Genomic DNA, 71,354 nt, shown 5'->3' with positions numbered 1-71,354 from the left:
GCGGGAAGCTGGAGGGGAAGTGTGGTCTTTGGGACGCGGGTGAGGCACCCTGAATGCAGGTGCAGCCATCCCAGGAGGCAGCGTAACCTGCGGCACCACAGCACTCCCCCCCCCCCCCCCAGTGGTTCCTAACTGGTATGAGAAGCACAGCGAAGTGCAGGCTGGTCTCTAATCCAAGAAGGCTTCCTAATTTTTTAAGGAGTTAAAAAAAGCCTATGAACCCAGGAAAATATATAATATATAAACATGTAACATGTATAAAAGATGTGTCCCTTGGCATGGCCCTCTGTGCTTTAACTCGCTGGGAGGAAGGCGTACAAATCCACATCAGCCGACAAGGATTCTGAACTAAAATAATCTCCCAGGTATTTCCCAGCTCTGACATTAGATGGTACATACGGTTTCTGACATTTCACGGAGCATTTGCACAAACAACGTCAGCTGTCACAGACAATAAGGCCCCAGTGAAGTGCTGGGTTTGTCTGCAACAAGACCTGATGGGCGGAGGCTCGCGTGAGTGAAGAGGGGAAGCTCGATCCACAGGCCTTGCCCACGAGCAAGGGTCTGTGGCCTCGGGCCGGGGGCTGCCTCGAGAGGATTTTACTCCAGGCCAGCAGAACTGGCCCAGCAGTGGGCTCTGATGGCAGGAAACCCTGTGCTCTTCCTGGGCCATTAAGAGGAGACATCACCATGGTGACCCTGCAGCTCCTCTGTGCCCTTGGCCCCCAGCCCCTCCCCACTTACAGTGTCATGGGATAGCCGGGCCCTGAGACGTCTTCCCCAGGGATGAAGTCACCCACACTAAGGCATGCGGGATGCTTCTCCATTGAGGTTTCAAGCTGGCCTCCCCTTTGTGAACCCGGCTGTATTAACCAGGTTTCTCCAAGGAGACAGGACCGATAAACCAACAGCACGTGTGTGTGAGTGTGTGTGTGTGTGTGTGTGGAGAGAGAGAGAGGGAAGTGGCTCACCAACGGAGGACATGGGTAGGACCTCAGGGTGAGGCAACCAGCCAGAGGCCCAGCAGAGCCCTGGTCTGTTCCGGTTGAAGCTGGCTGGCTCCATCAGCAGGAGGAATTCCCTGTCCCCTGGGGGTAGCGTCACCCTCTCCACCTGTGTGCGCATCAGAGTGACTGGGTGGGGCCTGCACACACCGGGGACACCGTCCCCCAGGGCCAGAGGCTCATCTTCTGCCACAGCACCCGCCATGGAGCGACGCCTGCCCACCCTTGGGCCAGTCAAGCGGACACAAGTCCCTGCCCCCCTGCGGCTGATGGACAGCGTCTCTTCCTGACCTTGCGAGTCTCCTGCTTTCTGCACAGGTCAGGCCCTCACCCTTAGGGCAGCGGCCAGGCTGGCTCACGCCTCAGAGAGGCGAGCATTGCTCCTGGTGTCGCCGTGTGCCGCGGACAGGAGCGTCTGTCCTTCCTCTTTGTATTTTACCGTGCCGTTGTTCTGCTAGCTCACTTGTCCCTGCGGCTTACAGATCATTTAACTTGCCCAGCTCTGGGTTTTATTTCAATGTGGACTCCAGCCTTGATTTCTCAGCCAACTTGAGGGTCTTCCCCGCTGCTGTTGACCTTAGTGTCACAACCTGTGAGCCGGCCTCCTTCGTGCGGGATGACATCATGGAGACTCCTCTTGGTCCATTATCCCGAGCGTCCCAGCGACCTGGCTCTCCAAGAGTCGTGGCACTGTAAATCAGTGGGGGCTGGGGGCGCGGGGGGAGAGAATAATAGTTTTAAGGCCACTGTGGCAGTTCCCCCTCGTCTTAATACCATAGGAAGAACGGTGTGAGGGGTGGACATGAGGCGTTTCTTCCTGGCACTTTGTCAGGGGAAAAATATGTTATGCAAATGGAAATATTCTGTTCCCAGAAATAATAGATCTGCAGTGATTTCATTCTTGAGTTTAACTGGACAAGGTTTACCTTTAAAAGATGGGTTGGCTCTTACCAGTACTACTTGTTGAATGAAGGAAGAATACCGAGAAGATATTAATTGTAGGACATTAAGCTAATAGCAAGCAACCCACATACCGTACTTGAGAGAGATCATCGATAAAAATTTGTTAAAGAATAATGGAGTGGGCTGAATTACTTAAATAGGTACTGAAAATGATAAAAATAAAGTCAGTGCAGAGCGATTAAAAAAAATGGCATGGGCGACAGGCTGCCGTAGTGACCTTCGGCTGGTAGCTGGGCTTTGTACTTGAACCAAAAGCTTTCAACCAGAAGCTGTGGTGCTTTTACTAATCATAAATGGGGTGGTTTTCTCTGGCGCCCCCGCTTTCATTCTGGAGGAGTGACTAACAGCAAGGAGCACTGTTTTTGTCTTCAGTTCTCCTGGCACCGTTCATATGTGAAATTGGAGTGACTGGGGTGTGGGCAGTGGGTTCCCAGCTGCAGACCGGGAGGTAAGCCCTCAGAGCAGTGGAACCCCAGGTGTGGGACCAAGTGACCCGCTGTGCCAACAGCCGTGTGAAGTGCTCTGTGCCTTGCTCTTAAGTAACTCTTGGAAAAGACCACAGGCGTTTAGCGCCGGCAGCAAGTGCTTTCAGATGCTTCCCACACACGGAGAGCTGTGATAGTCACAGAAGGGAAGACACAGCCTTTGCTGTGGCTGCTAGGTGGAAGCTCGGCGGGGCAGACGGACTGTGGGTGACTCTGGTGCTGTGGCAGGCAGACCCAGGGTGCTGCGGAGGCACCCCCAGAGTGCTGAGTCCCGAGCACCCCGCGTGTGGGTGCTGAAAGTCGGGGGCAGAGAAAACCGCCCCGACGCCCTGCGGTCCCCTGCAGCAGCTCAGTGCCACTGTCTAGTTACTCACTCTTAGCGATCCAGAGTGGTGGCCACAGACCCCTCCTCCCGTGCCCTCCAGCCCAGAGCCTCAGGAAGCTGGGGCTACAGACCCCCGGAAAGCTGCAAACCCCACGTGCACTCCAAGTGCAATGTCAAGCACACGCGGTCTGCGTTCACCTGCCCAGGCTACTGTGCCCGTGGGTTCTGCTAGCCAGTGCCCAGGCTGCCCAATCTGAATGCCACAGGAGCACCCTGAATTGGAAACCAAAATAGAGGCCGGCCTTGCCGCTGCCCATGGCGCTGGCATCCACATGGGCGCTGGGTCATGAACTGGCTGCTACACTTCCAATCCAGCTCCCTGCTGACGGCCTGGGAAAAGCAACGGAAGATGACCCAAGTGTGTGGGCCCCTGCACCCATGTGGGAGACCTGGAAGAAGCTCCTGGCTCCTGATTTTGGCCTGGCCCAGTGCTGGCCAATGTAGCCATCGGGGAGTGAACCAGCAGATGGAGGATCTTGCACTCCCTTGCTCTCTCTTTCCCTCTCTCTCTCTCTGTAACTCTGACTTTCAAAATAAATAATTATTTGAAATAGCTATTTTTGAGGTAGAGTAAACCCTCAGTGAAACTAAGTGTAAAATCAACCAGAATTCATAAAGCACTCCTTATTCTATTCTATGTTTTAAACCAAATTTTAAAACAACGTGAGGGAGGCCTCTGAACCTTCAGAAGTCATGGTTGTGCTTTGAGTACGTAGATCTCAATTAAAATGAAGTAGAATGTCTAAAATTGAATTGCTGGTAATTACGCATGATTCTTGGCAGAGTTACATTTCAAAGTAGACGTTGTCTACTCTCCGTGGCTGGGTTCCCAATACCTTCTCACACGCCCCAAAATCCTAACAAAGACATCATGCTGAGAGATAATCACTCTGACAAAGATCATCTTTTCAGCCCTTTCTCAAAAATTATTCGCTCCCATGTCATCAATAATTACGGTTTTTGCCCAAAAAGTTTACTTAAATCTGCTTGTATTTCAGAATAAGAAAATGTAGATTAAAGAACAAATCAACGATAATGTGTGGTAGTCACAGCAAACACAGGGCCAGTGCGTCAGGGGACACTGGCTACCCCTTCCAAGGACTCCCTGTCTCCCGTGAAAGCCCAGCAACACGCCGGGGTAGCGTGCTTGCTGTCTTCCTACCGTGCAGGTGCGGACACTGAGGCCAAGGTGGTACCCTGGGGCTGTACGCGTGCGCTGCAGCCAGGATTCAAGGAAGGGGGGTCCTTGTTTCTAACCTGGCTCTACCGCTCTATGTGCTACACACGCGTTACCAAAAGGGAAAGATGCTGAACCCTGCTCGGCAGGTGGAGCTCTTGGGTCTTCACCACCGGTTGTGTCCATCAGCGCTACTTTGAGCGGCTACATCATATCCGATTCCTAAGTGCTGTGCGCAGTTTCATTGTGTGGATTTGACTGCGTCTGGTGAGGGAACACGTGGGAGTGGCTGCTGCACTTCCTGGTGCCAGAATCCTGTTACTCTTCTGCATCTTGCGCTCTAGGACAATTTCCGAGGGTGGAGTTATCGAGTGGAGAGCCACACTTCTTCAAGGTCTGTGCCTGTGCCAAATTGGGCTAACGTTCAGGCCTCTGGCAGGCATCAGTCCAATTGCTAAATCCATCACCGGCTCGTGAAGCTTCATCCGACAAGGTCCGGAGTGCTGATAGGCAACCCCGCTCCCCAGAAGGCACCGCCTCCCGGCATTCCGTAATGCTGCTTTGCCTGTCCCCTGCAGACCTCATCCCTGCTCTCCCTGGAAATGGTTTGCGTCGATAACTTCGGCAGCTCCCCCAGAGCCGTCCCTCATGTTCCGTCTCTCGCCTCTGCCTCCTCCCTCTGGGAGCTCTGCCCCGTGAGTTCGTCCTCCCTGGCACCTGGCTTCCAGGTTGCCCCTCCCCGCTCCCCACCCCACCCCCTCTTCAGAGCCACACCTGGATTTGACCCCTGGACCTACTTCTCTTTCACTGAATGGCAGCTGAGCCGTCGCGTGTGCTACGCGGCCTCCACTGGAGGGGGAGTCCCTTCTCCGTCTCCGTCTCCGTCTCCACCCGCGCTGACCCAGGGCTGTGATTCATTCTGGGCCGTGCGAGTGCCTGCATTAATCGGTTCCACCTGCAGACTGTGTCTTGAGCCCCCTCTACTCCTGTGGCTGCTGCACTCATATCAGTCCCCTGGGAGGTTTCAGGAGCCCCCAACGGCACATTTCTCTCCGCTCTGCCTTTCTCTGGGCCTGACACCCACGGCAGAGACAGCCAGGAAACCGGATTCTCCCCAGCACGCCAGGCCTCCCTGTTCTCCAAAGTCAAGGTCGGAAGCCGCCTGGTCCTTGAACCTTTTCCACCTCCCTGGTTTGGATCTGAGCTCCTTCTTGTGAGATGGCCTATTCCCCCCTTGTCCATCATTAGATCGTGACATCCAGAACGGTATGTTGGCCCCCCCCTTTTTTTTTTTTTTTAAAGATTTATTTATTTATTGAGAGGCAGAGTTACAGACAAGGAGAGGGACAGACAGAAAGGTCTTCCATCCACTCCCCAAATGGCTGCAATGGCAGGAGCTCAGCCAATCTGAAGCCGGGAGCCAGGAGGTTCTTCTGGGTGTCCCACGTGGGTGCAGGGCCCAAGCACTTGCTTTCCCAGCCCATAAGCAGAGAGCTGGACGGGAAGAGGAGCCACAGGGACACGAACTGGTGCCGTATAGGTTGTGGAGGCTTCACCAACGACACCACAGCACCAGCCTGGGTCTTCCCATCTTTTGAGCCTCATCCCTTGTGGATTTCAGGTGGCTATGGGGGAGTTCTCATTCCATGTAATTTTTAACAACAAACGATATTTGCTCAAGCACATAAGGGTTCCTGAGCATCTGGGTAAGAGGCAGGTTCTGCTGCTCAGAACCTCAGGATGGAGAGAGGTGCTCAGCCCCTTGGGAACACGGATCAGCACCACAGGAGCAGCCCCAGCCCAGGGGAGCCCAGAGCGCCACCCAGGCCCCCCACTTGGTGGCAGGAACACAGTTAATCAGCCGTCACGGCTGCCTCCCAGGGTCTGTGTTGAATCAGGAACTGGAGCCGAGGGTCAGACCCAGGAACTCCAATGTGGGAGGATGTGGGGTGCCCCCTCCCCAGACCAAACCAAGATTTGGAGTGACATGTTCCAGAGCTTTCTGGAGCCAGCACTTGCTGGCCTGCTTTCCTTCTGCGGGACTCGGAGCTCACACACCACGTTTCTCCTTGGACCCCTGCCCCGTGTCTTGGTGGACCCTGGTTGCTTTGTCTGCCTCTGCCTAACCAGAAGAGCTGGGCACACTGGGCTACGGGCACGCGGCCCCGGCTCGGCGGGTGCAGGGGCAGAGGTGGTGCTGCACGGAGGAGGGGGCCTTTTCCTGGCACTTCCTTGTTCTCAGGGGCGGGGGCCTGGCTGCGTCATCTGATGCTGGTGCTGCAGACTCTCCCTCATCACTGGGCCCCTGGGCCCCAGGTACGGCTGGCTGCCCCCGCCCCCAGGGGCTCCTTTCAGGTGCGGGCTCTCGTCCCCTCCCAGCAAGGCTGAGAGCTGTCCCCTCACTGGGGATGGGGTGAGCTTCGAGCCCAGGCCTGAGCTTTGGAGCCATCCACTGCGCCTTTCCTGGGAAGTGGGGATGGGAGGCCTGAGTTGCAGGGTTCCCGGGGGCAGGGTGTGGGCCAGGCCCTGCACACACATTGGGCTCCATGTGTATGCCCTTTCCTGCCAGTGTGAGAGCGACAGGAAACAGGACCCGGCTAGCACCTTGGGGTCTCTGCACAGGGGCCCCTGGCCCATAGTCTAAGGGACGCCAGCTCCCTAGGCACGAGGCTGACTTGCCCTCTGCCCGTTTTCGTTAGCCCAACTCCGGAGTGCGACAGGTGTCTCCCTAGCTCTGGATGCAGTCACCATGGCTGTCCTTGGCTGGTTCACAGACCCACAGGGTGTCAGAGGTGGGAGGGGCCTGGGCTGCACACACTCGGGCTGCCTGCCCAAAACCAAGGCCAGAAGCGTGGCAGTGCCGTGCCACGGACGCCCGGCCACCCCGAGCCTGGCCCCAGGCAGGGCGTTTCCGCCGAGCCTGTCTTCCCCCGCCCCTGGGCCCCCGGCAGACTCTGCCCTGACCTCTCGCTGGTGATGGAATGTGGACTCGGGGCAAAGTGCTCCACCGGGATCCCTGGTCTACCCTCCAGTGCGTCCGACACAGGCCCCCTTCCACTGTCCTTTCCTGCGGCTCCTCTGCTTCTCGCTCCAAGCCTGGAGACACTCGGCCTCCGCCATCCACTCTGCCAGCTCTGGTCAGTCCCCAGGCCCCTCCTGTCCACTCACGCTCCAGTGTCTGGGGTGATGCCACCTGGATCCCTTTGCAAAAAGTTTGTCAAGCTCATGCTGGCTTCCAGCGTGGCTACTGGGAGCACCTCTTCCCCCACGGACTCCACTGGGAAATGGGGCGACTTTCCCTGTTTGTTCAGCCAGGCCACAGAGGCAGGGGTAGGGGCAGGAAGGGGCTGTGGCCAGGCTGAGAACCAAGGAGGGGTGGGGTGGGGGGACCTAGGGTCAGATCCAGAGCTCTTTGCATGCTGTCTTGTTTTCAGTTTTCTGCTTTTTCCGCCCCTGTGCTGGGTTGTAGCATACTAGTAGGTATTCAGAGATACTTGATGGATTGCAAAATAAACTATCACAACTGACAAAGCTGAAAGAATATCATTTTCAGATACATAGCAGCCCAATTTATATATCAAAGAACGCTATTATTAAGTCAAAGAATAGGGAGAAAAAGGTATTTCAAATACGTTAGATCAATCAAATATACGAGTGCAAGGCTCCACCTCAAGAAGCTTAAACTGTTGTTGGGGAGGTGAAACATATTAATAATTAACGAACACAGCGATGGCGCATCGTATAGGGCTATGAGGAGACGGGTGACAAAACCCGGCACCACAGGCCACTCTAACACCGGAGCCCAGGAGGTATGCAGCGAGGGCCGTGGACCCTGGCCAGGCACTGTCTCCTTTGCCCCCAGACATCTGTCTATCCGTCTGTCGGTCTGGGAGGCAGGTTCTTTCCGCAGGTTCCTGTAGCCAGGGTGCTGCAGAGAGGTGTCCGGCTTCGAGTTTGCGACAAACTGAGGGCTCAGCCTGGGTGGGGAGAGCCCTTCCCAACAGCGGGACCAGAGGCAGCGGGCCCAGTGCGTGCGGACCACGGCTGAGTCGTCGGCACCCACGAGGCAGGCGTTCCCGCCCACTCTGTGCCTTCGCACAGCAAATCCGGGAGCTTCCGGCACGTGCCAGTGACCTGTGCCAGTTTCCTTCTCACGCAGTTCCCTCCCACATCTTACCACCCGGCTTACCACACAAATCTGACGTTGAGCCCTGGGCAGCCTTCTGCCCCTCCGGCCCAGCAGAGCCCTAAGCTGGTATCCGCCAAGCAAGAGGTCGGCCTCGGTGTCCAATCCGATGGCGTGTGGAGTCACTGAGGGATGCCCTGCGCATTCCAGGGGCCACTGGTCCCCAGCTGCAGAGAGCTCGCCGAGGACGCCCGGCTCCCTTCAGGAGACAGGAACCCCTCCTTGCTCCAACTGTGGGTTCGGCACCTGCGGCGGGGAGGGTGTTTTTGCTGAGCTGGCGTGCGCTGCACAGATTGGTACGTGAGCTCTGCCACTCTGTGGTGTTACTGATGGCGGGCACTTCACACGCCTTCTGGGGACATGGAGAGACAAGGCCCCGGCCCCCGGGTTGCCAGCTTCGCCAGACATGAAGGGAACATCAGTGTACGTCTGCGCGTCCGTGGCTGGCGGGGAGGACCAGGAGGCAGTGTGACTGGAGGAAGTTTTTGGGGGAGACTGGCAGAGTGGGGCTGTGCGGGGTGCAGGGGGCCCAGAGAAGCCGAGGGACGTGTGGGGGGGAAGCGTTAAGTCAGAAAGGTAAGGAGAGACACGGTGCGCCCAAGAACCAAAAACGAAACGTGGGCTGCGGTTTAACACGACCCCATTGTCCAGCAGCACATCCATTGTAAGGCATCCCCCATCTAAGATTTCATTTCTGCCATACAGCTGTGCCAAAACGCCTGACCACTGGGGCCGCGGCGCACGGCCAAGTTCCGTGCGTCCAGTGTGTTGGGAACCAGTGTTTTGGGGATCTCCCGGATCCCCTGGCCTGCCAGAGCCTGCACGGTGACCCAGCGTTTGGCAAAATGCAGGAGCACACCTGGCCCCTGGAGGAGCTTCCTCCGAGGAGCCTGGGCTGGGGGAACCGTCAGCGCGTGCCTGGACAATACCACGAGACATCAGTCACGCGTGCGTGCAGGCAGAGCCCCCTCCACATGGGACTCTCGCACAAGGTGCCCGGGACAGCGAAAGCCCTGGGCTTCGACCTCCCAGGGTGCTCACCTATCCACACCCAGGGGGCTGCGAGATCGGCCGGGCAGCACCCACGGCCAGCACACCGGCCACATGGGCCAGGAAGAGGCACTGAGCAGAGAGGGTACCTATCACAGCTTCTTCTCGTGCTGAAAACCCCGCACATTCATTGTAGAAAACAGGAAAGTTATGGGGAGAAAGCAACCGAATCTCACCACTCAGGAAGAGGGAGTGTTGGCAGCGACACTTTTATACAGCTGTCCGATCTTTTTATATTTATTTATTTGGAAGGTGTGGTTATGGAGGAGGAGAGACAATGAGAGATCACTCCCAAGCTCCCTGTCTGTGTTTTGAACAGGCAGGCCTGGGGCACTGAGAAGCCAGTCATCACTTACTGATGGTGCGCCGGGCTTGTGAAGTTTGTTGCAAGACAGCACGACCCATGATACGTGGTTGGCCGTGAGGAACGGAAAGTGGAGTGCCACGGCTGCCAGCTGCCCTCCGCTCTCTGGCATGCGCCGTGAGCAGCTCCCTCAGGGTCTGGGGAGACTGGGTGTGGCACGTGGCTTCGCTGCTGGGGTCTTCCCAGGGACCTGTGGGAGTGCAGGAGGACGCACCCCTGCCCTTCTGTTCCCCTCCCTTCACAGGCGGGACTGACTGGGGGAGCGGCCTGGGGCGGTGGGGGCTGCAGTATCCCTGACCATGGCCTCTGTGGCTCAGAAAAGACAGGATTCTTGCAGGGGCTGCTGGTCAGCCGCAGGACAGGGCACGGCGGGCAATCTGCCCATATGAACACGAGTTCATCACATCCACTTGTTGCAGCAGTCTGTGACTGCCCATCTCTTCTTGGGTGATACTTCTTACTCCCGCAGCTATGGGAGATTTTGTTTTCCTTTGGAGTTGAAAACACTCCTTTGTCTCCTCCTACCCGGGTGCGCTCTGTCTTTGGATAAAGCCTTTCTTTGTCTCGTTCCTGTATGGGTTTGCTCTGGCTGAGCTGCACGCTCGGGTCAGGCCCTGTGGACACTCCCGGGCTCCATTTTCTGCAGAATCCGGATACCTGGGGAGCGCGTGGCTCCTTGTTTATGCGAATGCCTTCGTGGAGTTTGTTTTCCTCTCTTCAAGAGAGGAAGCATCAGCCGACCAGCGGCTCACGTCCGCTTTGAGTGTGCTTACGGCCTCTTAGCCCGTCTTTACACTTGCTGATTCATCTCCCGGGACGCATTTGCCTTTCCCTTACTAACGTCTGTGTTACACTTCCGATTTGATGTTCTCATGACCGTTGTTAACACCATGGACATATTCACTAAGCCTTCATGGAGACACAAAGGCCCGGGGGGAGGGGATAAATGACTCCCGGGGAGTGCTCAGTCTTTCTGGGACTGCCTGCCCCCACCACCTCGTCCGGTGAGCAGTGTTCCAGTGTTTCATCTTGTGCTTGGCTAGTTGATTTTTGTTTTTACTGTAGCCTCAGGCCCAGCAAACTCTCCCTACGAAGTACCAGACAGTGTTTTAGGCTTGTGTGGTGTCTTCACAGCTATTGACTTCTGCCACCATGATACGAAGCAGCCACCGATCATATGCAAACAAACTAGGGTGCCTGTGTTCTGAGAAAGTTTAATTTACAAAAACAGGCATGGGCCGGGTGTGATCCCTAGGCTGTTCAGACCTACAGGTGCTCTTTTGAATAACCAAAGTGTTTGACTTTCCTGGAATTGCTGAGGTTGATAGAATCAGAAAGCATCAGAAACAATCAGGTTATGAGCGAGAGACCCGGGCGCAGAGGTAGCCTAGTGGGTTAGCTCCAGTGACATAGTCACAATGACATGGCCGGGATTGGGGGACAGGATTGGGGGAAGGGCTCCCCCTCTCCACGTGGCTGCTCTGCAGTCTTTTGGAATCCGATCTGTTATCGTTTCTGATCTGAACTTCTTTCTCTTATTGTTTTCCATTTTCATTCGGGTCGGCAACTTCTTCCCACTCTTCGGCTCTAGAAGGAACTGACAGTTCTCTGCCTTGTGATACGAATAGTAGGAGTACGGGGCATTTGCTTTGTGCTGTGCCCTGTATCAGGCACAGGCCCCCTACTCTACACAGCTCGTCCATAGCTCTTGTGATGAGCCCACAAAGCAGGCACCACAGTGAGGCTGCCTCCTGTCTCCACACAGGAACAGCGACATTCAGAGAGCTTCGTTTCTGGCCTCAAATCGGCTTCCCCAGGGGAACTTCCACAGGCTGTCTCCACGCCTGTTGTTTAAACAATCTCGATCAAGCAGCCGTGCCGGTGACGTCACCCTAGCTCAGTTTTCAGGTGACGTTGGAGCAGTGACTTCGAGCGAGGTCCTTGGTCCTTGATCCTGATTTTTCACATCTACAAAACTGAGCCATGGAAGGCAGCCATGGAAGCAGTGCAGGGACGCTGCCGCCCTGGCCATTTCTGGAAAACAGATACGAGATGACAAAGCACCCCTGAGCACTGCCGTGAGTCCACTCTAATGCAAGCAGGGGGGCGTGGAGAATTCCCCGGGGACGCGGCATGATTGGGCACTGCTGGGACCAGCCTGGCACACAGCAATCAGGACTGGGTGGTACTCCCCGCGCAGAAGGAGCCAGCAGACATGAATCTAACTGATAGAAATGTCAAAAGTTACCAGCACAGGCCACAGGAAAAGTCTTTACTCAACATGGAAAGAATTCCCAGGAATAAACACGCATCCGTGGGTTAAACCAAACAGGCAAGCCAGCACAGAGCATCCGCAGCTTCAAGGGCATCTCTGAGCGTGAACAGGTCCCAGCCAACTTGCGGGCAGGAAGCTCACCCCCGCTCCTGGAATCCTGCGCGTGTGTTTCCCTCTGCTTTGCTTGTGTGTCCATTTCTAGACCAAGGAAGGGGCGCTGTTAGTGCTGGAACTCAGCTCTGGGAAGTCGCTAGACGACGCGTCCTTTTATGGGCTGGATCTGCTGCAGTCAAGTGGAAAGTCTTCGGCTTTGTCAGACCTGAATCTAAAGAGTGACTTTCAGCTCTTGATGGATCTCACGGTGGATAAGGAAACCGTGTGAGTGAACGGTCTCTCCCTTTGCATCTAGAACGGAGCGGTTGGTTCGCAGTTGCAATGAGAAAGAACAAAAGCTCAGGCGTTGGACAAGGGAGGTGGTGACCTGGCTCCCAGCTCCCACCAAGGCCCCTGCTGGGGGAGGCATCAGCGCAGCGCCTCGGCCCAGCTGGCTGTCGCTGGCCTCTCAGCAGACTTTCAGCTCCCCCAATCAGTTATCGCTTTGGTACATGTGCTGCTAAAATCCCTTTTATGCTTGGTGGAAACCTCTGCTTGAGTAAACAGTTATATCACTAATTGCTAAATATGACATTATCAGATCGTTTCGACTTCCTGGGGGTGGGGGTAAGGAGAAGAGTTAATTACAGTTACTCTCGTCTCTATGGAGGGCAGTGTCGACACGTGCGCGCTGCCTGCTCCGAGGTCGGCGGTGCTGTCTCCACGTGTCACCCAGAGTGGACGAGTGTGTGGACGCCATTGTCTCACCTGCATTTACCCAGCAGCTAACAAAATAGGTCTCTTTCACTAAAGGCTAATTTTCACATTAAAAAAAAAAATCCTTTATTATGGGCCTAGTGCGGTTAAATTGCCTGACGCAGTAGGAAATCTATACTTAGCCTGGTGATATTAAGCAGTGAGCAAAGCCTCAGGTGGTGTTCACACTGAGTCCCTTTCAAGCAGATTCCAGCAGGTGGCACAACGTGTCTCAGAGCGCCACCCGCGGAGCGCGCTCTCTGGACCACCGAGAGGGAAAGGACACGGGGGACGGCTAAGGATTACTGCAAGACGCCAGCGTCAGCACTGTCCCCAGACGCACACATCCCCTCCCCCCAGCACCTTCCGTCAAGACAAAAACTACTCACGTAACAGGATGTGTATCCATCCGAACGCTGAACTCCGCTTTGCATAATGAGTGGGACTAACGGGAGAAGATACCCACGGCAGTGTGGGAAGAGAGAGCAGAGAGGAAGAGACGTTTGCACAGTTGCCAGTTCACCAGATCTAAAGCCGTCAGTTTCATTCAGAAATTGTGGTGCAAAAATGCTTTTGTGAAATGAACAGTAGGGTCTTCCCACAAGTTGTAAGCGTTCTGACGTCATGAGAGACGGCAGCGATGATACGGACCTGCAAGGCCTAGCTGGAGCCAAGGACTAGTGCAAGACTGGAATCGACAGAGGCGGTTCTGTTTGGTCCAGATTCTGTCCATATTCTGCACCAGCCAGCGTCATCCTTGCCCAGCGGCGCCAGTGAATGTAAACTAGGCTGGACGTGGAGCTCTGATGCACTGCCCCGGGAGCCTCCGCGGGGAGCCAGGAGGACCACTTGGCTCCGGGCCTTCGGGGACGGCTTTGTCATCTGGATCTTGCCAGGGCTCCTGTCCCAGAGACACCAACTCAGTGCCCGGGAAGGGCCAGGCATCCGTTTTTCGGAAAACCTTCCCAGCTGACTCGAAGGTGACTTCTAGTGAAGAGGCCCAGGGTTAGTTTCCTTTTGTGATAAACATGGTGAACATCCAAGAGCCTCATTCCAGCAGACCCTGGCTGAGAGCCGGACAAAGTCAATGCGTTGACTTGAACTTGAAAACAGCCAGTGTTCTAACTCCCAACCTGAGCAAGGAAGACGAGAGGATCGTATGCAGCGTTAGATGCCTTTTAGTCTCACTTATACCTGGAGAAATAAAATAGGTGTACAGATGTAGAGCACAAAAGTTATTCCTAAATCAGACTTAAAAATGCAAATTTGAATATTTCAAGTAGCAAGGAAACTAAATAAAGCTGTAGAGGCAGGGAATTAAAGCTTGTGGTGCAGTTAATACTTCTTCATTTAAACCGGAATGTGAGATATATGTCAGGAAGCTAAAGAAATCAACACTGGCCTCCCCTATGGGCACTGGTTCGAGCCCCAGCTGTTCCACTTCTGATCCAGCACCCTGATAATGTGCCTGGGAAAGCAGTGGAGGATGGCCTGAGTGCTTGGGCCCCTGGACCCATGTAGGAGACCCAGATGAGGCTCCTGGCTCCCGACTTCAGACTGGCCCAGCCCTTGCCACGGTGGCCATCTGGGGGGGGGTGAACCAGCAGATAGAAGCTGTCTCTCTCAGTCTCTCTCTCTCTCTCTCTCTCTCTCTCTCTCTCTGTAACTCTGCCTTTTAAATAAATAACATAAACCTTAAAAAAAGAAAGAAAAACTATTATAGATGCTTAATTACATAATAGCACATTTTGAAATGGACGAACACACGAGCCATTCACTGGGGAGATCTCCATTGGAACTGATAGAGGTTCTGAAGCCTGGGAGACCTCGCCAGCCTTGCTGGCTGACCTGTAGGAGGGGCTGGCCATGTCTGTCCCACTGGACGTTTCACTGATAAACTGGAGACCTGCAGTGGGGATATATCTGTGCCCGTCAGCATGGAGTCAATGTTAGTTCTCGTCAGTCCTCAAGTTTGGTAGTGATGAACACACGAGAGCGTAATTCACAAAGTTCGTGGGAAATGGAATGACAAAGTAAGTTGCTTTTGGTGAAAAAAATTAGGATCCACGTAGAGTTCTTCTGCAGCCTGCGTGTTTATGACCTCTTCGAAGGCCTCCGTGGGCATGGGTGTAGAAAGAATCCCACTGTCCTCACCCTTCCACAGCGTCTCCAGTGTCTGGCCTCTCCTGGTGCACCTGCACACGGTTCCGTCATCCCCTCCACCCGCGAGTCTGTTCATGAGGCCCCCACCCTGGGGACTGCCTTCGTGCGATCCGAGGGAGGCAGAGACCAGCAGGTGGGCTCAGCGGCGAGTGGCTACGGAGCTGGACTCGCACTAGGGCAGGGCTGGATGGATGTCTGAGTGGCTTGGAGAACGCAGACGAAGCCTCCAGAGAAAGGGAGGAGGGAGGAGGAAAGGGACCTTGCAGGTGGAGAAGCCCCAGCGCTGCCTTCTCAGTGCAGGCACCAGCCGGGCGAGTGTCAGCAGTGACAGCCGAGCCCGCTCTCTTCTGAGCTCTTCCGTGGAGTGGCCGTGGGCCCATACGGGCACCCTCGCCATTCAGGGAAGGCTCTGGAGAGTCAGTTCTGCCCCCAGTCAGGCTAACAGCAGCACTTTGTGCCTGCTGTCTTTACGCCTAACCATGAAGAACCCTTGATGGGTGACGGCTGTGGATTCTTCATTGAAAATTTTGTTTCCCTTTTTGCTCCTCCTCAGCTCCCAGTCAGCAGGGGCCCCTGTTCCGAGAGCCAAGTAATCAGAATGAAGACGGATGTGATGCTTATTCGGTTTTGCCGTTGTGTAGTTACACATGGTCGCGGGATGGTGGGCGCATTACCGGAAACCATTCATCTGGAGCCAGAGCAGGAGTTTCCTTTGACATCTCTGGACCATGGAGCCATAAAGCATTTTATTACTTTGTTTTATTCTTAAAGGTTTATGTATTGAAAGTCAGAGTTAGACAGAGCGGGAGAGACAGAGAGAGATCTGTCTCTCCGTTGGTTCACTCCCTAGACGGCTGCAGTATCCAGGGCTGGGCCAAGCTAAAGCCAGAAGCCAGGAGCTCCTTCCAGGTGGCTCATGTGGGTGCCAGGACCACGAGCACTTGGGCCATCTTCTGCTGCTTTTCCCAGGCACCCTACAGGGAGCTGGATCAGAAGTAGAGTAGCCAGGACACACACTGGCTCCCATAGAGTGTTGGAGTCCCAGGCGACGGCTTTACCTGCTACACCACAAAGCAGGCCCCATTACGAAGCTTCTTTTCACTGTTAGCTAGTGAGGATTTCTAGAGCAGAGTTTGCCTCGATCATGTCATAGGTTCTAAAACGGTTCTGTGCAAACTGTAGACATTTATAAAATCCTTAAGCTTGGAAAAATGCCATTCTCTAAAATGACTAGAAAAAGTGCTACTGCCTATACTGCCCACTCGGCTCCGGCAAGGGGGAATTGGGCAGGTGTCTGGGTGTGTTTCTGTGGGTTGGTCTATGCAGCCAAGGCTGGAGCGGGTGATGGTGAAAGGTATCTGGTTAGTGTGGACCCAGCTGAAGGCTATTCAAGTCAACAGCACCCACGTGCCTTGTCGTGGTGCAGGTGGGCTCTTGGTGCTTCTAGGCGAGGAGCATGTTTTCTTCTGTTGTCCACACACACACACACACACACACACCTAGCATGTGAGCAGGGATTTATCTTTTCCTTCCTTCCATCTGTGGTCTCCTTACCCTGCTAATTCCCAGGCTAAGCCTTTGACAGCATCTAGAGCAGAGTCCTAAATATTGTGAGACGTTTCACATGCAGCACGCCTACAGGAACAGACACAGAACACAACAACCAGTGGCTCGTGCGGGATGGTGGTCTCAAGCCAGGCAGGAAGCAGAATGCTAGATGTTGCTATGTTTCTGGGGCATACGCAGTTGTGCACCTGCTGTGAGTCTTGTAGCCTGGAAAGTCTGTTGGTGTTTCCAGAACTCTTCAAATGGTTAATTAAGGAAAAGTTTTTATCTGGAAAGAGAATGCGAAGCAGTCAAAGCCTTTGATAAATCAGCATAAACACTGCCACAAACATTTCTAATCCCCCTCCCCCCCAGTGAATTAGTTTATTCAGTTTATGTTTAGAAACGGTAACATGAGACATGCTATGTGTAGTGGATCTGGTGGGTCTTTTTGTCTATTCCCCGCCTGAACCTATTTTAAAAGGGTGGATACTGTGCAAAGACCAGCTGCTCTCTAGGAGCAGCAAATGCTACCTGTGGACCTCCAGCACCCCAGGTGCGTGGGGCTCCCATGTGGAAGCTAATCACGGCTGCCAGGCTCACACTCAACCTGGACCCCAGAACTCGAGATGCAAGAGGGAGGGAGGGAGGACACCCGCGAAGGTGGAGCCTGAGCCACCTGCACAGAGACCCCTCCCAGCACCGCCAGCCTTGGCATCAGGGCTGTCACTGAGGTCGCTTGGGGAAGAGCTTCAAGTGTCGCTCGGACCTCTGTCTCCAGCCTTCCCGCTGTTGCCTGGGACGCCCGGCATTGGCTCCTGCTGTGTTAACGCTTTTCGTGCCACTAAGAGTCCGGACAAATGCCCTGTGCCAGACACTGGGGCATCCAGGGGCTGGGGAGATGCTCTGTGGCCCCAAAGGGCTGCTTGCACCAGTGGTGGGCTAAGACAAATCCACTGCTTGCGTGGTGGCAACTGGGATGATGCTATTCAGGCAACGCTGTCGTGTTCAGAGAGGAAGTCGCCTGTGGTGGTTTTTGATGAGGTAGGGAGTTCCCCAATTCATCTTTTGGCCGTTTGCATGGTTGGGTCATGACCCTGGAAAATGACATTCCTTGTAAGCCGCACCTTGCAAGGTGATTGGCCGAGAACGAAGGTCGAGGGAAGTCTCACCGTTGTCTGGGGGGGGGGGTTCGCTGAGAGATCAGATCCTTGGCTGAGCTAGCGGCAAGCGCTTGCCTGGCCCAGCCTGTGTGCAGTCTCTACAGATGGCGCTCCCAGTGGGATTGCACATCCCAGGGACCTGTGGAGCTTATGGAGAGTGTCCCCGGCTGCGGGTTCCGCTCCATTATTTCCCATCATGCTCAAGCTTCAATTATCGGAAGTGAGGCCACGACATCAAGACGCTCTGTGCTGGAGTGTGGAGGCACTTCCTCTCAGCCTAAAGATGGCCAAGGGCTGTGGCTGTGGCACATTCAGAGCCGGCCACCAGGGCATGCCCCTCGCGAGGCTTCCAAGGGCTGCACCCTGGAATTGAGACTGTCCCACAACTGCCCGGAGGCACCGTGGCTGTGGAGTGCGCTTCCCCCACTCGGGCTTTGCGAGGCGGCGGTGAGCTCTGGGGACAGGCACCCAGGGTCTTGGCTCTGCCAGCACTGGTTCTGGAGGGCGCCATCATTCTGCACGACCTCTCAGAGCAGCTACATGATTCCCCGGAGTAAAGGCAAACAGTGTGGGCCGAGGAGAGCCAGGGGTTCCTACTGCACCCGTGTCCACTTAGAGCACCCAGGTCCCCGGCCCAGGTCCAGGAATCCTCACCATGGAGAGCTGTGTCCTCCAATTAGTCCCCAGGTATCTCTACATGTGCTGTGCACGGGACGACCACCGGAGTGTGAGAGGACACCTATACCTCCTGGGACCAAGCGTGTGGCTGGGGCAACACATGAGCCCGGGAGCCACGGGGAATGCACACCGAGGCATTGACACAGCCAGCACAGGCTAAGCAGTGGAACAAAGCTGCCCGGCTCACCTGCCACGAGAAGAGCCTTCCACCCCGGGGCAGGGATGCATGCTGGCAGTGTGCCGGGCTTGTTCGACTCCACGCTCCTCCTGTCCTGCGACCACCAAGGTCAGGAGTAAGGACACCACCTGATCAAGGGCTGGCCTCACCTCACTGACGGCTGCACCCAGTGGTCGGCACCTCTCGGCCCTCCCACCCGCACCCCGGACCACGGCGTGTCCATTTGCTCTTTCTTTCCACACAGGTGGATTCTTCAGCCTAACTCAGTGTGCTTGAGAGGCTCCAGTGTGGTCAGAAAGCCGAACGTGTCGAGGGCAGGGCCGCTCCTGATACGGAGATGGGGCCGCGGGTCTCATCTCAGCAGCGGGCGCACGTCTGTTTTAGAGACCGCTACGCCAGCTGAGAGGGCTTCCGCGTGAAAGGGGGACAGGGTCACGGAAATTATTAGGCACAACCTCTATTCTCCAGGAAGGCTTGGGAAAGAAGCCCGACTTGTAGACGCAGGAAGCCCGCTCTGTGTGGACAGACTCCCTCACTCCTCACGTCCATGTGCTGGGACCTGCTCTCTCCTCTCCTCTGCTGCTACATAGCAAGGCTTTCCTGGAAGACCCAGCCGTGCCACCTGCACCACCGGCAAGCAAAGTTTCAACCCGCGGCTTCTGCCTGATAAGGCGGATCTTCGAGAGCAACGGGAATGTGTGTGAGGCTGGCGGAGCGCTCGCAGCAGGAGGAGGGAGGAAGGTAGGTCAAGCGGGCGGGCTCAGCCCAGGGGCCAGGGTCCCCTTCTGCTGGGCAAAGCGGAGCTTCCTTCCGCAGTGGACACTGGAATTCCTAGGACGCTGGCAGCCACGGAGGTCTGGCTGTTGCTTGGATTCTCCCACAAAACCACACAGCCAGAGAAGAGCAGTGCTTGTTCGCTTTGTGGGGGCATTAGACCAAATGAGCAGGGTCCGTAGGAAGTCTTTGTGCAGACTGAAGTCAACCCAGAAAGGCAGCGTTAAGTACGGGTTGCCCGTTCGTGCTGAGTCTAGGCTCGCCGAGATGATACATCTTACCCAGTTATAAAGCAATTACCCCTCGGCTTGGGGCCCAAAGACTGGATGTAGGAGACCAATGATCACCCTGCAAATGATCATAATGTGAGTAATTACACTTGGATCCTGGGATTCAGATCCGAGTCCCTTTGGAAGACCTTGCTTTTCCTTGGCGGGTGTGGCATTCCGGCTTTGTTTGTTCCGCTCTCGGAGTAATCATAATTGAGTGCATCTTGAGGCCACAAATTGTAATTTTGCTGTCAGCACTGGTAGTTCAGAGGTTTATTAGAAAATTTCCCTGCGCTAACTGTGAATTTAGCTAACAAGGGGGACTTGAATCAAGTGAATGGACGCGTAGCAAAATTAAGCACATGTCTCCACGTGGCACGGCGACTGCCCTGTGTGTGGAGCCGCAGCGGCTAACTTTGCTAGTCTTAAATTTCATATTGCAGGAATTTAATAATAACCACGGTGAACACCATTGCATTAATGCTGCTCTAAGCTGTTCTCTGGAAAAGAGATGTTCAGCAACACACACTTCGGGGTACACATATGATGGGGCCACAGGAAACAGGGATTGGAGTCGCTGCTCACTGGATTTACTGATGTGAATAATTCCTGGGTCATTCTACTTCTGCACTCTACTTATTCCTTAAAATATAGGGTGTGTTTCCTCAAACAGCTTCCCCTCCAGGCTCTCTAATTCACAGGTGACTGCTCGGGGAGCAGGTGGCAGGTAGCAGGCAAGCAGCGGCAGTGCCCAGAGGTACCCGTCCAGATCCAGCACCAGCTGACTATGCGTGGGTGTGCTCAGTGTCTCTGGTCTTCAGTGGCCTTGTTCTGAAAAATGAGGAGGCTGGACCAAATGAATTTTTTAAGTCTTCTGATCTTATTTTCTTTTTTGACAGGCAGAGTTAGACAGTGAGAGACAGAGAGACAGAGAGAAAGGTCTTCCTCCCGTTTGTTCACTCCCCAAATGGCCACCATGGCCGGCGCGCTGTGCCGATCCCAAGCCAGGAGCCAGGTGCTTCTCCTGGTCTCCCATGGGGTGCAGGGCCCAAGCACTTGGGCCATCCTCCACTGCACTCCGGGCCACAGCAGAGAGCTGGCCTGGAAGAGGGGCAACCGGGACAGAATCCGGCGTCCTAACCGGGACTAGAACCCGGGGTGCCGGTGCCGCAGGCGGAGGATTAGCCTAGTGAGCCGCGGCGCTGGCCATGTATTTGCTTTTCTAAGCACTGTTTCTATTCGCTGTTCCTCTATGAGAGGCATTTCCTAATTGAAAACGTTTCTATTCTTTGCTCTTAAAGGGCAGGCGGTGTATCCTTAGTCTGTGTGGACTGAAAAATACACTGCCTCATTTCTCAAAAAGTTATACATCTCCATTTGCCACGTGACCCATCAATTTATGCTCTCACAAAATGACGGTACTCAGATACTTATAGTTGCTTTGCTCATAATTATGTCAAATTAGGCACAACCAAAATGTCTTTGAAGTGGACCCGGGTGAACACGTGATGACAGAACCGTACAAGGGAGTGCTGCCCAACCATGAAGAGGGGGAGATCACAGCACACGTGGCAGCCCGGTGACGACGTGCTGGGCCGGACCAGCCAGTCCCAAAAGCCCACCTGTGCTGGGGCTGTGCAGGCGCAGCCTCAACATCTCCCTGGAAAATGCGACTAAAAGATAAGCTCGTTTTGGTGCAAACGTTTTTTGAAATCCATGCCTACAGGAAGCTTTCAAAACCTTCATGGACAATGCATCTTCTGGAAGAAACTATGCATGAATTTCCACTTTTTTACACCAAATAGGAGTGTCTTTTAATTCCAGCTGTTCCATGGATGTTTTGAAGTGCCCGCCACATCTGCTGACTGTTCTGGAAAAGGTAAAACCACAAAGGCCGAGAACAAATCAGTGGCTGCTGAGGCTTGGGGTTGCACAGAGCTGTGACTACCCAGGGAGGGCACAGAGATCACTGTGGTGGGGGTTACACACCCAGGTGCTGTGTTTATTTTTTTAAGGATTTATTTCTTTATTTGAAAGGCAGAGTTACAGAGAGGCAGAGGTAGAGAGAGAGAGAGAGAGAGAGAGAGAGAGAAAGAGAGGTCTTCCATCCACTGATTCACTCCCCAAATGGCCGCAAACCTGGAGATAGGCCAATCTGAAGCCAGGAGCCAGGAGCTTCTTCCAGGTCTCCCATGCAGGTGCAGGGGCCCAAGCACTTGGGCCATCCTCTGTTGCTTTCCCAGGCCACAGCAGAGAGTTGCATTGGAAGTGGAGCAGCCAGGACTAGAACAGTGCTGGTATGGGATGCGGCACTGTAGGCATTGGCTTTACCTGCTACGCCACAGCACCAGCCCCCACCCATGCACTGGTAACTGGTAAAGCTTTGCTTTATAAATTGCTCTTCAACGAACAAAACTAGAAGAGCACCCGTCTAAGATTTGCTGCTGAACTGGCCTTTTCCTTAGAGAACCCAAATTCTAAAGCAAAACTTAAAATATTGCTCTTACAGGAACATAAAAGTAAGCGATCGTGTTCCTGTTTCGCTCTCCTGGTGGTGTGCAGGTCGAGACTGGAGCTAAAGTTCCCAGGCAGTGGATTGAGATGTCGCCGAGTGATGCTGGTCTGACCCTGTTGGAAGTGCTGTCCTCAAACACGTCTGCCTTCGAGGTTCCTGAAGGTTCCTTTCTGCTCTCGGAAGCAGCCCTCATTTGCATTGACTTCCAAGGACTTCCTCCAGGCATGCCTCTGGGGGCAGTGATCTGCAGTGGATGCCTGCAGGCCTGCCCGTGGCTGGGGCAGCTCCTGCCTGGATCCTTCTATGCTCTCACACAGGGACCCGCAGGCTCTGACTTGATGCATCCAGCTTCCAGCCGCACACAGAGCAGCTGGGGACTTCCGATGCCCTCAGCCGGGGGACAGTGGGCGCCTGTGTACCTGTGAGGGATTCCCATGGATGCCCTAATTTCTATTGTAGGCTAGGAGCTCTATTGAAACCATTGGTAAGGTCCTGTGTTTCTACAAGTTAGATCGTAGGAGCGTTCACCAAGTTATTAGACCACATTGTGAACACACTTTAAAATCCATCACATTGGAACAAAATAAAATCCATCAAATTGGGGAACAAAAAAACAACTCACAGCTGGCGATTGCCCAGTCTAAACAATGTCACCAAATTCACATAATGTGGCTACACACGTGCACATATCATTTACTAGAGAGATTGGAAATTAACCCAAGGACTATATTATGAATGTGTCTGCCTTCTGTGTATGTGTAGAGATAAGCCTGTGTCTAATCTCTCATCTCTTGTGTGGAAATACCGCGTGTGAACCAGCCGACTCAGAAGGGAGGTGCGAGCCGGGATCCGGTAACACAGACTCGGGCGACTCCCACTGCAGACTCCCGGAAGTGCAGGGGCCAACGTGTTTGAGGATGAGCGTCCCAGTACTCCAAGGACAACGCACGCCAGCTGCTTTGCCTGGACCACGCCTGGGCATTTTCTGTTCTGTAGCTTCCAGAGAGACGGATCATTCTGTCTTCCCACAGGTCCGCCGCATAGACACTTCGCCCTGATTCCATGTTCAAAGCGCCAGTTTCAAAACTATGAAGCCAAAATGTAACACTTCCCCAGGGGAGGGCATGTAGCAGGGCAGTTCAGACGCCTTGGTCCTACACAGAGCGCCTGGGTTCTGTTCCCGCTGATGCAGACCTGGGGAGGCAGCAGTGATGATTTAAGTAACGGGGTTCCTGCCACCCCCATGGAGGCCTGGACCGCGGTCCAGATTTGACTTTGTCCCTGGCCCAGCCCCAGCTGGTGTTGGACGGTGTGGGGGAGCTCGCTGTCTCTATCTCTGCTTTTTTTTTTTTTTTTTTTTTGCCAAAGGAAGGAGGGAGGGAGGGAGCGAGGGAGGGAGAGAAGAGTCTACATTTGTTGAACTATCAGGTGATTTAACTCTACCTTACTTTCAACTAGACACAAATAGCAATCTAGTATCGGCAGAATTTCCACAATCCATCCTATTAATGAAAGCCTGATTTTTAAAAACTGCACTTAGATTATTTATTTATTTTTATTTCTATTATTTTAGATGCATTTATTTGTTGCAGAGTTAGAGAGAGAAAGGCAGAGACAGAAAGAGAAATTATCCATCCGCTGGTTGACTCCCCAAGTGGCCGTGACGGCCAGAACTGGGCCAGGCCGAAGCCAGAAGCCAGGAGCCTCCTGTGGGTCTCCCGCATGGATTCAGGGGCCAAAGCACTTGGACCATCCTCTGCTGCTTTCCCAGGTGCATTAACCAGGAGTTGGATCAGAAGTGGAGCAGCCGGGACTTGAACTGGCACCCATATCGTAAGCTGGTGCTGCAGGCAGTAGCTTTTTCCACTATGCCACAGTGTGACAGGGTGGCTGTAAGGTTAAGGTTTTCCCACGGGACATAGCCTGCCCAGCTGGTTATAGGTTATCTTGCTTGGTTGTTTCAGAGCAGGGAAGGCTCCTTTGAGAGAAACAAGTTATAGATATCGGTCTGCTCCTTTGGCTGTAACCGGCACACTTCTGGCTTCTGTACTTCTGCTTGCTTGATGATGGCCAAGGCCACCAAAATTTGTTTCTGCCTCTACACCACCACCACCACCACCCCCAGCCACTGCAACCAGGGGCGGCCTTCTCGGGACTTGCTCTGTGAGAGAGCAGCCGCCAGCTGGCTAATAGACTCCTAATCTGACCTCAGAGTCTCGCTGTGGTTTTCATCGGCGTGTCCCACAACAACAGCACCAGCCCCCAAAACTGTTTTTAAAACAATTTCTCCAAGCCTTCCAACCAATAAAACAGCAAAAACCTAAACGGGTTCAGAGTAAATCTGGCAAGGCTGTTGAAGATCAAGAAAGAAGAGAAGAGTTGGCGGTTAGGGGTGGCAAAGTTAGGGGTGGCCTGGCCCGTCTCTGGAGCCCACGCCGCCTCCCTTGGTGGGGCACGAGTGCTCACCCTCCACCCTTGAGTGCGTGGAAGTGACTTTTGAGGAAGATCCTCCCTTTCCCCAGTGCCGTATGATCAGAGAACTTTCATGAGGGGAGCTCCTCACAACCTTAAAGAGAGATGTGCAGAGTAGGGTCTGTATTAATCAGGATGAGAGAGAGAGAGAGAGAGACAGAGAGCCAATAGGATGGATGGATAGATAGAGATTGATGATAGATAGATGATTGGTAGAATGATGCAGGTAGATGATGGATACATGATATAGAATTTAGATGGATGGATGGATGGATGGATGGGTGGGTGGGTAGATGGATGGATGATAGATAGATAGATAGATAGATAGATAGATAGATAGAAAGAAAGAAGAGGAGGATCTATTGGGGGGATTGGCTCACACAGTTATGGTCCACAACAGGCTGTTTAAATAGAAAATCCCAGGAAGCTGCCATCATGGCTCAGTCAAGTGCAAAGGCTTGAGAACTGGGGAAGCTCGTGATGACCCTTGGCCCCGGGTCAAAGAGCTGAGGGTCCTGGAAGCTGAGGAGAAGGGGTGCGAGGACACTGGTGCGAGTCCCGGAGTTCAAAGACCGGAGAATCCAGTGTTCTGATGTCCAAGGCAGAGAATGGGCAGGCCCTGGATTCAGAAGAGAGAGAGCACGAGAGAGGACCAGCAAAGTCATCTTAGCTCTGCCTTTGTGCCCCAGGCCGGCTCCCGGCTGCCCGGATGGTGCCTGCTCACCTTGGCAGTGGATCACCCCTTCAGCCCACTCACCCAATCGCCACTCTGCTCTGGACACCCGCACAGATTCGCCCAGAAGCCATTCCTCACCAGCTATCTAGAGATCTCTTAATGCGAGTTGACAGCCCAGATTGACTGTCAGAAACTGAAAACAAGGATCATTAGGGCTGTGGCTTCCCTCCCCAGTCACTCTCCTCCCAAGATCCAGCGTGGCCGCAGCCCCCTGGCCACCACCAGTGGGGTATCTGTGACCCGCCGATCCCGTCGGCTTGCCAGGGATCCTGCTGGCTAAGCGAGGCAATGTCACTCCACACGGACTGCCTTTGGGCGGCCTGCAGGCAAACAGTGTTTTGACAAGTAAATATAACTTATTTAGAAAACAGCTATTTGATCGGATGAGGGAGCACTGTGTAGTTGAATCCCAATTACAAAAGAATTCCAAATTTTTCATGAGCAGTAGACCTAAAAATTTGTACTCGATTTTTCAAAAAAAGATTTATTTATTTATTTGAGAGGCAGAGTTATAGAGAGCAGAGCAGAGAGAGAGGTCTTCCATCCGCTGGTTCACTCCTTCAATGGCAGCAATGGCCTGAGCTTGGCTGAGCTGAAGCCAGGAGCTGGGAGCTTCCTCTGGGTCTCCCACGCTGGTGCAGGTGCCCAAGGACTTGGGCCATCTTCCACAGTTTTCCCAGGCCATAACAGGGAGCTGGATGGGAAGTGGAGCAGCTGGGACTCGAACTGGCACTTGTATGGGATGCCGGCACTGCAGACGTCAGCTTTACCTGCTACTGCATAGCACCAGCCCCTGTACTTCAATATTGATCCGTACTGAATTTCACCAACAAATTTGTGGAACACTGCTTCTGCTTCTGTTTTTATAGATGCCACGGTACTGTCTCCCTTGTTGCCTCTTGGCCTGAAAGTCTGAAATGCTTGCTTCCTGCCCCTTCACAGACCACACTTTGTGGACGCCCGGCCTGAGCAGCATCTGGATTGAGCAACACAGAACTTGGTTGACCAGATGTGCTGTAGCTCAGTCAGAAGAGAATTGAACAGAGCAAGACCATGCAAGCCTTCATGTCTTACAGCCAAAGCCCAAGTGGACGTCCTCACTGTGACTGAGCCTCCCCCAGGACGTTAGGGTCAACGTGAACACCACCGGCTCTCTCACGGCCCTAACCGCTCAGTTCTTCACCTTCACATCCTTTCCAAAAGACGGGGTCCTTCCATGCCAGGTGTCGGCTCCCCGTGCCGACGGTGAGTGTCCGAGGACACCTCAGCAGCCATAAGGAGACGGTTCTCAAAAATGACCAGTCATTGGCCGGCGCCGCGGCTCTCTAGGCTAATCCTCCGCCTGCGGCACCAGCACCCTGGGTTCTAGTCCCGGTCGGGGCACCAGATTGTGTCCCAGTTGCCCCTCTTCCAGGCCAGCTCTCTGCTGTGGCCAGGGGGTGCAGTGGAGGATGGCCCAAGTGCTTGGGCCCTGCACCCGCATGGGAGACCAGGAGAAGCACCTGGCTCCTGGCTTCAGATCAGCGCGGTGCGCCGGCTGCAGCGGTCGTTGGAGGGTGAACCAATGGAAAAGGAAGACCTTTCTCTCTGTCTCTCTTTCTTACTGTCCACTCTGCCTGTCAAAAAAAAAAAGAAATGACCAGTCACTGACCTGGGGTGACCTGCCCAAGGCCACGAGGCCCGCGGGCTCTTGCACTAAGTAGAGAATCAGTGCCCAACAGTACTTGGTGTGGTGCCACTCAGCTATTCAGATAGTGAACAAACAGAGTTGAGTAGAATAGACTCCTTTTTATATTTCAGTGATAAATGAAATTGAGTTTTAACCAACTGATGCAAAGATTACCTCTTACTATTTCTAAAATCAATGAAGAGATAATTAGATTTAGCAAATGAGATTTTAAAGAGAAAAAAAAAAAGGGAGGGGGCGTCCTTTAAGGCCACTAAAGATACTGACTATGCTTAATCTCAGAGAATTCTCTGTGTGTATTTTCTAGGATTTAGGTTGGTTTAATAAAAGACTGAATTTGTCGTATCAATATTGCTGTGTAAGAAATCATCCCAAAACAACAGCGTAGCATCCAGGTGATGACTATTTCTCCTGCTTCTTTGGCGCTGGATGGCCAGGTATGGCCGTGCTCACAGGAGGGGCCCGGCCGCATGGGGCTGGGGTCTCAGTCTCCCTCCTCTCTGCGGCCCGGCTTCTGCGCAGTACCCTGAAGGCTTCTCAAGAGAGGAAGCCGCAGTCACCCAGTGTCATTTCTGCTGCATCCCATGGGTCCCAGCCAGACACGGGACCCTCAGAGTCGAGGGACAGAGGCGCAGGCTCCACATCCCAACAGAAGGATCGTCCTGAGCCCGGGGCCACTTAGAATCCTTCACACTCCCTGCTGGCTCACATTCGTGACACCGGCGACTCCACTGAGGACCTCGCACAGGGAGTTTGCAGTTCCTTGAAAGCATTGCACACTGCTGGTAGAGCACCTAAATGGCTTTAGCGGAGAGCAGAGGTCACAGGCGAGCACCGTCTTCTCTCACGACACGAGGAACAGGTGCATGTAGAACGCCACGTGCCGCCTGCTCCTCAGAGGAAGAGCTCCCGTCTGTAGGCGGGACACTCCCTGCCCCGATCTGCCGCTTGCCAGCCGTGTGGCCTTGGGCTAAAAAAGCCCTGTGTTCCTTCCTTCCCTCCCTTCCACAAGGGGAAAGAACAGCGGCTGCTTCCCGGGGCTGCTGGAGTATCCTGTTGCACCTCAAGCTGAACCCTTGCCCCTTGGTGCTGTGCACACACGGGGCTGTCTCTCTCGGCGGTCTTCCCAGGGTGCAAACAAGATGGAAGCCCAGCCTACCTGGTTGCTGAGCAATGGAGCTTGGTGCAGGGAGGTTGCCTGCCCAGGCATGCAGCCGAGTGGTCTCCTCCCTCCATTCTCTTCTCTGAACTTCACCTTCCTTCTTGAGTCACGTGCTGTAGGGGCTCGGGCAGAATGACATCAAGGGCAGACGGCTCTCATGACCTTGCCCGAGGAGCCTGCCAAGTTACGTTGTGTAGAATGGAGGCCCCATTTCCTCGCTACCCTACCGGCACCCACATGTCTACTCACACGGCCCCGTCCATCCTCAAAGCCAGCAGCGAGGGGCAGAGCCTTCTCACGCTCCTGCCTCTTCGACTTCAACTCCGTACCAGCTGGAGGCAGTGTGCTGTCGAAGAGCTCACCTGACGGAGTCAGGCCCACCGGAGCACCTGTGCCCTCCGCCTCCCTGGCAGCGCCCCGTCCATGTCTGATGGAGAGCGCGGGCATGGGGACCTTGGGGTCCGTCTGCAGGATCCTGCCTGCCATGTGAGCTCACTACCCTCCATCTCAGCATCCCCCGATGCTAGTGAATGTGGCTGGCGCTCACGTTGTGCCGCCTATGTGAGTGCGGCAATGCTGTGAGGCGAGTGCGGCTTCTCCATTGGTCACTGAGGAACCTCCGGCATGGCGCTGTCACCCAGCAGGGCGGAGCAGCACAGCCCAGCACCTGTGTGCGTGCACCCTCCCAGCTCCACACTGTGACCTGGGAGCAGGGCCAAGTGCTGACCTCCCCCAGCCTCCCTTCCCACCGCCCCCTCTCTGAATCCCCTTTGTCTGGGTGGGACCGTGGAATGAGCGCAGCACAGAGTTTGGCAGCGGGTTGGGCTGTTTAATTCTGAGTGGCAGAAGGTGGTGGAAACCGGAACAGACTCAGGAGATGCGGGATGAGCCGTCTGCTTGCCCTTAGGAAGGTGCCATCCACGGAAAGACGACAGACAGATGGACAGATGGGGGCTAGATACACGGACGGGCTCATCAAGTAGGAGTTGGGCCAAGACCCTGTTGAGGGAATGTTCTCATGAAGCCTCATGGGGACTGAAGTCCCTGAGACCCACAGCAAATCCCAGTGGGAATCAACTCAGGCTTACCCCAGGTGCTTCCCAGCCAGCAACGCTCGGGCTCACAGACCCAGCAAAGCAGGGAAGGGCCGCCCTTTCTGCCAGGCATCTCTGCTGTTGGCGGTCGAAGCGACAGCAGAGGCCAGGGAGGAGCTCTGAGGACAGGCAAAGCCGGCCCGGCCACCCCGACCGGAAACACCAAAGAGAAGGCCATGCGGCGCTCTCCAGGCGCCACCTGGGGCGGATTTTGCTGCTTCCTTACCCACGCTGCCTGAGCATTCAGCGATGGAGCTGTGATCCTTAAATAGCATCCCGGGGGCGGCCAGGCTCGGCGGGAATGCAGAGGGTGCGCTGCCGCTGTCGCACGTCTATTTATGCGTGGGGAGGTGCGGCAGCGAGCTATCTATAGAGAGCGCGTGGATTCCTGAACAAAGGATGCTCTAATTGAATCTTCACCTTGGCGCCACTGTGGTCGGTGGTCAGTGGACACTCCTCGCTTTAATCACATCTGTTTCACTGGGCTTTTGTTGCTTTTGTTTGTGTTTAACCGAACCCAGGGACTTGACAGCTTGTGACTTAATGAAGTGGATTGGGAAACAAGACTTAAATCCATGTCTTTTTGAAGGTCTAGGGTGTTTGTGCTCATACAAAGGGTTATTTGGCTTGATGTTTTTGTCTGTTCCTGCTAAAGAAGTGAATTAATCTTAATAATTACAAAGAAATCGTATATGGAACAGTCTTCATAAGGGTGATTACTCAAGCACGTGGTTTTCATTAAAAAGTTAACATTCATCTCATTACAGTAATTACCTTATTGCCGTAAATTGGTGATATTTTCCTATAACTTCAATGAGATAGTGTCGTAAGATAAGTTTATTGCAATAAGATGTGTTTGAACTGATTAATGAGTATCATATAAACTGCTTTATAAATATGATTTCAAAAAATGCTTTATTTTTCTTTGTATAATAACACTAAGTTGGAAAACTGTCATCAAATATCTCCCGTGTCTTCTAAATGACTCCTCTTTTATATAAGACCGTATATTTTTTAAAAGATTTGTTTAGTTTATTTGAAACGCAGAGACACAAAGACAAAGAGAGACAGAGATTGAAAGAGATTTTCCGTTCTCTGGTTCACTCCCAGATGGCCACAAGGCCTGGCTGGGCCAGGCCAAAGCCGGGAGTGTGGACCTCCATCCAGGTCTTCCACATAGGCGGCAGGGGCCCGAGTACATGGGCTGTCTTCCTGCTTTACCAGCCACATCAGCAAGGGGCTGGGTTGGAATTGGAGTGGGCAGGCAGTCCCAAGATCTGAGCACATTGTATTTTATTATCAGAGAAAATATTTCTGTTCTTCTAGATTTCTTTCTTTTAAAAAAAAGAATTTAGAGATAAACCTTTTGTCAGATTTTTACTTATTATTTCTTATTTGAAAGAGCTAGGTAGATGGAGAGAAAGAGAGAGAGGCAGGGAGAGAGAGAGAGCGAGCGAGTGAGCACAAGCCTTCATCCTCTGGTTCATTCCCAGATGGCCACCGTGCCAGGATTGGTCTAGGCCGAAGCCAGCAGCCAGGAACTCACTCTGGTTTTCCCGTGCAGACGGCAAGGACCCAGTTATCTGTGCCATCAACTACTGCGTCCCAGGGAGCACACGGGCTGAAGCTGGAATTCGTCACTGGAGCCAGGACTGCCTCCTTAACTTTAGGAGAGAGATGATCTCGAGTGAAAGATCGTGTGGCCGCCTGCCAAAGCTGGTTGAACTTTAAGCTGCCTTAGAAATAGTCTAACCGATATTGATCATTTTCATGACAAGGCAGCCAAAGCAAAATATGTTAATGCACTTGTCCGGAAGGAATCCCAAGGCCGAACAGTGGCAGAGCTAAGATTGGGATCTGTGTCTCCTGGCCCCGCGGGTTCCGTCTGACATGTCCCATTACTGGGGTGTGTGTGTGTGTGTGTGTGTGCGCGCGCGCGTGCTTAGGGCCTCTGTGTTGTTTGTGACTGCCTTGGTCACCTGGGGCTGGAAGACCTTTAGTTTCCAGTCTCAAATAGCTCCCAGGAACCCACAGTGCGTTTTGACTTGGCTCCTCCTCTCACACACCAGGTGACAGCGTGGTCACGGGGAGCGGTCTGTCCCTGGCCATCGGGGCTCCTTCGCACGCCTCCATCCTGTGGCTGCAGCCAAGCGCTTTCCGGTGTCTGGTCCATCTCTCCTTCATCAGCTTCGTATGTCTTCACTTCACACAGGTGTCGCCGCACTCCTCCCGCTTCGTGCCTGAGGGCCCAGCGCCGTCCCCTGGGAGCGCATCCTGTCACCTCATCCCAAAGCTGGACACGGCCACAGAGCCCCTCTGAGCCGCTCCCTGCCGGACACCCCTTCCGGGGAGGGAGAAGTCCTCGGCCTCCCTCGAAGCTCCTCAAGCAGGTGGAGACGGTCCGTTTCCTTAGCCGGGGGTGGTGGCTTCTTGTCCTATGTCCAGGGGAGTCCGTGTGCTCTGCCGGCTTGGATCCTCCTTGAGGAATGAGGGAGCAAGTTAGCTGGCATGGACGTCTCCAGCCCTAAACGGCTTCGGGAGGACCTGGGCTGTTGAAGGTGGGGGACCCGGACTCTCCCCCAGCCGTTGAAGCTGCCGACCGCTGAAACGCACGGCTGTGGCTTCCCTCGGCCGCACGGTGCAATCTCACATCAGGGATAGCCCGTGAAGCCACACTTCAAAGCCCCTTGCAGCTCTGTGCTTACCAAGAACCTGGTCTACGGCCCAGCACCTGAGAGACGCCACCCAGACCCTCGGGCACTCCTGGACTGGTGAGGCCAGCAGTTGAAACGTGGCCGATCAAGCTACTGCTGAGAGCTCCGGTTTGGTGAGCTGGCTCATGACGACAGGGGGGACAGCACACCTGCTTAAGGTCACCGCAAGTGTGCCGGCCTGGAAAGCCGTTGGGGTGGACTCACACTCACACATATGTACCTGGGGTGTGACTTCAATGAAACAACAGATCCACAAAGATGGTTGAGCTAAAAGTAACTGATACGCTCATTCCTTCCTCTTACAATGTGTGTGTGGGGGGGGGGGGGGAGTGGCACAGAAGCCCGACCTCTCTCTCCTCATCCAAAGCAGAACTTGAGCTTCCCGTCTGCAGGGAGATGAGCCAGCGTGCTATCACCAGTAGCTTTGTCTCCTTTGCATTTAGTTGGGCCAAGACGTCAGGTCAACTCGGGCAGCACTCAGCTGTCGGGCAGCCACGGGAGCACCGCCAGTCCCCAGAGCTCACCTGCCCCATCTCGTGACACAGGGGACAGGGAAAGGGCAGAAGAGGCGTTGCTTCTGAGGACTCAGTGCCAGCAGTAGCCACGGGAACGCATCTTCGCCATTCCTGCCTACGTGGCTGCTGCTGTCTGCGTGCGTCACGTATGAGCTGCGCTGTGAGCACTGCACAAAGGCAAAGACGACGTGCAGGCTCCCCTTGCTGTCCGCAGACGAAGTTCGATAGCCAAGGACTGAAGGTGGGACGTGAGAGAAGCACACTGAAATGTTGGGAGTTTGCAAACAGGTGATGCTCTCCTGAGGGGAGTGTTCTTAAATTGTAAGTTCTCAACAAGGAAAGGGGGGAAGAGTAAACATGGTTTTCACACCAAGATTTAGGGTGTGAAGAACCTACAGCAGGTGGGGAGGAAAAACAGGGCAGCCTGCCTTATGGGAGCTGGGGCTCAATGGGTTAAGAGAAGGTCACTCACTCTGGGGTTCACCTTTCATGTCTGCTCCCTCTGCTCCCTGGTGGAAGCCATTCAGCGCATCTTGGCACCCCAGCCAGGGCACTGCCACGAAAGGAAAGGAAAGAAAACCAAACTCAAGGGGTTGGCACCCAGGGTAATGATCAGAATACTGCTTGGGATACCTGTGTCCGTATTGGAGCTCCTGGGTTCAAGTCCTGGTTCCACTGCTGATACCACTTCCTGCTAACACGTGCTCTGGAAGGCAGTAGGTGCAATGGCTCAGGGATTTGGTCCCTTGCCACCCACATGGGAAACCTAGATTGTGGTCTGGGCTCCTGGCTTTGGTCTGGTCCAGTCTTGGCTATTGCAGGCATTTGGAGAATGAAACAGGATGAAAGACCCTCTCTTTCTCTCTCTCTCGCTCTCTCTCTCTCTCTCTCTCTCTCTCTCTGTGTGTGTGTGTGTGTGTCTGTGTGTGTGTCCACTCTCCCTCTTTAAAATAAAATGAAAATAAATAAAAACTGGGAAGAGAACAAAACTCAGATTCAAAGCTAATTTGCTAATTTCTTCTTGCCCCATGGAATCATTTCTAGATGTTAAATACAGAGAGCAGGTCAGCTCACTCTCTCAGCTCACAGCTAGAGGAATTATCATTCTTTTCCTGTCTTTGAAGGCTAGATGGGAAGTTCCAGGAAGTCCACACACAGGAGCAAAAGCTCACAGCAAGCCAGTGAGTGCTTGTGGGTTGGTGGCCAGAAGGGACATGCTCAGACACCACTCACTGGGGCCCCTCCCTCCAGCGGTTGGCTTTTCCTTTGCCACACCTATGGAGGAAGGCTTCCAGAATATTCTTAACACTCATCACCAAACATCAACCTATTTTATTTGCATTACTAGTAACTTAGTTTTTCCTTTGTCAGCCTGGTCTTTGGAGTAGTCAAGAAGCAAAAAAAGAAACAGTATTTAGACTTGCTGAGACTTCGCCGGTTCCTGTGTTTCCTGGCTGTTGAGACTGTAGGGCAGCAGTGGGCGAGGTGAGTGGCAGCCAGGCCGTGCCTTTCCCAGCCCTAGCCCATTGCACTCCCAGCCCCTGCGGGCCTCTGTGATGCTGGGAGCGTGGAGGGAGGAACACGCCGTCCTTGGCCTTGCTCACATGAGAAATGAGTGAGAAGAAGAGTGTGGCTGTGTAGGAAAGCTGTGCTAAAAACACACACGCATCGACCAGGGCCCCAGATGCAAAAGGCAGTACCAGGAGCCCTGCTCCAGAGGACTGAGACAGGTCAAGTCGCACACCAGGAGGCATTTCCAAATAAAACCCGTGCCTGCAGCTCCGTGCCACCAGATACGTCACTGTCTTACTTCTGGTAAGTACGGGGGAGATTTTCCAGGCTGGCAGAAGTTTCAAACCACTCTGAAAGATTGATGGATTACTCTAACTGCACTCCTTTCCAAGCAGGGAGAGAACTATTTTTAAAAAACCACCTGACCTAGAATCTGTTTCTATCAAATGCCAATGCGCCCATATTGCCACTGAGATCTTAATAGACATGATGGGGCGTTAGATCCTGTCCTGCAGGCCACTGACAACGGTTTTTCTTCTTTCTTTTTGTTGGGAGAGAAGCGTTTCGGAGGAAAAGAAGCGCTCTATTCAGAGCATCTGTTAGAGGCAGCGCCTCAGACCTGCCTTTTCAAGATCTTTCTATCTCTTCTGTTTCTTTAGCCACTTTGTTCTTTCCGATACAATCTATTGACTCCCAACATTTCAGTTTACAAAGAAACATGAATCATCGGGGAGACAGAAGAATCAAAATAACTTTTTTTCCATTCCCTACATGCCCATCACGATTGCTTTAGAGAAGCGTAGCCGTGGGATATGACCTGGATGTAGAAAAACAGTTACGAGCCATGATTTATTCTGCAAGCGCTGGCGATTATTTGAGCGTTTTCTCCCTTTGTATCTATTTCTTCATCTGCTAAATAATACTTTCTCCAAGAGAACAGTGTAAATGAAAAATACAGCACATTATCACTCTAATTCACCTCATCAATAAAGTAAAAAATATATACTCTACAAATCAGAAATGACTGAGAGTGGACAGGATGAGTGCTGACCCTGTGAAACCGTCCACGCCAGCTTTGGGAAACGATGTTCAAGTTTCAAGTTCAATGTTGCTCCTTCTGTTCTGTGGCTTGTTCACCAGCATCTCCCCGTGTCTGGGTCTCATCTCCTTGGGAGGATGCAGGTCCTAAAGGACTAGCGCTGCTCCAATCCGGGATGGCCTGGCTTTGACTTGATGCTGCCTACAAGGACTCTGTGTCCGAGCACAGGCGTGAGCGTGGGGAGCACCGTTCAGTGCAGTGTAGCCTGACTCCAGCTCTGCCCCCTCCCCGTCTGCCAACCGGCCCCTGTGTTCTTCAGGTTCACCAGCGCCACTGTGCCCTCCTTGGTTCCACGTGTTGCAGGAAAACCTCTGCACCCCAAGGACAGGAGAGGAGAGGGAGGGGCCCTCAGGTTGGGTGAGCACCTCCGGGGAGACACTTGGGTGCTCCAGGAGCCTGGCTCTCCCCGGGCGTACGCTGGGCTCCCCATGCTCAGCACCGGAGTCTCCGTGGCCGCAGCTGGAGGAGAACTTTCTCTGGACTAATAGATTGCTCAGGCGCAGGCCCTTAAGACCCATAGCAGGTCTTCCCAAGCACAGATGTATTTTTTCTTCTGGAAGGCTTTCAACATCCTAAGATATGTTTGAAAAAGGGGTAAGGATGGCCGGCACTGCGGCTCAATAGGCTAATCCTCTACCTGCGGCGCTGGCACACTGGGTTCTAGTCCTGGTCGGGGCATGGATTCTGTCCTGGTTGCCCCTCTTCCAGTCCAGCTCTCTGCTGTGGCCCGGGAGTGCAGTGGAGGATGGCCCAAGTGCTTGGGCCCTGTACCCCATGGGAGACCAGGAGAAGCACCTGGCTGCTGCCTTCGGATCAGCGCGGTGCGCCAGCCGCAGCGGCCATTGGAGGGTAAACCAACGGCAAAAGGAAGACCTTTCTCTCTGTCTCTCTCTCTCTCACTGTCCACTCTGCCTGTCAAAAAAAAAAAAAAAGGGTAAGGGTGAGCGTGATCAGGGACATCGGTGAGAAAAGGGAAGAAAGTTGCTTATTAAAGGAAGGGAAAGCCATTTGCATCTTCAGAGTGAGTGGCTCTGCTAAGGTCACGGTCCCCCCGGGGCGGGAGGGCAAGCGCTGACCCCAGCCAGCGTTGCGCATACCCCCTGTGCAGAGAGCCATGGCAGCTCTGTGACGTGGGCACAGCCGCCGTGCACATCCAGTTTCTCAGTGGGAGCCGAGGTCTAGAGAGAGCGGGTGACTTGCTCCCAGGTGCCCTGTGAGATGCAGGCCCAGGGCTGTGGCTCCACTGCGCGCAGCCGCGGGGCTGGTGGCTGGACGCCCCGTGTCTGTCTCCGACGGCACTGGGGACATTGAGAGCTGATGCAGAGGCCCCATACACAGAGGGATGTCAGAGAGAACCTGCTGCAAGTTCCAGGAAGGAAAGGGTGCTGCCCATGCCCCGTCTGGCTGCCAGTGAGATACCTTGTGAACCGCATGTTTAGAAAAAAAGTGCTCATGTTAACTAACAGTACCTTTGTTTTGGCCCATCCAAAGCATCTAGATCAGCAACATCCAGCCACGCAAAGTTGTTTAGTGGACAGACAGCAACGCAGCTGTCAAACTACCCAAAGAGTTAATCAAACGGAGAAGATGGGCTATGAGAATGCCACGTACACGGACTTTAACGATCCTTGGCATTTTTGGCAATTCTGATTGCAACATTTGGTTTTGAGCTCTCTGGCGATCCTGGTGGATCGTCGTCATACAGTACACCTGCAGACTGAGGATTCGTCAAGGATGGTTTGTAACACAGTTACCACAAGATCTTGAACAGATAAGGTCTCTGGACAAACTGAGACACAAGCATTGAGGTCGATTCGCGTGGCGATGCAGAAGCCACTCCAGTGTCTTCCGGCCTCTCAGAGACAACACGGCGTGGGACACAGAACTGTGGAAGTGTGGCCGGCCCCCGTCCTCCCCACGTTCTGTCTCAGGCTGGCTCCCCGCTCCACCAGCTGCGTGGGTCTCCACCTTCTCCCCTCTCGGTTCAGCCCTTGGGAAGGACAGGAATGGAGGGCAGGGTTCAGACAAAGCGTGCGGAGCCAGCCGTGGTCTCATCAAATAAGGACGGCAGCATTTGTCCAACACCGGTGGCAAGGCACTTCCGGGGTCACCTGCCTTATGGCTCACTGTCGCCTGCAGGTGGGGATACTGCATTTTCCTTGGTTTTACAGAGGGATGAGAGGGGCAGAGGGGGCGGGAGTGGGTGGCGTAGGGCCCTGGGCTGAGCCCGGGCCTGATTTGGCGGCCTTGCTGCCAGCGCCCTGGTCACCCGCTCCACAATGTGGCCTGTCCCTCAGCTTGGGAAGACGCCATTCGCCTTGGAGCTGCTCACCACGACCACCACGGGAGACACAGGGGTCGCTCCCCGGCTCCAGCCTCTGCCCTCTACCCTAGACCCACTCTTTTCTGAAACGTCAATCCTGCGCCCGCCGCTGGACGTCGTCCTCACGAGCCTCCGGCCGGCTGCTGCGCTGGGCTCCAGGTCCTCTGCCAGGCTCCCAGGCCCTCCCTGGGCTGCTCAGAGCCCCCGTGACCAGGAGCCAGGTCCTGTGTGCAGTCAGCCCTGGTGGTGGCTGGGAAGCGTGTCCACGCGACAGCCCCCACGGCCGACACTCCCTGTCGTGTGTCTACCATGGGTTATGGTGGCTTCCGGGGAGGCTCTTGGGAAGCAGGAGGAGAGAGAACGAGTGGCACACGGCACTGCCCGTGGGGCCCCTGCCACAAACAGGCAGCAGCTCCACCAGCTCCAGGTCCTCTGAGTCCTGGGCCAGTGAGTCTGTGTGCACGCACCTGTGTGTACATGTATGTGCGTGTGTGCATGTGTGTCTGCTTGTGCTTGTGTGCACGTATGTGTGTGTACATGTGTGTATGCATGTGTGTGTGTCTGTCCAGCTCTTTGGTGGAGGGCCCTCGCTTCTGCAGAATGACCACATACACGGCCGAGGCACAAGAGCAAAACGAGATTCAGTCTGTCCTTGTGGGCCTGGGGCTCACGCCTGTGGGACCAGTGTCTTTGTCCCCGTCCCAGCTGTCCTTCCACCCCAGCTCCCTGCTCTGCCGTCTTGCAGTCCAGGGCCAGACACACACAGCAGTCAGCACACACTGCCTGGTCTCAGCCTCCAGAGTGCTTGAGACCAAAGCCCTGGAAGAGCTCTGGAAATGCACACGACACTCAGTAACACGCATAAACACGACACTCGATAACACGCATAAATACACTACATCCAAATTGCGTAAGCACGTGTATGCGCAGTGTGTGTGCCCGTGTGTACGAATCCGCGCCTATGAATATGCACTGTGTGTGTGCCTGTGTCTGTGTGTGCACCAAACAGTACCTCAAGAAGGTGTGGAGATGTAATTAAGATACATTTGTTTTGGTGCAAAAACATTTGAAACCCACCCATATGAGAAATTTTCCAAGAGGACTTGGGAAATGTGTATTGTAATGAAATTGTGCATACATTTCAAACTTTCGGGGTACACGTCAGTGTGGATGTGGGTGACTGTGTGTTTGCCAGAGGCTGTGCTCTGAGTGGACACTGCCTGCCATCCCATGCTCTTCCCTGCACCACACTCTCACACACACCACACTCACACACCACACTCTCATTCTCACACACAGCGCACTCACACACACCATGCTCTCACACACACAACAAGCCCACACACACCACACTCACACACACAACACTCTTACTCTCACACACCACACTCTCACACACACAACAAGTTCGCACAACCCACACTCTCACACACACCATGCTCTCACACTCACACACACCACACTCTCACTCTCACGCTCACACACCATGCTCTCACTCTCACACACACCACACTCACACTCTCACACACACCACGCTCTCACACACACCACGCTCTCACTCTCACACACACCACACTCTCACTCTCACACACACCACGCTCTCACTCTCACATACACCACACTCTCACTCTCACACACACCACGCTCTCACACATACCACACTCTCACACACACCACACTCACACACACCACGCTCTCACTCTCACACACACCACACTCTCACTCTCACATACACCACACTCTCACTCTCACACACACCACGCTCTCACTCTCACACACACCACACTCTCACTCTCACACACACCACGCTCTCACACACACCACGCTCTCACTCTCACACACACCACACTCACACTCTCACACACACCACGCTCTCACTCTCACACACACCACACTCTCACTCTCACACACACCACGCTCTCACTCTCACACACACCACACTCTCACTCTCACACACACCACGCTCTCACACACACCACGCTCTCACTCTCACACACACCACACTCACACTCTCACACACACCACGCTCTCACACACACCACGCTCTCACTCTCACACACACCACACTCTCACTCTCACACACACCACACTCTCACTCTCACACACACCACGCTCTCACACACACCACACTCACACACACCACACTCTCACTCTCACACACACCACGCTCTCACACACACCACACTCTCACTCTCACACACACCACGCTCTCACACACACCACACTCTCACTCTCACACACACCACGCTCTCACACACACCACACTCTCACTCTCACACACACCACGCTCTCACTCTCACACACACCACGCTCTCACACACACCACACTCACACACACCACGCTCTCACTCTCACACACACCACACTCACACACACCACGCTCTCACTCTCACACACACCATGCTCTCACACACACCACGCTCTCCCACGTGCCCCCAGTCTACTTTGGCAAGACCCAGCCCCACATTCCACCCTGGGAAGATGGCAAACATTTCCCTGACACTTGATAAAGACGCAATCAACTACTTCATTTACGACCTGTCAGGCCCCTTCAGGTGCCTCTCCCGGCTCTGCCAACTGTTTACACTTTAGTGTCCATTAGATCCAAGCCCTCAGAGACCGTATCACTCAACGTGATACCAGATAGATGAGAAGGCATAAACCGACAGTGGGGTGAGTAGCTGCCAGGAGCCAGGAGCTTTTTCTAGGTCTCCCAAGTGGGTGCAGAGGCCCAAGCACTTGGGCCATCTTCTACTGCTTTCCCAGGCCACAGCAGGGAGCTGGATGGGAAGTGGAGCAGCCGAGACTCAAACCGGCACCTGAATATGATGCCAGCACCACAAACAGATGCTTAACCTACTACACCACAGTGCCGGCCCCGGCTTCTAGATGTATGAATGGTCTTTTACTCTTCTTTGATTTTATTCTAGATGCCCAGTTGGGTACCTTAGATGTATATTGGACCCAATGGGTGTTCACTGAGTGAAAAAGTGGAACAGAGAAATGGAGCAACTCGACTGCCATATTCTTCTACTTAGAAGATGAAGTGGGCATTTATGAACTGTGGAGTGTGAGAACCACAGCGCGTACACCAGCCTTCCAACGGCTGCTGCTTCTTTGAGCTCTGAGATCGATTACGAAGCCTGGTCGGTTTCTCGACAGGAGCAGGATGCTGGCCCCTGCTGACTGCAGGTTCCGAGTGGTGCCCGTGTCTCGACCTGATGAGGACCGGGGACTCTCGCATTCTTCTTCCCGCTGGCCAATAGCATCTGCTCTGTAGGGACAGAGACAATGGCTGTAACCTCACCCCCACGACCACACTGTGCAGAGAGTGTGCGCTTGCCACCAGGAAGGATCGGGGCAGGACCAGATATGTCAAAGAGCAAAATGCACATGCAGGCCCCGTGGTAAATATAGGAGGGGGGGCTTTGGGCCCGGAGGTTAAGCTACTGACTCAGAGGCCTGCACCCCGTCTTGGAGGATCTGGGTTCGATAGCCGCTCCTGAACTCCAGCAGAAACATATTCCGTAAATTGCAGACCGGAAGTCCGGGGTGGAGCGGTGGTGGTATCGCACTTCCTGTGCAGGCTCTGCGGCCCCTTCCTCGACTCTTACAGCCCCTGGGGCTCCAGCAGATCCTTGGCTTGGGGTTGTAACACATCAACGGCCACCTGTGTCACCACGTGGTGCTTGCCTCTCGTGGGTCTTCTCTGTTCCTATAAGAACGTTCGCCTAGGGCCCCCAGGTAGATTTCAGGTGTAGCACTCCATGACACCTGACACCACTTCTCGAGATAAAGTCAGATCTCAGGCTGTGGGAGTGAGGACACACACATGCACCTTGAAGGCCAGTGGGTGCTCTGTCTACAACCCATGAAGCCAGTCCCCGGCTGTGGACATGTGCCTTGATCTCGCTAACTTCAGTTTATTTCACCAGTACTATGTAAATAAGGGATGTCCTGTGTGTCCCTGAAGTATTTAGAGCATCAGTTTGGATGTTGTACATAAAATGGTATTCAAATGTAAATTTTTAAAAAGATTTTATTTATTTATTTGAGAGGCAGAGTTACAGACAGAGAGAGGGGGAGACAGAAAGGTCTTCCATACCTGGTTCACTCCCCACAGTGGCTGAGCTGGGCCAATCCGAAGCCAGGAGCTTATTTCATGCCTCCCTGCAGGTGCAGGGGCCCAAGCACTTGGGCCATCTTCTACTGCTTTCCCAGGCCACAGCAGAGAGCTGGATCAGAAGAGGAGCAGCCAGGACTCAAACCGACGCCCATGTGGGATGCTGGCGCCGCAGGCAGAGGCTTAGCCCACTACACCACAGCGCCAGCCCCTCAATGTCAATTATTAAAACCGAAGTTTTCTAGATTCCAGCAGTCGTCCGGTTTTGTCCCTCTGTCCTCAGTCAGCTTCTCGAGATAGCTCCATACATGGGATGCGCCTCCCCCCACCTTGGCTCCTCAGCCCCTGTGGTTGAGGGTCCCTGCTCAGCTCCCACCGCCGGCCTCGCAGGCTGTCCTTGGCAGTCACTCACGGCTCCCGGGGTCCAGGCTGCAAAGCCCACCTCTGTCTTCCCTCTGTTGAATCCTTCTCGGAATTCTACCCCATGGCCTTTCGGTTGGAAAGACTTCCCAAGACTTCCGGACACTCTGCTCGTCTGATTGTTCTGGTTTTTGACGCTTCCTCTTCAGTCTCACATCCAGCTGTGGAATTCCTGACACTGAGATCCTGGGACCTGTTGTGGCGTCTTGTGTTCTATGGTGTGTGTGTGTGTGTGTGCTTTCACACCAGGGCTTCGAGTGTCACCTGAGTGCTGGAGCCTCTGAGAGGTCTGTCTCTGGCTCACACCTCTGCCTGGGCTTCGACTTCCTCACCCGTCTGTCTGTTGACAGCGCCATTTGGCACCTGCAGAAGCATCTCAGAAGCAGGGCGTTTCCAGAATACAGGGCATGACCCCTGCCCACCTGCTGCACGGGCACACACGCATGTGCACACCTGTGCCCGCAGCCCCTGCCTGACCCGGGCTCCGCCGTCTCGGCGAGTGGTCTGCCACCCACACCCGCATGCACGGGACCCCTGGCGTCATCTCCAAGCCCTCTTTCCATTTCCTCACTCCCATCCGCTGCATCACAAGGTCCTACAGTCTCTCTCTCTCTGTCTCTCGAGTGCTTTGAATCCATCAGCTGCCTTCTGTCCGATGGACGCCGCTCTAATGCAAGGGACTAACTCCCCTCCCTGGACTGTGGTGCTGCTGCCCTGCCCCTCCCAAGCCACTCTGAGACAGCAGCCAGACACATTTTCCAAACACGAAATGGAACTTGGTCATTCACTGCTTATGTCCCCAGGTCACTTCCAGACTCAGGAGTGTGGCCAATGATCCTGTGTCGGCCCCGCCCAGTACCCAGGCTCCTCCCCCATGCTGTGGCCTCACTGGAACCTCACCCCTCCCACGGTCCCTCCTCAGGCTCTGGGGCTTGCTTTTGTCCTTGCTGTGAGAGAATCCCCTCCTGGCTGTGCCCGCCCTGGGCTAACGCCATTTCTTCACTGTTTTTTTTTTCATGCCATTGTAGTTCTTCGGGCCCTTCTGTCTGTGGGCTGGTTGCTTGTCTATGCTCTGACTTGTGGATCTTGGAGCAGGTGTGCTTGTGCCTACAGTGAGCTGGATGCAGAGTTAGTCCTTGGCAGACATCTGCTGAGTGGGTGTCGAACTCGTGAGAAAAACTCACCTTCCCTTCCGGGGTCTAGCGTGTTAACCAGGACTTGGAACTTGCTGCATAGTCTCTCCCAGCCCAGCGATGTATTTGCTACAGTAGACAATGGAGAGGTGACTTGTACCTGGATTGGGATGAACTTCCTTTTTTTTTTTTTTTTAAAGATGTACTTATTAATTTGAAAGGCAGAGTTACGGGGCAGGGGTGGGGGAAGAGAGAGAAGTCTTCTATCCACTGTTTCACTCCCCAGACGGCCAGAACTGGGCCAGAACTAGACCAGTCTGAAGCCAGGAACTTCTTCCAAGTGTCCCACATAGGTGCAGGGGCCCAGGAATGTGGGCCATCTTCGGCAGCTGTCCCAGGCGCATTCGCAGGGAGCTGGATTGGAAGCGGAGCAGCTGTGACTCACACCAGTGCCCATGTGGGATGCCGGCTGTAAGCTGCTGAGCCACAGTGTGGGCCCCAGTGTGCACTTTCCAAAAGGCGACAGAAGTTCAGATGCCAGGTGTGGTGGACAAGCCTGGTCCTGCAGGCAGGTGGGTACCCGAGGGAGTGCAGATCAGCAGCCAGCAGGGGATGGGGCCGCTTGGTGGCCAGTCGGCAGCCGGAGACAGACAGAGCAGAGCTGGCAGCAGCAGCCAGGGTCCACGATGTCCACGCACACAGGGCAAGGCTGTGCAGTGGTAGGCAGTGAAGCCGGGCGCTGTGCCTCTGCCTGGTGTCCGTGCCTGGCCTGCTACAGGGCAGGTGTTGAGAGCCAGAAGTGCAACCAGGACCGTGGCTCGCTGGGGTGTTTGGTGAGAGCCGGGCTCGTTACCAGGAGTGTGGAGGTAATCCCAGGGTCCAAGGCTCCCTGTACAGTCCCAACAGCTGTTGCTTCCGTGGGACCCAGTGTTCCCCGGTCTCTGGCTTGCATCGGGTCCACTGACCTGAGAGACGTGTGCCGCTTCAAAAGAGGAACTGCCATTCTTGATGGCTTAAGGATCTATGCAAAAAATTTTTTTCAAAAAATCAATTTTTAATTGCTTTTTTACAAAACGATTTTAAGTGCTCGAGCATTTGGTGGTGTGTTCTTCCAGGAGAGTCAAACAGGGCATCGCTGGGGCTTACAGTAAAAGCGCCTGCGAGAGACCATCAGATTTCCGCCGTGGAAAGTCCCTAATAAGCATGGACGGAAGATGTTTTTCATAATATTTTCATCTGTATCCTGAGTGACAGTGATAGCATGTCCAGAGAAAGTGCGAGAGCGGCGGGTGTCGGAGGAAGTCTTTTTTTGTCAGTGAAGTGTCTCCTGTGCTTGCTTTAGAACCGTTATGATGTCAATGCAAATGTGAATGCCATTACAATGTCAGTGTGAGATGTCTCCCCTTGCTTTTGTCAGTTTCAATTAGATGCTTGATGTTACCATAATGCAGGCTCTCCCCTCCCCCACACTTAATGTACTTAAATTCTGAAAGTTCTCACTTTTAAGAACCGTGCTCTATTTCCTAATGGCACTCCACAATGAACCTGTATTAAAAAGTAATACATTTTCCATATAGAAAGGAATACCAAGTAAGACCCATAAAAGGACAGCACACTTAGATTTTAAAGTATATAACATTAAATATATTAAAAGCACATTGTGTCATACTGTATCTATTAAATACCATGAAAACGCCGGCTTTGCAATTTATTTTAAGTACATGAGAACTGCATTTAATAAAATGTTTAAAATATAATTTATTACTGTAACAATTTAGTAATAATGGTAACTAAATGCTATTGAAGAGGTTACTCGCGAAAGAATGGTTTGTCAAAAGAAAAGCTTTTCCATTCCGAAGATAAGGACAATCGTGGGGAAGACGTGCATTGTGCCCTTCTTGGTAATTTGACAATGCTAAGAGAAGCGAGCACGTAAGACGCTTGCCGTCCCTGTTGTCCTTTGACAGACTGGTGCTGCTGGGATCTCACTTCTCGTTCATGGCACCTCAAAGGAGGACGGCGATCCCCCTGCTTGTCTCTACTGTTTGTGGTGAAGCCCAGGAGCAAATATTTTACATGTTGCATAGCAGAAACATCACTAGGTCTCCTGCGCGGGAAGAGTCAGTGCGTACAGAATACTCATCAGTGCCCGGAGCTCAAAGCCATGGTGGCAATGCCAGCTCTGGAGGGCGCCACTCGGAGCGCTGCCTCGCATGCATTTGTGTCGCCCAGGCTGGTCTGTATACAGTGCCATAAAACATGCATGCTGTGTTCAGAAGGTGATTTGTGCCTGACAAATGATAGGTCCCTGCTCCTAAAGCAAATTCCACACGCACTAGAAGGGGCTGGGGGAAAAGCCTAGGAAGTGGTTACTGACGATTTAGGAATGGCTTAGTGCCTTTCAAGAAACTTCCATTTCACATTGAGAGAAAGCTCATGGTGGGTGTTTCCCACTGATGGACTGAAATCCTTTAGAACATTCTAGAAAAAGAAAAGGGGTTATCGTGTTAAGAACTGAGTATGCTCTCCACTTCCTGCCCTTGTGTGCTGTGCGGGGCTCTTTGTGACAGTTTATCTGTCTCATGTCTTACGATGGAGTGATTGCCCACAGCTTAGCAGAGACGTGAATGAGACAAATTATGAAATTTTAGTGATTTTCGCGTTATTATCGTCCCATACAACTTTCAGCAACTCCAGGCGTTAAGGGCAGAGTGAGGACACTTGGAGGAAAATATGATGTGATGACTGACAGATGACTTTTAAAAAAGTAGGTCTGTCTGAATATCAACCTATTTTATCTGGGTTTGGATGAGTTGTGTTTTCTAAATAGACACACAGCTGCTACTGGCAAATTAAATGGAGTCAGGTTTTTAGGAAGAGGAGAACGGCGTGGACCCCACAACTGATGATTGGGTTCCAGCATCGGGAAGGCTGGGTCTAACTTTCACAACGTGGATGTTTGCTTCCATTGCTATTTGCTTGCACGGAAGCCGACTGATAGAAGCCATGTGGTTGTCTCCACTCATCTGATCCCAGCAGCCATGATGAGGCCCGCAGGGACATCTCAGTGAGGGGTCTTCTCCACAGACCTGCTTACTTGTAGGGTCCAAGGGAGCCCAGCAGAAAAGAAAGTGTAAGAAACAGAACGCCAGCGAAGTTTCCATCCGTGGGTCTCTTCTTCATTCCCCAGATGTCTCAGCTTGAGAGTGGAGAGGTGAATGTGGTCTGTCCACCCATGGGAGCAAGGTCGCCCTGGCACAGCTATAGTGCGGCTGACCTGGGCAGCACTACCCATGTAAGAGAAGCAAGCGCATGGCCATGCACTGCATGGTTCCATGCACGTGAACCATCCAGAGGAGACAAATCCGTAGTGGTAGAAACATGTTAGCGGCTTCCGGGGCTGCGGGTGGGGTGGGGGGCGCTGGGGGCTGAGAGGACAGGGCTCAGGGGATGGGTGAACAGGCACGTTAACACACTCACCTCCCAGAGCCGTGCTCTTTAAACCAGTCGTGTGCTCTGTGAATGACAGCTCGGGAAAGCTTTTGTTGTTAAGCTCAGAAAAGAAGCTGGTGGCAGTGAGCGCCAATGAAACTCAAAACTGGCTTAAGAGAAAAACAGGGGGTTTCGGTCAACTTGATGGGAAGGCTGAGATTAGGTTGGCTGCAGGTGCGCTGGACCCAGAATCTCGGAATTTTAACCGGCGGTGTCCTTTCCCGCGCCGTCTCGCAGCGTTCTCTCTGTGGAATGGCTGCAGGTGGCCCCGGGGGGGGGGTGCTGAGCGTTCTGGGGAGCCCTTCCATAACTCACCCCCTGTGGCTTCAGGTTCCCCAGGGAAACCAAGGTCAATGCCAGAGACCCAGCCAGTTCTCACCAGGGTGGGGAGTTCATGAGGGCGTGGATCCCAGCAGGAAGTCAGTAGCAGTGAGGTGATTAGATATTGGAAAAAATGAAAGGTGGGTGGACTGCGGACAGATAAGCAGATGGGTGAATGGGTGTCCACGGCAAACCCTATAAAGAAATTCCAACTAATTAGCCCTTTACTTTTGGCCAGAAGAACATAATTTTAATTATTGTATATTTCCAATATTTTCACATCATGTAGAATAAATTTCCTCTCATTATACTTGCTTTCCAAATTGGTTTTACATTGTAATCTATGTAAAATACAGGCATACCCACTATAATTTGTTTAATTAAGAATCTAGTTTGGGCCGACACTGTGGCTCATTAGGCTAATCCTCCTCCTGTGGCACCGGCAGCCTGGGTTCTAGTCCCGGTGGGGGCGCCAGATTCTGTCCCGGTTGCCCCTCTTCCAGTCCAGCTCTCTGCTGTGGCCCGGGAAGGCAGTGGAGGATGGCCCAAGTGCTTGGGCCCTGCACCCGCATGGGAGACCAGGAGAAGCACCTGGCTCCTGGCTTCGGATCAGCGAGATGCGCCAGCCGCAGCGGCCATTGGAGGGTGAACCAACGGCAAAAAAGGAAGACCTTTCTCTCTGTCTCTCTCTCACTGTCTAACTCTGCCTGTAAAAAAAAAAAAATCTAGCCACCCAAAGTTGGGGGCTGTGTCCATCCCTGGCTGACGATTGCCTCGGAGGCAGTGGACCCCACGACTGGGCACACCCAGGTCACTCCTCACCTCCCGCCTCTGACCCAGGTGTTGGCGTGACGTACAGCCAGCCTCCTGTGAAGCTTGTGATGAGATGCAAGGGGGTAACCCCAGAGGAAGGGCACCAGTGGGGGTGGGCTTTGGGGCACAGAAACATCAAATGACCTCAGCACATGGCAGCAGTAGAAGACATGCTTCTCCATATTGTTCACGGCTGGGGGGGTGGGGAATGTGATCAGCTGGCAAGACCACTCCTCCTCCCACCCCTGGGGCCAGCGGGGCCATCTCCCTGGTTCTGTTGGACTGAGGGCCCCGTGCCCGTGCCTCCCCTGGGTCCCAACCCTCACAGAGGGCCTCCTGCAGCGCTGGGCTCAGCACTGTGTGGGCCTTGTAGGAGAGTGTCCGGGTCCCCTGGAGAGTCTGGAGTTAGGTGAGTCTTACCATCTCCCCACATGGTGGCTTTCTTTCTAGAACACTCTTCAGATGCAAATCAGAGTCACAATTGGATAGCAAATAGTCTTTGCAATCAACCTCTTTTTGTGATTTAGCAAAATTTGGAATTCCTCATTACGGAATCCCTTACTTTTGAGTTATGTTTTCATTTCTATGAATTTGACGTTTTTTTGCAGTAGGCTTCATGCATAAAGAACGCTTTTGAAGTGAGTGTCCCTGGGGTTCCTGTTACCAGGGGGAGGGCGATTGCTGGAGTGAGTTCCCTGGGTTCTTTTCCTTGGCTCCGTATAGAAATAAAAAGCCAGGAAACAATTCGCAAAAGCAGCAGAAACTTGTATTTGATTGTGATATCGTGATAACTGAGCTTCAGTCTGGTGGATTTCCATGAAGGCCCTGGGCGACCGTCAGAGGCGTGATTTGGAGAAGGACCCCCAGGCCTAGATGGAGCGGAGGTTGCTGCCCCTGACCCAGGACGGAGTTTACAGCCAGGGCAGGTGCCTCTGCCTCCCTGCTCCTGCCCCTGGCCTTCCCCTCTCTTCCGGCTCAGGAACTCCCCTCACATTGCCACCGTGTTCCGCGAGGGCTGCACCCCAAGTCTTCACCTCTCCCAAAGTCTAGCTCCTCCTCTCAGTCTTTCTGGGCCCGAGAAGCCTCGTTCTTTCCTGATTCTGAGTATTTGAGATGTTTGTTTCCTACTAGAAATTCACTAAGCCAAGAGCCCTGATTGGTGAGATCCCCATAGTAACTCAAGAAAGGGCACAGAGGTGAGGTTGGGGGAGCCACGTGCGGGACGTGGGAAGGTTCTCGATTGCTTGTCCCCAGGGTGACTGCTAGGGGGCCTATGGACAAGCCCTGGCTGCACACACACCTCCAGTGCTCGGTGAGTGTCTTGTCCAAGCAGCCAGGCTCCGGGCCCTTGGCAGAGCCAGCGAGGTTGCCTGCCCCAGGAGTGCGCTCAACTCCTCAAGTGCACGGAGAGGCTTTCTTCATAAGAGAATTTCAAAATACTGTCACAAACACTCCTACTAGCTTTCGGCTGCTGCCATGGAGTTTCCTAGGAACTCAGCTGCCGAAGACAACACCTGCTTATTATCCGTCTCTCAGCTCCGCGGTCCGATGCGCAGGTGGCTTTGATGAGCTCCTCTGCACAGGGCCTTGCCACCTGTTGTCCAGTCCAGACTGTGGGCTGGAGGCTCAGAGGAGCGCCCACCTCCAAGCTCCCCAGGGCACCGGCTGCTATAGCTGCTTGGGCTGAAGAGCAGAGACCCCCATGTCCTTGCCGGCTGACCGCTGGGCTGTCTCTGCTCCTAAGGTCTTCCCTAAGGCTCGGAGGCCCCTGTTAGCCCTCCAGTCTGACTTCTTCCGCCCAATGCTGTGGCCGGCCGTGGGTCTGTCTGCTGTGCGGGGCTCGGTGTTGAGATTGGGCCACCTTGAAGATGCTGGCATTAAACCCCCGTGTGGACATCCATTGTCAAAGTCACAGCTGCAAACCGTTTGCCACATGAGGTGACACAGTCACAGGTGCTGGGGGCGGGGCTGGCACTGGGAGTCATCCAGCCCGCGGCGCGCTGCTGGAGCAACGCTGTCTCCCCCTGACCCCGATGTTTGTTATTTTAGGAAGGAAGCTCACATGGAGGGAAAGACTTCAACTCCAGAGCTGTGGAATTGGCTTCTTTATGGAAATCTGTACACACCAGGTTGGTAACACCGATGACTGATGTACGGGGACAGGAGATAAATCCCGATTACCAAGGCCACCATGTACCTTTCACCTGAGCAGCAATTTCACGCGGTCACCTGCAAACTTCTTCCTGCATCCAGATGGGCGTGAGGCGGGGATCATGGCTTTGGCTTCTGACTGTGAGGGGGCCCTTGCTCTGGGTTTCCCTGGTGCCTAGAGGCAGGAGAAGGCCGAGTTCTGAGGCAGAGGCCAGGGACAAAGGAGACAGTGCCTGACCCGCAGAGGGGTACGCTCAGGCCAAAATGCCCCCACGACTTAAAAGCAAGATAGAGGAACCGAACGCAGAACGGGTTGCAGCTGGACGCGTCCAGGTCCAGAGACCAAGCGGGCAGCCACGAGAAGGTCACTGGAGACTCAGGGACACATTTGTAAAATCTGGTGCCGGCTTCCTTGCACCAAAGGCCATAGACCCCAGCCGACTCCCTGTGAGGGCGACCTCCTCCGGGTCCCCTCCGTCCTGCGCTAAGAGCTTCAATCCCCTTCGCCTCTCTGCTCGCTCTGCCCGTCCTCGGTCCTCGTTCTCCATGCTCACGAGGCGCAGACCTGAGCAGTTGGAAGCCCAGACTCCCGCAACATTGCATCCACTACTTTCCCTCTGAGAGTTAGGGCAACTTCGTCTGAGCTTCTCCAACTGCTCTCTTGTGAGTTTACCACTCAGCTGACAGCTGCCGTAGGCAGGCGTTGGACACTGACGATTTGGGGCCGAGAATGAAGCTCTTCCGTGCTCATCTCAGCGGGGCTGTGTGTGTATGTATGGTGTGTGAATGTGTGTGTGTTTGAGTGTGTATGTATGGTGTGTGTAGGTGTTGGTGTTTATGAGTGTGTATGGATGTGTTTATGAGTGTGTATGTATGGTGTGTGTATGTGTGTGTGTTCATGAGTGTGTATGTGTTTGCTTATGAGTGTGTATGTATGGTGTGTGAATGTGTGTGTGTTTATGAGTGTGTATGTATGATCTGTGTATGTGTGGGTGTTTATGTGTGTGTATGTGTGTGTTCATGAGTGTGTATGTATGGTGTGTGTATGTGTGTGTATGTGTGTGTTTATGAGTGTGTATGGATGATGTGTGTATGTGTGGGTGTTTATGTGTGTGTATGTATGATCTGTGTATGTGTATATGTTCATGAGTGTGTATGTATGATCTGTGTATGTGTGTGTTTATGAGTGTGTATATGTGTGTTCATGAGTGTGTATGTATGGTGTGTGTAGGTGTGGGTGTTCATGAGTGTGTATGTATGATCTGTGTATGTGGGTGTTTATGAGTGTGTATGTATGATCTGTGTATGTGTGTGTGTTCATGAGTGTGTATGTGTGTGCTTATGTGTGTGTATGTATGTGTGTTTATGAGTGTGTATGTATGGTGTGTGTATGTGTGTGTGTTTATGAGTGTGTATGTATGGTGTGTGCATGTGTGCATGTGTATATTGTATGTATGTTTGTGTGGATTATATGTATGTTTGTGAGTATATGTGTATTGTGTTTGTGTATATGTGTCAGTGCATGTATGTTACTGTGTGCATGTGTGTGCATGTATATGTGTAGGTGCATATGCATTGTATATGTGTGTGTGTGGTGTGTGTATGTGAGTGATGTACGTGTGTAGGTGGTATGCATTTATATATATGTGTGTGTGTACGTGTGTATGTGTGTGTATGTGTATGTGAGTGATGCATGCATGTAGATGAACTGTGTGTGTGTATGGTGTGTGTGAGTGATGTATGTGTGCAGGTGTGTATGCACTGTGTGTGTATGGTGTGTGTGTATGGTGTGTGTATGTGAGTAATGCAAGTGTGCAGGTGTGCATGCACTGTGTGTGTGTGTGGTGTGTGTGTGGGAGTGATGCATGTGTGCAGGTGTGTATGCACTGTGTGTGTGTATATGGTGTGTGTGTGTGAGTGATGCATGTGTGCAGGTGTGTATGCACTGTGTGTGTGTATATGGTGTGTGTGTGTGAGTGATGCATGTGTGCAGGTGTGTATGCACTGTGTGTGTGTGGTGTGTGTGTGTGAGTGATGCATGTGTGCAGGTGTGTATGCACTGTGTGTGTGGTGTGTGTGTGTGTGAGTGATGCATGTGTGCAGGTGTGTATGCACTGTGTGTGTGTATGGTGTGTGTGTGTGAGTGATGCATGTGTGCAGGTGTGTATGCACTGTGTGTGTGTGTGGTGTGTGTGTGTGAGTGATGCATGTGTGTAGGTGTGTATGCACTGTGTGTGTGTGGTGTGTGTGTGTGAGTGATGCATGTGTGCAGGTGTGTATGCACTGTGTGTGTGTGTGGTGTGTGTGTGTGAGTGATGCATGTGTGTAGGTGTGTATGCACTGTGTGTGTGTGTGGTGTGTGTGTGTGAGTGATGCATGTGTGCAGGTGTGTATGCACTGTGTGTGTATGGTGTGTGTATGTGAGTGATGCATGTGTGTAGGTGCGTATGCATTGTGTGTGCATGTGTGTGTATGTGTATATGAGTGCATGCATGTATGTAGATGTGTATGCATTGTGTGTGTGTGGTGTGTGTGTGGTATGTGTGTGTGGTGTGTGTATGTGAGTGATGCATGTGTGCAGGTGTGTATGCACTGTGTGTGTGTATATGGTGTGTGTGTGTGTGTGATGCATGTGTGTAGGTGTGTATGCACTGTGTGTGTGTATGGTGTGTGTGTGAGTGATGCATGTGTGCAGGTGTGTATGCACTGTGTGTGTGGTGTGTGTGTGGTATGTGTGTGTGGTGTGTGTATGTGAGTGATGCATGTGTGCAGGTGTGTATGCACTGTGTGTGTATATGGTGTGTGTGTGTGTGAGTGATGCATGTGTGTAGGTGTGTATGCACTGTGTGTGTGTGTGGTGTGTGTGTGGGAGTGATGCATGTGTGCAGGTGTGTATGCACTGTGTGTGTGTGTATGGTGTGTGTATGTGAGTGATGCATGTGTGCAGGTGTGTATGCACTGTGTGTGTGTGTGGTGTGTGTGTGTGAGTGATGCATGTGTGCAGGTGTGTATGCACTGTGTGTGTGTATGGTGTGTGTGTGTGAGTGATGCATGTGTGCAGGTGTGTATGCACTGTGTGTGTGTGTGGTGTGTGTGTGTGAGTGATGCATGTGTGCAGGTGTGTATGCACTGTGTGTGTGTGGTGTGTGTGTGTGAGTGATGCATGTGTGCAGGTGTGTATGCACTGTGTGTGTGTGCACGCGTGTGAGTGTGTCCCACGCGGTGAGGTTGCATGCTACCCAGGAGACCGCTTCTCTGGCAGCTGAGATTGTGGCCCAGGACCAGAGATTTTAAGGACTGGCCAGTTGTGCATTTCTGCTGCACCCTGCGCAGTGGGGTGCTGGCCTCAGCCCTCGTGCCGTGACACATGGGCCACTCTTGGTGGGGTTTCAGAAGTTTATCTCCAGAACGCAGTCAGAATCCCAGTGCGTTCTCCTGAGCTATGTGTTCAGAGTTGGTAAGGAGGTTTCTGAGGCTGCCGCAAATAGCCTGAGTGAGTGCACAGCGACCAAGAGTGTTTGATTCAGTCTTAATACTCACGTTCACAGGAGCACAGCGCAGCAAGAGTGTGGAACTGTTCGTCCTCTAAATACAAAGCTGTCACACTCAGCGTTCTATTTCAGCACCATTCCAGATTTCATAGGAGGGGAGTTTCCTCCAGGAAAGAAGTGAAGGAGAATGAGTGGCAACATTTAAACTCAAAGAATATGCTAAACATTGCCTACTGAGCCTGACACCTGTGTCCCTGACGACTTTTTGCTGTTTTTTTTACAGAATCAACTGGCCATAAGCCAACACCATAAAAAAGCAGAAAAGTTTGAAATCTTTTATTTATTCACTTTTAAAAGGTTTACAATGAGTTTTAATTTCTAAAATCAATTTGTTTTCTTGAGAGACAGAGAGACACTTATGGATAAGTTTACTCCTCCAAAAGCCAGCAATAGTCAGGTTGGAGCTGGGGCTGAAGCTGGGAGCCAGGAACTGAATCCAGGTCCTCCCCTGGACTGGAGGAACCCAAGTACTTGGGCCATCACCACTGACTCCCAAAGTTAGCATTAGCGGGAAGCTGGAGCTCACTTGGCTGATCCTCCACCTGTGGCACCAGCACCCCGGGTTCTAGTCCCGGTTGGGGCACCGGATTCTGTCCCAGTTGCTCCTCTTCCAGTCCAGCTCTCTGCTGTGGCCCGGGAAGGCAGTGGAGGATGGCCCAAGTCCTTGGGCCCTTCACCTTCATGGGAGACCAGGAGGAAGCACCTGGCTCCTGGCTTCGGTTCGGTGCAGCGCACCGGCTGTGGTGGCCATTTGGGGGGTGAACCAACGGAAAGAAGACCTTTCTCTCTGTCTCTCTCTCACTGTCTAACTCTGCCTGTCCAAAAAAAAAAAAGTGGAGCTAGGACTCTACCTAGCCACTTGGGTTTGCATCCCATACTGTTGATATGGGGTGCAAAATGTCATAACTGTCAAGCTAAATGGCCTCCCTGGAAATCTGTTAGTTTGTTTGTTCTATCCATTAATTAAGCCTAGTGAAGCCAGCTATGCATACATAGAGACATCTTCGTTCAGAATATTGCATTCGAGGGTTCAGAATTCATCAGTTGTATATTAGTTATGCGTAAGCTTTTGAACAGCCACTCAACAACAAATATTTATTGGTATCTCAATTTCAAAAGTTAGAAAGAAACAAGACAGCATATTTGATGGGAAACTCGGAGAGTTAAAGTATTCATAGGTATTCACAGTAGAATTAAGAATGAAAAGTTTGTCCAGAGTGTAAAGTGGGGTGAGAAACCAGAGACCCAGGTCCTGCAGGGGGAGATTGGATGGACTGAGCTGGACTTACTTCCAGGTGAACACTGACCTTCAGAGAGTGCTCCTTTTAAAAGAATGACCGGCAAACATGAAAACCACAGCCGCACGAGGAACGCTCTCTCACCACACTAAACAACCATATATGAGAATATTGCAAACTTAAATGAAAATAAATGTCAGCTAAGCCCCATACTATTGAAAGAAAAAAATATATTCTTGTGTCAACCCCATTTGTCATAATAACACTTACAGTGGTGTAAGGTCTCGTGAATTTACATTAGAACTCCCCGCGTCTGGAGTTTATAAGTTGGCTATAAACTTGCTGTGCACTAAAATGTGGTGAATAAATTTCACCCAGGTGTGAATGTGCATGGGCCTGGCTTTATGAGATCCTAAGATGGGGGATCGTCCATGGTCTGAGTTGAATTTGCCAAGAAACAGCATCAGGGGCTCGCTTTCCCGCTCAGGTGCCACAGGCTGCATCCTGAGAACGGGAGGGTCCTGAGCAGGGGCCCCCATGCCCAGGTGGGTGGGCAGTGCTTGCAGCCAGCAGAGCTTGGGAGGCCCTGTCTCCAGGCCGCTCCAGGCCCCCGTTCTGCATTTTCTGGAGAGGCTCTGCCCAGCTTCTCCGTCACTTTGGCTTTCTGGCTCTTCTCCCCATTTCCCAGCCCCCCACTTTCTACCATCACCTAACCAGCTGCTTGTTTTCTGGGGCCAGCAACTGTTAAGGAGGCAGAATGGTCACGGTGGGCAGAGGGGTCTCACAGGCGGCCACACCTTAACCCCTGTTCCCATGAGTGTGCTGCTTTATGGCCACAGGCCGCTTAGAGATGCCGTGGTATTCAGGACCTTAACTCGGGGGCTCATCCTGGACCACCCAGGTGCACCTGGAGGACCGCAGGAGGCTGTGAGGAGGGGCTGTCTTTGGCCAGAGGCAGCAGCACTGTGGAAGCAGAAGTCAGGGCGCTTTGTGGAGGTGGGGAGCCGGCACACCGTGTCGAGCAGAGGTAGGAGTTCAGACGGAGGCTGAGAAGGAGCTCAGATGGCCCCGGGAGGGGAGGTCTGAGAGCTATGGAGATGGGCTCCCAGTCTCAGGCTGAAGGAGGGGAGACTGCCCAGGCAGCCGCCGAGCGGACGGAAGTGGACTCTGCCGTGCCCACGTCAGGCCTGGGGAATCGTGACTGGCACACGGGTTACTCCCCAGCCACGCAACGAAAATTAGCAGACAGCAAATATGCTCACGTTTCAAGCAGGGCGGGAGGTGGCCCCAACCTTTCTGGGGTGCTCGATTCCGGTGGTGCATCCTGGCTTCGAGACAGAGGCGGCTTAACCCCCTTTCTGGATCATTCTTTCTCTCCTGGTTCTGCACCCTTCTTTCCCCCCGTGTGGAATGCAACCCTTTCTTCCAAATCGTCCTCCGGCACTCCCACACAGACAGGGCAGTTTCAGAACACAGGGAGGGGTGGGGGAGAAAGGCCGATGTGGCCGCCAAGCCCCAGGACGGTCTCCAGGGACTCCTGCCCCGGGGTCTCCAGGCCTGCTTTGAGCTCCTCCCGCAATGACTCAGTGCGTCTGCGCACACAAGAGAGGGCGGCAGAGGGGCAGTGGTGACTCTGAGTCCAGGCTTCTGCCGTGCTCCACCTCTCAGGGTGCTGCCAGCTGCCGCGCCCACAGGGCTCGCACGCTCTCTAGGGAGTGGGGCACCCGAGGAAGAGCTGGGCCTGCTGCCCTCAGCCAGGTGTGGGAGCCGCCTGGGCTCCCCAGCCCCAGTGGGACGTCAGATGACCCCGCCGTCCCTGTGGACAGCTTGAGGACAAACAGGCTCACGCCACAGCCACCAGCCAAGCCACTGCTGGGCTCCTGACAGAAACTGTGAGACAATAAAGATTGCCTAGTCTAAGTGGCTGCATGGGAGACAATAGATGGGGCCTGCATTGTGGTGCAGCGGGTTAAGGCACTGCCTGCAATGGTAGAATCCCATATGCGCGCCGGTTCAAGTCCTGTCTGCTCCACTTCCAGCCCCCCACAAATGCACCTGGGAAAGCAGCAGAAGCTGGCCCAAGTGCCTGCGCCCCTGCACCCACATTGGAGACTGCAAGAAGGTCCAGACTCCTGGAGTCAGCCTGGCCCAGCCCTGGCTGTTGTGGCCATTTAGGGAGTGAGCCAGAGGATGGAAGATCTCTCTGTGTCTCTTCCTCTCTCTCTGTAACTCTGACTTGAAAACAAATAAATCTTAAAAAAAAGAAATCCTAGGGGACCAATACAGCTGAACATGTTGAGAATGTTTACAGACTTTGATATTCCACATTAGGCGTCTCTCATCCACAAAGCCTGCCGACCCTTTTTGCTGCTTCCGGATCCCAGCTCACAAGCCCAGTGTCCCCCAACACCCTCGTGGTCTTTCTCATTTCCCAAAACAGCCCAAGGCTCCCAGGCTGAGCAATTGGCTACGGCCACCACCTTCCATTTCACACCCCAAAGCCACCGAGAGGCTCAGCTCACATGGGCTGCTCCCTAAAACAGAAGCCTGGTGCGTCCCTAAAACTTCCTCCGATGGCGGTGACTTTCACCACCACTGCTGTGTGGACACAGAGATCACTCCCTTCCTCTTCCCCCCTCCTGACCGGAGCCTGGCTCTCTCCACATCCCTCTTCTTCACAATTCAGCCTTTTCTCGCGAGCCAAGGTTTCCCAAACTTTGACTGATTTTCCCTGAGCTCGAATTTTCCTATAGAAGTCAAACAGTAGACAATAAAATCAGACATCGCCCTTTGCCAAAGTGTTTACTCAAAGAGCAGATGCCCCATCCACAGGGAAATCCAACTCCGCTCTTACCAAACTTAATCTCTGGCATCTTCCACAAAGGCTGGGTTAGAAGGGCTCCTGGGAGAGCAAGCACATTTTGCCACTGGTCACGGGAACATTGTAGCAGAGGAGGCGCTCAGAAGGGAAGCCCGCAGCCCGGAGCCCTGAGCCACGCACCAGGGGTTGCAGAGCGCACCCGGGCGGGACTCTGCTGGCCTTTGCTGGACCACTCACGTTTGCTTTGAGGGGGCCTCGTTTTGTTTCCCAGCCCCACTCCTCAAGGTGGAATCTGTCCTTGGAACATTTTGTCAAGGTACAGAATTTAAATGTGTTCCCTACATTTTACCTGCTTCTGTCTGATTTCTAGTCTATCACAAAAATCAGTTATATGTGATACTTTTAAGTAAGGGGAAGTGGAGCTGGCACTGTGGCACAGTGGGTTAAAGCCCCAGCCTGCAGTGCCAGCATCCCATATGGGCTCTGGCTCGAGTCCCGGCTGCTCCACTTCCGATCCAGCTTCCCACTAATGTGCCTGGGAAAGCATCAGAGAGTCGTTCAAGTTCTTAGGACCCTGCATCCATGTGGGAGACCCAGAATAAGCAATAAGCCCCTGGCTCCTGGCTTTGGGTAGCCCAGCTTTGGCCGTTGTGGCCATCTTGGGAATGAAACAATGGATGGATGACCTCTCTCTCTCTCTCTCTCTTCCTCTCTCTCTCTCCCTCCCTCTTTCATTCTCTTTGTCTCTCAAATAAATACATAAAATTGAAAACCACTTAAACCATTTGCTTAAAAACGTGTTGTGGGGGCAGGTGCCAGCGTGTAGCACTTAAGCTGTCGCTGGTCCTGGCTTTGTTTCTGATTCCAGCTTCCCGGCATTGTGCACCTCAGAGAGGAGCAGGTGACGGCCCAAGTCCTTAGGTCCCTGCCATCCACGTGGGAGACCTGACGACTTCCCTGCTCCCAGCTCTGGCTTGGCTCGGCCCCAGCTGCTGCAGGCCTCCGGAGGGTGAATCGGTGCACAGCAAGCTCTGTCTGTCTGTCTGTCTGACTCTGTTTCTCTGCCTCTCAAACACACAAATCATTTTTGAGAAAGTTTGCTCCTTTTTCTCCTTCACATTCTTATTTTTGTTTTTACAAATTGATGCCACTTCCCAGTCTGTTCCTTAACGATCTAGTCTGATTTCCACTTCTAATTTGCATTTCAGATCCCTGGATAGTTCTCACCTAATTAAGAATCATCTAATGCATTCTGCAATTTCTGCTGTAAAACAGTCCTGGGGTGAGGGTGAGGCGCCCAGGACACGCCAATTACTGCATGGAGAGAAGCCGTCCCGGGCCCCAGCTCCAGGGCAGAGCATGGTGGGCGCCGGGGATCCCTCTGGGAAGTTCTGTGCTCGCTGCGCCCAGGTCTGGCCATCAGGGTCGGCTGCTCTTTCCGCCCAGGGCCGTGGGGAGGACCACTTGTTGTCCTGGGGTTCCCACCGCCCCGCAGGCTCCCGCCCAGTTACTGTGTCAGGAATAATGAGTCCCTCGGCGCTCGGGAACAAAGTGACAGCAGCTAATGAGGCAGAACAGGGGACGTGATGAAGTAATGACATTTTTTTGAAGTCAGCAATCTGCGGTCGGGATCAATAAGTGTTTTCCAGGGTTAATTCACCGGTCACCATCGCTGACACACCATTAGAGCCGGACTCGCGCTCGGGGGCTCGGGAGCGGGGCTTAATCTAGATAAGTGGGAAGAACTTCAGGTGTTTATTTCAATCATCCTCACCCTCCTTCTGCAGGGATCCAACACCCGGCACTCAGTTCGCTCTGCCTCTATGGCCGCCCACGTCTCCCCCTCGGGCCGGGCCCCCGAGTCCGCCTCCTCGGCGGGTCTCGGGAGGTAGAGCTCCTGCCCACCTGCGCTTGTGTGGGATTCAGGGCCGACCGACTTCTATTTCTGTTTGTTTGGCGAAACGGTAACCAGGAGACTGACCCAGTCCTGTCTGTAATGGGTATTTCTGCTGAGGATAAATCAGATAAAATTGGGCAAACCTGCGCTTTGTCCTGCCTTTTGCACAGACTCAGTGTTGGCATCAAATCAAGGCCTTGCACTATCTGTGCCTCAGTTTGTCTGTTTGTCAAATGGGAATAATAGCAAACACCGTGTAGTCGTGGGCAGAGCTCCTGCACGAATGAGGTTGGCTGGACCCTGGCTGCTCTGCAGGGCCTGAGCCACGGGCTCTGTGTGCACCGTCACTCACTGCACACCGTGCCCCTGGGACAGACACCACTGCTCCTGTCACCCCCGGTGATGTGTGTGCTGGCGACATAGAGTGTGGAAGTTCTATATTCTGTATTGCCTTGTAACTCCCGTAGTCGTTGAGTTTATCTGTGCCTTTATTACAAAGGAATCTTAAACAACCTAATCATTACATTTAGGTGAACACGCAATGTTAGAAGAACATACATAGCTTAAAATTTTCCAAACTGTCCTCACGATCCAGCAGCCTGGGACACACCCACAATGCAGTCAGGTTCTTTTATATAAAGAAAGACCAGGGGCAGGCGCTATGGCTTAGCAGGCTGAGCCTCCGCCTGTGGCGCTGGTGCCCACATGAGTGTCGTTTAGTGTCCCAGCTGCTCCTCTTCTGATCCAGCTCCCTGCTGAGGCCTGGGTGAGCAACAGAAGATGGCCCAAGTGGGAGACCTGGAAGAAGCTCCTGGCTCCTGGCTTTGGATCAGCGCAGCTCTGGCCGTTGCAACCATGTGAGGAGTGAACCAGTGGATGGAAGACCTCTCTCTCTCTGTGTCTCTCCCTCTCTTTGTAACTCTGCCTCTCAAATAGTGAATAAATAAATTTTTTAAAAAATAAAAAGAAGAAGAAAGATTAGGCTACCATCTGACACGAAGAACATAGGAACAGGGCTGAAACCATAAGGTGCTTTTCTGGGCTCCTTGGTAGTGAGCCCTACAGGAGCGCTCCCAAGAGCCGAGGTTACCTCGGTGTTTAACAATAGTTATTTGTTAACTGTATCTGGCAAAAAATCAACAGCGACCTGAACTTGAGCTCCCAAGGCGAAAGACAGGGAAGAAAAACTTAACGTAAAGAGAAATTGTCTACAGTTGTAAGGACTTGAGCAAATCAACAACAAAGAGAATTTACAGGGAGACCTGTCGAGTGATAGCCCACTGAGCAGAGAGTTGACTTGAACCTAAAGAGAGCGTTTTATTAAAGCAAAACCCACGCTTTCATCCTGATGTCAGACACAGAGAGGCCTGAAGGTGCAGTGTTTTGAGAAGGCGAAACAGCTCAGTGTCAGGATCTTGGATTCGAGGCCGGGCTTTGGGGTACGGAGAGGGCTGAGTTGCAGCCCGGGGTGCCCCATCCCGTACTGCAGTGCCTGGGAGGGAGTCCTGCTCTGCTTGCCATCGGCTTCCTGCCCAGAGCGCCCTGTGAGGCAGCAGGCGCTGGCTCCGGCGCTTCGGCCCCTGCCACTCACGCGAGAGACTGCGATGGAGTCCGTGGCTCCTGGTTTCAGCCTGGCTCCACTCCAGCTGGTGTGGGTGGGTGTTTGGGGAATGAACCAGTGGGAGGAAGATCTCTCTCTCTCTCTCTCTCTCCCTCCCTCCTTCCCTCCAAAATAAACAACAACAACAACAACAAAAAAAAAAAAACCAAGCGGAATCATGGATTTGTTGACTGGTGTTGTGCCAGCTCCTGAGAGAATGCCGTATAGACTCTCCCCGGACGGCAGCACACTGGTGCCAAGCCAGGAGGTGCCCAGTCAGAAGCTCCTCCCTCACAACCCACGGGTCAGTCGTCTCATTGCACAAGTTCAACCCAAATTTCAAGCGATGATCATGAATGGACAATGTGATAGACCCGGACTGCAACCTGCGACTACAGCATTAGACAAGGCTGCTAGAATTGTTAGAGAAATAGCAAAATCTGTGAAAACATGCATACAACATTTAAAAAAAACCACACAAGCATAGCTCCATTCCTTGGTTGGCTATAAAACAAGTGTTTTAACAGGAACCGGGTGAGGCTGGAAAGACGACTGATTATTGTATATCCGTAGAACTGGAAAAGCGAGTCCAAAAGAGACTCAAGTGTGTGTGGCTATCAGCCACGCTTACGGCGCAGGGGGACTGGAGGCAGCGCGTAGGCCTTTGCTGGACACAAAGGGCAGGACAGGATGGCCATATGGTCTCCCCCTGACCTTTGCTGTGTCTGCGTAACTCTGTGTTAGCAAGGCAGCAGCCAGTCTAAGGAGATAATGCCATCTGTGCCACGCACATAGGAAGCAGGATAATCTACGAGATGGATAATAAAGGCAGGGCTGCTGGGATGGTACCCAACTGCCTGGGAACTATAAAAAACCTCGTGCGGGAACTGGGTTTGACACTGGACTAATTGTGACTGGGAAAAACACATCCGTGCAATTTGCTAAATCTCGGCTTCTATAAAAGCAGAAGGGTCCAGATTTTCCAGTGGGTCGTTTTTGTAACAATGAAAAATAACAACAAAGTGCCCGCTTCCAGGTGGGGTGGGTAGCCGTTATTGTCACTGCCATACGCTGAAATCCTGAAATACGTGGTGCCAATCCCAGAGCCATGAAGGACCGGGCTCAGCCTCCTTCCAACGGCACAGAGCTAACCCAGAGCCTGCACATGGCACCTACAGGAATCCCAGGAGGGCTTTTCCGCTTGGGCTCCCACTTGAGAGCCTCCTGGGAGGGCTTCTCCAGAATCATTTGGGGGGCAAGGGAAGAAGACGGAGTTTGCTCAGAGCAGGGAGGCGCTGTTTGCCATCTGCAACAAGCTGTCCTATCTTTTCCAGGCGTTCTATAAACAAGCATGAAGTATTTAGGAAAACAGATTTGCTGGAGCGCTCCCAAGGATTGGGGAGTTTATCTAAGCTAGTAAACAAACAAAAGGTCCCTGGTTTGGGGGCTGATAAGCGGGCCATGCACAGAGCCTGGTATTCGCCCCCCTCTCCCGCCCCCCAACACACACCCTGGCCCCCTGCGGTTTGTGCCTGGGAATGAACTGGCTGGACAGGTTTTCCAGATCCCTCCAAACATTCCTGAATTACTGCACTCCCCACATTACAGTCCTCAGGGGGCTCGTTTCATTTTCTGAAAATTGGTAACAGGCCACCACTCTGCTGGGATGAGGAGGTATCCAGGCAACTATTGTGCTGTGTGATTAACTCAGAGAGGCGGCTGGGGCTCAGCTCACGGGCGCCCACGTGCTCAGCGACCTGCTGAATCCAGGAGCCAGCAAAGTTGGGCGTTGAGTTGTCTAGATTCCACTAGAAAATATCCTCACCTTGTGTCCTTGCCACCCTCTGATCCGTGATCCATCCTAACCCTGTGTGCAGAGCTGCAGGCCGGGCACAGGGGCAGCCTCCCTGATACAATGCCTGCGGGACTTTGGACAGGGCACAGAATTTGTCAGCAAAGGGGGCAGAAGGTCACTCATTCTTTCAGTTTAAAAATTTCTGTTGGCATCAGTGGTGTCCCAGTCCCACTTTCAGTGTGTAGTCTGTGACAGCAACATAAAAGGAAAAGGCACACCAAGGTAACTTGCTTCGCTGAGGTTGTTGTCAGCAGTGGGGACCAGACAATCAGAGCACAGGAACTGGGTGATTGTGTTGCACACATCGTGGGCTGGGTTGTGTCCCCCGAAGATATGCCCACGTCTCTGTCCCCTTACGGAGGACATCAAGGTACGATGAGCTCATTCGTGTGCCCTAAAGGCAAATCTGGACACAGAGATGTATGGGGGCAGGATGAGGCTAAGACGCCAGCCAAGGAGGACCACGAGAAGCTGCAGGGGCCCTGGCCAGGTGTCCCCCCTGGCCTGACAAGGAAGCAGCCACCTTGGTCTCTGGCTCCCAGGCTCCGGCACCGAGAGACGCACCTCTGTGGCGTATGCCACAGTGCCTGGTGCTTTGTTAGGGAACCATAACCCGGCACGGGGTGCGTTCAGGGCTGAATGGGGTCTCACCACATGCACAGTCAAAAGCCAACCTCCAGTAGCCAGTGGCCTCATTTGGAAATGGACCAGTGCAGAGATAACCACTGCCGTCAAGACAAGCTTGCCGGGCCAGGTCCCCAGTGTGAGGACAGGTTCCTGGTAAAGATGGGAGATCTGGACACAAACATCCACAGGTGAAGATGTGGCTGGAGGCCCAGGTGATGCATTCAAAGCCAAAGACCATCAGGAATTGCAGAGAGCCCAGGAGCTGCTTCTCTCACCTCCTTGGAAGGACCCAGCCCCGCCGGCCACAGCTCAGTCTCCAGCTTGCACGGCCACAGCTGTGAGACAGGGAGTGTCTGGTGCTTAAGCCCCCGGCTGGCAAGTCTTGGTTATGGTAGCGACGGCAAAGTAACAGAGTTATCAGGAGGCAAGGAATACGGGGGAGGAAAGCACTGAAGGGGAACGGACATGCTGACGGCACTGAGGGGTGGAAAATGTTCTTTGCTGACATCCTGTGAAGGTGGGCGGGGAACAGACTGGGAGACACTTTGGAAAGGGAGTAAATGGATATTTGGGGGAGGCCCTTCCTGCAGGGACTGGGAGGGGGTGGCGCGTGCAAAGGCCCTGAGGCAGGAACATGAGAACCGTGAGATGCCGGAGAACTCAGCAAGGAGGTCAGGCGCTGCCATCAGGGAGAGCAGCGGAGCCAGGCCTTGCTCGGGGTCCACCTGGCGCACGGGGGAGAAAAGAGGGGTTTCGAACAATGAGACATTTTGAGGACAAAAACCATGAAGTGGACTTGGCTGTGTTTTCAAGAATCATTTGTGTTGTGCTGTGAATTAATTACAGGGGAGCAAAGAGAGGATTAGGAAACCAAGTAGGAAGTCATCACAGCACCTGTGCCCGAGGTGCGTAGCTCAGACCAGGGCCACGTCCGTGGAGGAGACAGATACGGGGCCCAAGGGTTTCCTGGACGCTTGGCTCGGGCATCCAAAGGAAAGGGAGATTCAGAGTGGGGGGCGCCAGTGTCCGCGGTCTGAGGCTCTGCTCTGTCAACAGAGATGAGGAAGATGGCGGGGGGTGGGGGGCAGGATTTGGGGCGATGCTCAGGAGAACGAGTGCTGGGCCTGTGGAGCTTAAGTCTCAACAGTCAAGGGTTGCCAAAAAAATCAAGCACTCGTGGGACACTGGGACAGCGGCTGGGGTCAGCTTCTCCCTCACAGCCAGGGAAGCCGGCCAGGCCACTGAGCCGTGAGCTGGGAGTTTGCTGGGCAGGTTCTGGGTTGGAGATGTGACCCTGAGAGTCACTGTCCTTTACGCTGCGTGGGAAGTCAGCGTACAGGATAGGCTGCGTGGCAAAGGGAAGTCCACTCTGCCACTCTCCAAGTGGAGGTGAAGGGGCCTGCGTGACCGTGGGTAGAGGGCAGAGTTCTCACGCCCCCGTGCACAGACACACTTCCCACACCTAAGGCAGGAGGGCCGTGTCCGGCAGCTCGTCTCCCACCTCCCCGGGCCACCTGCAGGGCTGCCAGACTCCCGGTTCCTCTCCTCATTCTGGGATTTTACCACTGGGGCTGCGTGTGCAACCCCCCCAGAGTGGACAGAAGCAAATGCCAATCACCTTCCCGAGATCAAGTTAGTGTCCCGGGCCAGGTAGAATTTTGATGGGATTTCCAAGTGCAAAACCACCTACCAGGTTATCTGTTTTTATTTTTCGTGTTTTTTAAAAAAGATTTATTTATTTATTTGTTTGTTTATTTGTTTTCTTGAAAGGCAGAGCCACAGAAGGAGAGGGAAAGACAGAAAGAAAAAGAGAGAATGAGACCGTCCATCCACCGGTTCACTCCCCACATGGCCACGAGAGCCAGGGCTGGGCCAGACCAAAGCCAGGAGCCAGGTCCTCCACCCAGGTCTTCCATATGAGTGGCAGGGGCTCACATGCTTAGACCGTCTTCTGCTGCCTTCCCAGGCACATCAGCAGGAAGCTGGATGGGAAGCCGGGTAGCCAGGACCCCAGTGGGCGCTCAGATATGGGATGCCAATGTCAAAAGCAGTGGCTTAACCTGCTGCACACCAGGCCAGCCCTTACCAGGTGATGTTGTCAACCACCAGGGCCATCCTGAGGGCAGCTCAGCTGCTGGCCAGTGCCTAGCTGGACGCACCCGGCCCAGGCTGCAGAAGCGAGGTGACCACACACCCGCAAGGGCACTGCACGTCCCTAGAAGCAGAAGCCAGGGTCCTGCTGTGCCTCTCTGGCCCCAGGGGCACCCAGGGACAGTGGCTCAAATGCACTGCCTTGTGTTGCTGTCTCCTGGGGACTGCTGAAATCCTACAGAACCTAAAGGAAGGCACTTAGCATATTTCGTATTTGCAGAGAGCCTTGCTATCAATAAGCAGCCCGCACGGTCTCGTGTCGTTAATCCTCGCAGCGGGGTGTAGACGTCGAGGAAGAGTGGCACAGAGGTTAAACGACTTGCCTAAGGCGCTCTGATGAGTCCGTCCCAGAGTCAAGATGAGAGCCCTTGATTCTTGACTTCTGGTCTACCATCTTATACCTCCCCCCAGAAATAGCATAATAAAAATCGCACTAAATATGAGAGCTTAATGTTCCTTGTGACATTCAGCATGTCGCTTAACCTCTCCCTGGCCCAGTGTCTGAATCCATAAAATGGGGATAATAACACTTGTCATCTGGTGGCCACAGAAATATTATGAATATTAATCTTCCCGGCGATCACACACTTCGGAAATGCTGCCACGTGAATTCGAGGTTTAGGTTACGATCAAAGACAACGACTTGCATAGCATTCAAGAGATAATATATAGACGATGGGAAGAGAAGAGCGTCAGTTTTATTTGAAAGGAGGCGAGTCAATGTGGAAAGGACAGCGAGGCTTTGACAGCATGCATGCTGTAGATCTAACTGGTGAGAATGTTCTAGTAGGTATTGTAACATGGCTTAATGCTTTACAGTCCGATCTTTCCCCAAAACCATCTTCCTGAAGTCCTAGCTTTTTGCAAATGGCTGCACCCCTCTGTATTTCTCCGTCGCGACATGCCGGATCTCTTTGTTGTGTGCAGTCACACTCGGAATTAAAGAAACAGGGGAAGGACGTGGGCAAGGTTTTGAAGTTTGGGGCCCCTCCTCGGCATTTCTGTTCAAAGACCAGCGTCCCCCAGAGCTGCTAAAATGGTGCTGAAATTTGGATTTATTTTTCGCTTTCCGGGCCTGGTCCAGTTTTCCACATGGCTGTGCACAGAGGGCTCAAGAGGTAATGGGGCTGGTGGTAGAGTGTTTGCTTCTTCTGTTTGAAATCAAACGTCTGATCTTTATCTGCAGTGACAGGTTTAATGCCTTTCTTCTCTGACAAATTTTCAGTTGAAGAGCAATGCAAACACTGGTACCGTTGCGGTTATATAAGGGACTAATCTCCACAAGCCGGTATTGGCAGCCTGGTCCCTAATGAGCAGCAGAACCCTGAAGCAGCTCCTCTTGCCAGAAAGAAAAACACCCCCAAACTCTGGGCACACCCATGGCTTGCCGCAGTCTGCCCAGGGGGAGCGAGGACTCGGGACTTGAGCTTGGACGCCTCAGCCTTCACCATCGCCGGTCCCGGGGGTTGGGGGGGGGGGGGGCGGCTGTGTGCAGGTCGCCCGGGGAGCTGAAAGCAGGAGAGAGAACCACATCAGAGGAGACCCCACGGGATAAGCGGATTTTCCCGTGGCCCCTGCGTCTGGAAACGCTAAGTGCCACCCTCCTCCTTGGGAACACGACACTGAAAAGTACACTTGCCTTCCGGTTTTCCACAGGCCTCCTGCTTTAATGAAGTCGACTGCTGGAGGAACCTGCACCCCAGGCTCCCCAGAGATGGGAAGAGCTCCCCAGGGAACGTGAGAGTGGGGAGGATTCTGCAGAACCTGAGCCGGGCTCTTAGGGGTAAAATACTCTGTTTCAACAAAATGGAATTCCGTCTGGGATTACATCACAATACAGCGTATCAAAAGATTTTAAGTTGTCTCTCTTTATATGGCGTGAAGGTTCATAGAGGGAAAGCCTGGGGAGAACACGACACTGTAGGACCTTCTGACTGTGACTTAAACACGAAAGTTCAGCAGAGAAAACTGAAATTCTCCCCTGCTGATGCCCTGAGGCCGTCTCAAGTTGAACCACCGCGTAGTCTACGCAGTACAGTAAAATCTGAAACCCGGTTTCTGTAGACAGTCTGAAGACTACCACAACCCTTGATACTGATTTCATTGTTGACATGGATTTTCCCTTTCTCACCCCCCCCCCACTGCCAAATTTACATCTTAGCTTTTATGGAATGAACCAACAGATGTGTATTAAATATTTAGACTATTTATTTTAAATGTATTAAATATTTGAGTCAACAGCTGGGGTCTGGGAGGAAGGAAGACAAAGTTGGGTAAGAGGGGGCCCCTCCCTGGGCCCAGGGGCACCCAGCTAGGCCTGGGGGTTCATCAGGGAGGCCCAGGTGGCCCGGGGCAGGCCCCTCACCTCATGGGCAGCATTTCCCTCCAACATGTGGCGTTCCTTTTCTCTTTGTACTGTGTCTTCAGCGGAGGGATCCCCACAAGAGTCTTGGTTCAAGTAATAAATAAATTCTGAAGTCTTTGATCTTTTTTCAAAGATTTAGTTATTTATTTTGAAAGAGTTACAGAGAAAGAGAGACAGAGGGAGAGAGAGAGCGAGCTTCCATCTGCTGGTTCATTCCCCAGATGGCCACAATGGCCAGCACCGGGCCAGGCTGAAGCCAGGAGCCAGCAGCTCCATCCGGGTCTCCCATGTGACAGGGGCCCAAGCTGCTTTTCCCAGGCTGTTAGCAGGGAGCTGGCTCAGAAGTGCAGCAGCCGGGACACAAACTGGAGCCCACGGGGGTGCAGTGTCCCGGGCTTTGCCCGCTACACCACGACACCAGCCCCATCTTTAATTTTCAGTAACGACAAACTGGCTCTCCCCTAATCAGACCACACTCACACCAGGTTCATTGGAACACAGCCCTCTCGTGTTATTCGCTCAGAAACCGGACTCAGCCCCACGCAACTCGGTTGTCTTCCTGCGACTCAGCCGCCCACGGCTCAGGCCCTCTCAGCTCTTCTGGTGGATTCGAGCTCGGGTGGAGGAATGTAAGCGGGAAAGCAGAAGGAGAAGAATGGTCTAGAATTTAACCCTCCTTCGCGCGTGTACTTTGAGCAACTTCTCCGACGCCCACAGGCGGTGAGCCGTTTATCCAAGACTTCCGGCTCCAGCCCTCTGAACAGGGCAGCCCTGGGTGGGTGCCTTCTCCCTCCTGACTTCCAAGGTGGATCCCGGGCGGCGGTGACGCGGCTCTCCACAGCCTTCCAGCCCACGCTGTTTGCACATTCACGTTCCTGAGGTCCGCCTGTCCCCTCTGTACAGCCAAGCAGGCCTTGCAGGTGGAGGAAGCAGCGTGGAGGAACCCAGGGCTCCAGGAGCTGAGTCCAGCCCCACGGAGTCTCTGCCCCAGGTGTGTGGCTGCCTCTTGACCTCTTGGGAAGGGAACTGCACCCTGTGGGAGAAGCAGAAACTGAAATGACTGGGAGCCAAGGTCAGGGCTCCGCTCCGCCCCTGAGCAGGTGCACCTCGGCCTTCCTGCTCTGTGCTCTTCCTGCCAGCACTTCCTACTTCTCCCGGGACGGCGCCTTCTCGGTGGCGCCACTGCCTTCACTCCGTGCCCTGGAGCCAGAACCCTGTTCCAGGTCTGCCCAGCAAGGACTCAATGCCTTCCTTTCTCTGGGCTGCTGGCTCCGCTTTTCCTCCCCTGCACCTCAATTCCCTCTTTGCCCCAAGAACTGGAGAGTTACAAACACCTGATGGAGCCTCACCGTCCCCATAGCATCAGCCCCACAGGTGCACAGGCCACAGGTGAGAGTCCTGCTTCGCCGGCCGTGGGGAGAGGCCAGCTCTGCAGGCTGCAGTGGAGATGGTTCCGTGGGCACAGGGCTGTATGGACACGTTGGGCATTCTAGACGAGAGAGGGAGGAGGGTGCCTGCTGGGTTCGGGTGTCCTGCAGCCCCTGCTTCCCATCAATTCCCGGGCTCATCCTCCATCTTTGGAAACAGGGCAGGGCCCATCTGCAGGGGAGCCGCGGAGGGGGAAGGCGCCGAAGACGCAGGCTGGCTGACAGGCACCGCGCACCTGCCCTGTCTACCCAGAAACACGGCCACTGACAGGCGACAGGAGTGCCCGGCCACACGGAGTCCAAACAATTTCTCTCCTCAGCTGTTGGATTTTCAAACGTGATCTATGGAGTGATGCTGACAGTAGATTTTCTGCCAGCAATAAAGGTGGCCTGATTCACAGAATAATTACTGTATGCAAATGAATGTGATTTTCCTCTGCCCTTTTATGGATGACTCTGCTCCGCCATTCATCAGGGCCACAAATTTCACTTGGGAGGAGACGGATTTAAAGAGACAGGCGCCCCTGGAGCTTTGCGATGAACTTACTAAATCCAGGCTAAGTGTCTTCATAAATAGACATGCATATGCGGCGAGGGGGTCCCAGACTCTCATCTTTTTATCTTGTACTGGTGCTTGGAAAACTGTTGGGGAAACGCCTCACCTCGTGCCCTCCCCGGGTCTTGCAGGAGCTGCGTGCTATGGGGGCTAGGGTTCCCCGGCGCCTTCTCCTGCTCCTTCTCCCAGGGCAGCCCCTCTGAGACAAGACGAGGGGACCAGAATGCTGCCTGTGCGGCAGGAAGAGCGGCCGAAGTGGCTTTTGTTCTGCACTGTAATGTAACGGAAGGAAACAGAGTGCAGTGAGAAAGAGCCCTTGAAGACCGGCTCTCTCTTGTCTGCTCCTGACTTCCCGGGATCGGATGGCATCCCTGAGCTGGTGGCGCTGCGAATGCCCGTGTACCTGGGCATATAGAGGTGTTTGCTCCTCCGGCTCCATGCCAGGAAGAGGCGGGGAATCCCACGGAACAGAAATGTCACCAGGGCCTGGTGCTGGTCCGGGGACAGGAAGGCACATTCCCAGCACGAGGAGTGATGGGCTCCCACGGAGCGGCCACCTCTGCCGGTGGCTGGCTTGTTACCCGCACTGTGACAGCACAGTGACGCTGGCACATCCTGAGCATGTTTTCTTCCGCTGTCACTCACGGAATAAAGGGAAGACGCACGCTGTTACACGTACAATGCGGCGTGCCCGCCGTGGCCATTGCCAAGCCATCCCAAGTTCAAGGCCACTGGATACTGAACTGTTCTGGGAGGACGAACAGCTGGGCTGGGTCTCCAGCAGTCTTCCCAGGGACTCAGGTGGGGAAAAGCCACGGTTTTGCAGACCAAATCAAGCCATGGCTTTATTTTAAACCAAAACCTCAGGTCAATACTTGATCATGAAACTGGCTCACAGGAAAACCAAATTTTCTACAATCATTGGTTAGTCATTTGTTTCATTTTATAACTTCCGTGATGTAACATAGTAGATACAGTGTTCAAAAAGGGAGTCTTTTTTTATAATAATTGTACCTAATTTTTAACTGTGTATAGTCACTGCATTATTGAGAATTACTTTGATGAACACATAGAAATTCTCCAATATCCCACTTAAGAAACAGTCTCAAGAAAAATTAATTGAGTTGGACAATTAATTAGAATAACGTATGTACATGTTAACTGCTCATAGGTTTGCAATAAAATTGGTGTACTTACTTTTTATTGGTAGGAGTCAAGAAAAGTAAAGTTTTTTACATCTGAATAGCCAAGAGTTAAGTTCAAACTGGCAGTTTTAACTTGGATTTAAAAAAAACTTCCTTACACAACGATGATAAAGAACACCAGGGCTGGCGCCGTTGGCTCACTTGGTTAATCCTCCGCCTGTGGTGCCGGCATCCCATATGGCCCTGGATTCTGTCCCAACACATAGAGATCCAGTCCAGCTCTCTGCTGTGGCCTGGGAAGGCAGTGGAGGATGGCCCAAGTGCTTGGGCC

This window comes from Lepus europaeus, chromosome 9 (assembly GCF_033115175.1).
Source record: "Lepus europaeus isolate LE1 chromosome 9, mLepTim1.pri, whole genome shotgun sequence".
Taxonomy (NCBI): Eukaryota; Metazoa; Chordata; class Mammalia; order Lagomorpha; family Leporidae; genus Lepus; species Lepus europaeus.
The sequence above is the reverse complement of the archived record's forward strand: the minus strand, read 5'-3'. Positions refer to the sequence as shown.